The following is a 62,878-nucleotide window of genomic DNA, read 5'->3' as shown; positions in this document are numbered from 1 at the left end:
ATGAGAATGCTATACATGTTTTAAACTATGTATAAAAATATATATTTTTATCTACTGATATGTTGGGTAGAACATGGGTAGATAGTTGATGTGTGATAAACAGATGAGAGGCATCGATGTTGTTTTTGATTCATTCATCTAGCGGAGTTTAGATGACAACCACAGACATTTCTAGACAGTCCTGTGGAACGCTAGCAAGCTCGCCACCTGTAGGTGTTAATGAACTAGGGTGTTCATTCGTTGTACTCCATCCCCCTCATGGTTGCCTTATTTGACATATATTGTTGGCAAACCCCCGAATGCATGCGTTGTCGCCCCGATTAAATATTCTAAGACTAGGTCCCTTGTGTTAGTTGTTTTAGGGACGTAAAGTGAGAATAACGGGAATGGGTAATTGGGTTATTTTTTGTTGGTGGAATTAAATATAATTATTTATTGTGGGTTGAAAACCCTATATGCTCACCAGGCTCTCAAGCCTGACCCATTCAGTTTTATTTGTATTACAGGAAGTGGCGCAAGGGCATAAGATGGATGAATCATCAACTTGTTTTGTTTACAAGTCTGTATATGTATATATTTGTTGAACGACTTGTAATGTTATCGTTTATGCTTTATGGTCTGTATCAGAACATGACATCTCGAACTTTGATTATATAATGACAATACCTTTCTTCATGAAATGCTTTGGTAAATATTATTTTATCATACTTTGTTTTTTGGAACAAATTCCGCAACTCTTTCAAATCAAAAGGATTTACTCTGAAATTATTTTAAAAGCATAAATGAAAATCGGTCTTTTTTGGTCGAGATTTTGGGGATGTCACATCTGAAACACAATTAAAGATTTAAAAATCATAATTTAATATTTAAACCTAAATTCACCAATAACATAACAAGTGAACAAGTAATTAGCTAATTTTAGGTTTTCAATATGAACAACTAAATAAAATAAAAACAGTAAAACAATAAAAATTAAAATAAACAACTAATACTTTTTTTCATTCTTGCTATTGAAAAAGAATTAAAGAAGTCAAACTAAATGGAAGTATGGAAGAACCAGAAGAAGTGGCACCAAGTTGCAGTTGTGTATTATCGGAGGTTTTTGTGCTGTGAAATAGGGGCATAGGAGCAGAGAAAGAAAAATATAAAACCCAATTCATTTCCTTCTACTTTCATTTAGTGGGTCATTTTCTTATTCAATGGGTTACTTGTTTTTTAATTGGGCTCTTAATTTAGTATATATAATCATAATATATTTTATCACGTGCACTGTTCAATATATATAAAACATATATATCTAAAATTTCAAAATTTTATTATGTGTGGGTAGAAAATGAGGGGTAGCACGTGCTACCCCTACCAACTAGTTAGTTCTGCCATTGTAAGAGATATAAAACTATAAATACAACGGGGTCGGAGTGCTATGACTACAAGTATACTTTTAGAATATAAATATCTTGTAAGAAGTATACTAACACTCACACATATAGAAATAGTATCACGACAATAACTACATAAAAGTATTTGGATGTTGGACACTGTAGGTAAACCTAGACAATTATGTAATCAAATATGGAATAAATATAGCTTGATCAACTATATTTATTTGAGATATGGTGAACATGTGTTTGGGAGTGATGGTAGTGTTGCGACAATTCTAAAACTTACCAAACTCTACTCATACATAAGAAGTTTAGAACATAACACAAAACCTAAAAATACTATAGGAGTATTTTGTAATATTATAAAACTACATTATTTCTATGCATCTTACCTTTAATTTCTCGTATAGATTTCATGGCAGGATATCCTCCACCTGGAGATCCCTACTTCCCTGGCCAAGGGAATTATGGATGGATTGAAGAAGATCCGGAGGAGGATCCATAAGAAGTAGTAGAAGAAGAAGAGGAACCAATGTAGGAAGAAGAGTAAGAAGAATAAGAAGATTCCGATGGCACTGGCACAAAACCTGAAGTTTACAACCCCCCACCAGCCGTCCAACACCCCACAATAGGACAAGATTTTCAAGGACCAACAACATCATGGGTCGCATACTTGCACCACTGGAGTCGACAACAAGGACAACGCCCTCCTTACGGGATGTCAAGAGGTTTTTATGACCTCTCTGGAGGAGGTTCAGCCGACAGGGCTCTCCCTGTAATAGTACACCGCATTGCTCGCCAAACTGATCAAGCGCGGATTTCAATAAATCGAATCCTTGAAGTAAATGCAACTGACCAGATTAACATCGTTGATATTCGTCGTCTAGATGAAGTTCATGACCAAACCCGAACTCACACTGAAGTACTACAAGGACAAATGGATGCTGCCCAAGATGAACTCATAACACTAAGGGGACATCAGATTGTCATGGAAAGGCGTTTAATAGAAACAAAACACCAGGGAACACAGTCCAGTGTTCGGCGTAGTACTCGCCGCAAGTAGTATTTATGCTACTTCTAATTTTGATATAAGCTAGGACTTTGGAGATATATATATATATATATATATATATATATATATATATATATATATATATATATATATGTTAATACTAATCTTATCTATGTATAACCCAACCCTGTTATTATACTTTTATACTAAACAGGGAAATGTAATGTTGTCGAGTTTTCTTTAAAACTTTGATGTACTTTAGACCAGTAACAAGGTCCAACTTTCCAATAACATTATGTATCAATATATATCAAAGTAATTGACTAACATTTCGCTTCATTGGTTATCATCATCAAAATTCATAAGTTTATCTTTTTATATATAAATTACTATTATGAATTGAATGCAAAACACATTTAAAGTCGGTCATTATACATAAAATAAACTAAATTTTTTAGTTATTAACACCCGACTTACAATTATTATCAAAAAATTATCACCTATTCATTGTTAATTCTTTGGCAAAAAGATGCCTCCAACAAAGTCCAACAGAAAGAACAACAATCCACCAAATCCACCACCGTCGCGACCCCCACAATATGATGTTGCTGTCTTTCAAGCAGTAGTGGCCGCCGCCGTGGCTGTTGCCATGACGCAAATTAATGCCAGTGGTACAAGTGGAGCTGGCAGTGGGGCTCATAACTCTAATAATGGGGAAAGTCTTGGACACCCTCGGGAGTTTTCATATAAAGATTTTACGAATGCAAAACCCAAAATTTTTGATGGCACCGGTGGTGCCATTACTTTGACACACTGGTTCAAGAAAACAAAATCAGTTTTGAAATCTCTGCCTGCCCCTAAGCAACCAAAGTAAAGTATGCAACATGCACCTTCCAAGACAGAGCCATTTCCTGGTGGAATGGCTAGGTCAAATCATTATCTCTCCTGGTCGCCAATGTCATGGGCTGGGATGACTTAAAAAAACTCTGATGTTGGCAGAATATTGTCCCTGTGGTGAAATTCAAAAGCTAAAGCAGGAACTTTGGGGTCTAACGATGAAAAACTCCGATATTGCTGCATATACTGCCAGGTTCGGTGATTTGGTTATTCTGTGTCCAGGGATGGTTCCCACTGAGAGCAAGAAAATAGAGAGATTTATATGGGGACTTTCTCCTCAATTACAAGGGAATGTAATAGTCGCAAACCCACTTATTTTTTACAGTGCCAAACGTTTGGCACAAACATTAGTAGACCATGGAGTTCGTCAAGGCTTCATGGTACCCATCCCGGAGCAACCCAAGGAAGGGGCAGCAAAAAGAAGTTACGGAATAAGCGAAAGGGGCAATAATCACAAGAACCCTAAAAAAAAGCAACAAAAAGTGGCAGTACACACAATTATTGTTCCTACTGCTGTTCCAATCCCTGTTCCTACCATTGTGTCTGCTACTCCAACAACCCCAAGTAGATACGCTGGAACTTTTCCAAAGTGAAATAAATGCAATTTCCATCATACGAGAGTTTGCAGAGAAATGCACTGCAAAAACTATAACAAAAAGGGGCACACCGCCTGTTTTTGTAAAGCACCAGCACGACCCATTTCTCAAGTCCCTGCAGCGGGAGTGAGCCAAGCTTGTTACGAATGTGGGGAAGTAGGACATTTCAAGAGAAATTGTCCAAAGACGAAGAATGATGGGGGTACAGAAAGAGTTTTAGCAATTGGCCATGAAGATGCGATGGAATATCCTACCGTAGTCATCGGTACGTTTCTTCTCAACAATTTTTACGCATGCGTTCTTTTCGATAGCGGTGCGGAGAAAAGTTTCGTAAGTTATAAATTCAAACATCTGCTAAAACAAAACCCCAAATCACTAAAAGATACATTCACCATTGAGATGACCAACGGAAAAACCGAGAGTACCAATGGCATATACATAGGATGCACACTTACTCTAAATAACCATTCATTCAAAATTGACCTTATGTCGGTCTCAATCAAAAGCTTCGACATTATAACCGACATGGATTGGTTAAGACTTCACCATGCTGATATTCTATGTTACAGAAAGGCCATTCGCCTCAATTTACCAGATGGTGAATCCCTTGTTATCTATGGTGACAAACCTAGTGCAAATCTTCAAATCATTTCTTGCATCAAGGTCAAGAAGTATCTTCACAATGATTATTGTGCCTTCTTAGCTCACGTAGTTGATAAAACACAAGAAGTGAAAAACATCAAGGATATTCCTAAAGTTTGTGATTTCCCTGATGTATTCCCTAAAGATCTCTCAGGAGTTCCTCCTGAACGTCAAGTCGAATTCCGAATCGACTTGATCCCTGGAGCTACCTCGGTGGCTAAATCCCCAAATCGTATTGCACCTTCAGAGATGCAGGAACTATCCAGTCAATTGAATGAACTTCTCAGTAAAGGCTTTATCAAACCAAGCTTGTCACCCTGGGGAGCACCAGTCTTATTCGTAAAAAAGAAGGATGGATCGTTTCGCATTAGTATAGACTACAAGGAATTGAATAAACTTACTATTAAAAATTGATATCCTTTTCCTTGAATTGAAGACCTTTTTGATCAACTTCAAGGGGCAAGATTCTTTTCCAAGATTGATTTGAGATTAGGATACCATCAGCTACGAGTCCAGGAGGATAGTATTCCAAAGACTGCTTTCAGAACTCGCTACTGTCACTATGAATTCGTAGTAATGTCCTTTGGTCTGACGAATGCACCTGCCACATTTATGGATATGATGAATAGAGTATGTCGACCTTACTTAGACAAGTTCGTTATAATTTTCATTGACGATATACTAGTCTATTCCCAAAGTAAGGAAGAACACAACCAACACTTGTGACAAGTCTTGTAAACCTTAAGGGCATAGAAATTGTACGTGAAGTTCTCAAAATATGAATTATGGATTCGAAAGGTGGAGTTCCTAGTTCATGTAGTCAGCAAGGATGGGATACATGTTGATCCCTCCAAGATCAAGGCTATCGAAAGTTGGGTGACCGCACGAACCCCAACAAAAATTTGTCAGTTTCTAGGTCTCATTGGCTACTACCAAAGATTCATTCAAAACTTTTCAAAGACCATGTAGCCACTTACCACCTTGACCCAGAAAGGTGTGACATTTAGCTGGGAGGAGAAACAAGAAACTGCTTTTCAGACACTAAAGCAAGCTCTCTGCAACACACCGATCTTGTCCCTCCCAGAAGGGACAGAAGATTTTGTAGTTTACTGCGATGCGTCCAAGCAAGGGTTAGGCTACGTTCTTATGCAACGAGGAAAGGTTGTATCCTATGCCTCGAGACAACTTAAGAACCACGAAGTCAATTATACCACACACGATCTCAAACTGGGAGCAGTGGTTTTCACTCTAAAGATCTAGAGGCATTACCTATATGGTACAAAATGCACAATATTTACTGATCAAAAAAGCCTTCAACATGTCTTTGATTAGAAAGAACTCAACATGAGATAACGACAATGGGTGGAGCTACTAAATGACTACGAATGTGAAATTCGTTATCATCCAGGAAAGACCAATGTGGTAGCCGATGCCCTTAGTCGGAAAGAGTATTCGGGCCGTCGAGTAAAGTCTCTGACCATGACCATCCATTCCCACCTATTCACACAGATCAAGGAGGCTCAACTGGAAGCCTTGAAATTTGAGAACATGATGAGCGAAGCCTTAAGGGGAATGGAAAAGAACTTGGAAATCAAGGGTGACGGAGTTCGTTATCTCAAGAATCGGATCAGGACACCGAAGTTCGGTGGTCACAAAGATGTTGTCATGAATGAAGCCCATAAAACTAGATACTCCATTCACCCGGGTTCATACAAGATGTATCTAGACATTAAGGAACTCTATTGGTGGCCAAACATGAAATCCGAAATTGCTACTTATGTGGGCAAGTGTTTAACTTGTGCCAAATTCAAAGTAGAATATCAAAAGCCCTCAGGCTTACTTTAATTGCCAGAAATACCTGAGTGGAAGTGGGAGTGGATTACAATGGATTTCATAACCAAGTTACCCAAGAAAATGGGTGGTCATGACACCATTTGGGTTATTGTTGATAGATTAACCAAATCCGAACACTTCCTGCCAATAATAGAAACTAATAAAATAGAGAAGTTAACAAGGACTTACCTTAAAGAGATAGTACGATTGAATGGTGTGCAGATATCTATTACCTTTGACCGAGATAGTAGATTTACCTCCCGGTTTTGACAATCATTGCAAAAGTCCTTGGGAACAAATATTGACATGAGTACAACGTACCATCCTCAGACTGATGGACAAAGCAAGAGAACCATATAAACGCTGGAAGATATGTTAAGGGCTTGTTTGATATATTTTGTTAAATCTTGGGACATCCATTTACCACTAATTGAATTCTTCGACAACAATAGTTATCACACTAGCATCAAAGTTGCACTTTTGAAGCTCTCTATGGTCGTAAGTGAAGACCTCCTTTGTGTTGGGCTGAAGTGGGCGATACACAACTAGCTAAGAACCAAGTAACTAACAGTACTCTAACCGGTCCCGAGATCATTCGAGAAACCACAAAAAGGAATGTACAAATCCGGGAAGGATTGAAAACTTCTAGCGACAAACAGAAGAGTTATGCAGACAAATGATGAAAACCCTTGGAATTTCGGGTTGGTGACCACGTCTTGCTAAAGGTCTCGCCCTGGAAAGGAACTATACACTTTGGTAAAAGTGGAAAACTACGTCCAAGGTACATCAGACCATTTAAGATTCTTGCTAGAATTGGTCTGGTTGCTTATAAACTCAAATTACCGCATGAACTCAGTAACATTCATCCCATTTTTCACATCTCAAATCTAAAGAAGTGTCTGTCTGATGATACTCTTGTAATTCCACGCAATGAAATCGTATTAAACGAGAGTCTACACTTCGTAGAAGAACCAGTGGATGTCATGGATAGGGAAATCAAAAGAACAAAACAAAGTCGTATATTAATAGTGAAGGTTCGTTGGAATGCCAAGCGAGGACCTGAATTCACTTGGGAACGGGAAGATCAGATGAAACAAAAATATTCACATATTTTCCCTAGTTCATGAGTACCACTATAGAAACAATTTCAGGACAAAATTCCCTCTAACAGGGCGGATAATGTAGCAACCCGACATTTCAAGTTAATGTAATAGTCTATGTCAACCATTGTAACTAGTTTTAATGTAATAAAGAGAAATTATTTGAATATTATATGCATTTAATTATTTTAAAGATTTAATAAAATGATCGTCATAAAATAAAATGTTAAATAAACTTGATTGGGATGAATAAAGCGGTAGAGATTGTTTTATGGATTTAGAAAATATAAAGAAAACCGAAATCCGGGTTATAATGAAGAAGTTATGACCTATCGAAGTTCAGCGACAAAACCGACAAAACGTTGAGCAGCATAAAAAGTGAGTTTTCAATAAAATGCTTTGTAGCCTCAAATATTTGAATGAAAGTCATAGAATACGTTAAACTGTGAACATACATAAAAAGAACGTCCAAATCTTACTTCATATGAAGAAGTTATGAACTTTCTAATATTCAACATAACAATACACAACCCGAAATACGAAATAAATATTGAGCAATTATTAGCCGACACAATCTAAAAGAGAATCAAAGGTATCGTCAATAGTAGTACAATGATAAAAAGACAGACAAAAACGAACGTCAAATGAAGAAGTTATGAATTTTTAATGGACTTTTCCTGTCCCGGCCTATTAAAAATATAACTTTAAAAATAAAGTACAAATTAACCGATGGAGTCTCAACAAAAGTTGTAGAGCATGGTCTCACCTACAGGTGGATATAATAGACTTAGTTCTTTCTAGATTTCCGATGTTGCTAGTGTCCATTACAGTTTGGGAGTTTGATTCACTATACAAATTTGCGTGACCAGTACGCCAAATCATTGCTGATTCAGCAACTATAAGCAAATAGGTGAGATCAATGAGGGTCACGTCGTGATCCATCATATAGTACTCTCGAACTCACTATATGATTCAGGAAGCGACTGAAGAACCCAGTCAACGGCCAACTCACCTAAAATCTCGACACCCAACATCCTTAACCTATCAATGTGTGACTTCATCTCTAAGACGTGTGCACACACAGGTTTCCCATCTTCGTGCTTAATTTCCAATAGGGCTTGAGTGAGCTTGTACTTTTCAAGCCTTTAAACTTGTGGGGTAGGGAGAACAATTAGAGGAGGTGGATGAAGTGAAGCATGATCTTTTGTTCCTCGATCGAATCGTGGAATATCATATTCATGTGGAAAGCTTGTTCCACGGGATTTGGGAAGATCATAGTTGTCATACTTTGACATCTACAATCGGGAGAAAATTCAAGTTAAGTTGATTAGAATTCTTGATGTAACACCCAAATGAAACATCAAGGCTATGATCCAACACAATACTCTACAACCTAGAAGAGGGATGCTGTAATCTAGTTGCAAAATATTTGAAGGTAGGTAAATGACGATTTACCAATTTCCACCATGAAAAACGAAAAGGAAACTTAAGCTTTAAATGTATTGAAAACTCTTATATCTTTTGAGATTCATTGAACTTTTCAATGGCATGTTTAAATCTCGACATGCCCCTCGATTTGTGACTGGGATGCCGAGGATCACAAAACAGGGTGTGAATAACCATGCAAACTTACATGGTGCCCCCAATGTTACAGTCACCTATTCGATGTGCTGGTTAACCACACACGCTCCACCGAACTATGACAAACATTGAGTCACCCTTTGCAACCTTTGCTTAGAACCATTTAGTGTGCCGGTTAACCACACGCGCTCCACTAACGTCTTCGCAAGGGCACAAAGTGTAATTTCATGGAATTGCATCAATTCACTTTTTCCTAAAGTAACTAAGATTGGGAATTTTGTAAAAAAAATTTAGTTACTTTATACTTCATTATACTTTTAATGGAAAGGGTTTGCTCTATCCTACCCGTTCGGCTAACGATCCTCCACCATAGATCGGCTTCATGAATGAGGCCTACTAACGGTAAGACTAGCATTTAAGTTATACATATATAATATTAGACTTTTAATGTCATACATAGTATAAGGGTGTATTTTACACTTTTAAAATACTAAGTGGTTTAATTTTATAAATTACAGTTTTAATTTAATTAAATATAAACCATATCATTATGGATTTATTAACTCTCTTTTAATTATACACTTAATTAATCTAATAAAACCATAAGGGTATAATTTGAACTTTTCAAAATTAGGGTTTTAGAATTTAGACTTTTTCAAAATTAAACCTTTTAATAAAACAATTTAAATTCCAAAACTTGAGGGCAAGTTTTGAAATTTTTCAAAACATAAGCAAGAACATTCTAGATCAAATTACAAATAATCATAATTAACCAATTAATTAGTAAATATCTAAATATGACCTAATTCAATTTCTTGCAAGATAATCTATCAAATAATTCAAATAAATCAAGTTTATCACATAAGGAAATGATTATCTAATTAATTTGATAATTATCTTTTATTTTGGTAAGGATATCTTTTAAATTAAACAATTAATTTAATCTAATCCCTTAAATCCCCTAGATTTCGAAATTATGGGATGGGATAAATCAAAATCTTTAATTGCCAAATTTAAACATTTAAGGATAATTACAAGATATGACATTATCCAAATCCCTAAAATTTAGGATCTAACCTAGGGAAGAAGGCAATTTCGAAATCCAAGGGTTGGATAACCCTAGATTTCAAAATCTTGGAGGCTAAGGAAAGGGTTTAAAACCCTATCAAAAAATCGCCAACTAGGGTTTTGCAACCCTTATTGCGAAAATTACCAAGCCCTAGAGTTTACTAGCAATAAACCCTAATTTGTCAAGTTCATACATTTGAATAATGCTAATTGAAAATAAAAACCAATGGCTCTGATACCACTGATGGGTTTTATACAAACAATCCTATGTGTGCATGCAACCCTAGAGTTAGGAATGGCAATGGGGCGGGTTCGGGGCGGGGCATGGATTCCCAAACCCGCCCCGATAACTTTCGGGTATCTTATCGGGGAGCCCCATTGGGTTTCGGGTTTCCCCGTCGGGTTTCGGGTATCTTATCGGGTTTACAACAATTGATAACGAAATCTTTATTCTCTTTTAGGGTACCCCAATGTCTTATAAAATATACATGTTCTAGCAACTCTTTTAAATTAAAAACATGATGCATCACTTTAATAAAATAAACTGGACGTTATATTAAAAATTATTTGATTTAAGTTTTTTTTAATACGTCAAAACACATAAAAATGATCATTAACACCAGATTGTTAATAACTAAAAAAATTGTCCACGATAAGTATTTTATATTTGAACGCGTACAATTAACAGCAAAAATTTTTGAACATATTATATATATATATATATATATATATATATATATATATATATATATATATATATATATATATATATATATATAATCGGGGCGGGGCGGGTCGGGGCGAGGATAACCCACTCCCTGCCCCGAACCCGATAAAAAACCCGATAACGACCCGTTATCCGACCCGAAATGATCGGGTTTCGGGTTTCCCCGTCGGGTTCGGGTTTTTTTGCCATCCCTACCTAGAGTTGGATCTATGTTTTCACTATTAGTTATACAACTTTATGAACACAAAAAGAAACCTGGCATGCTACTATTATTTTCGAAATTCATATATAAAAATAGAACACATACCTTTTGTTGTTATATAGCAATAACAACTAGTTCCTTGAATTTCCTTAGCTCTTGAAAGCAAGTACCACAAGTGTAGTACCTCTAATGGCTCATAAACACACTAGGTGAAAGGATGAATATGGGAGAGAAGAGAGAAGGGTATCTTGCCCAATATTTCGTCCCTTTTAGGGTTTCCCAAGGCTTGGACGAAATCTTAGTGCCTTAGGGTGCTATTTATACTTATGGCTAACTAGGGTTTCAAGGTGTAAACCCTAATCCCTTAGCTTAGGGCCTAAGCAAGTCCATGGACTCATTTCCTTAAGCCCTTGGACGAAAACTCCTAGATGCTTCTAGGATTTTCGTTCAAGCCTTAATAAAGGTGGTCCAATGGCCCAAAGCCTCAACTATTGAATAATTACAAAATAGCCCCTGCACTTTCAGTCAGTTCCTTTAATCCCACAATTAGTTCTAAATTAATTTCTGATTAAATACTAATTAATAATATGATTCCAAATTAATATATTATTCATATACTATATTAACAAATCATATTTATACCATAACTTATTATTCTTAACAATAAACCAACCTTTCTCCTCAACAATCATCATGTCTAGTCACCAGTGTGAAGGCAACCCAAAAGGACCATGCACAATTGGGTCAAGTACATACCAAAATAGTTATGGACTTAGACACTAATCCAACAATGATTTGGGTGGTCGTTGATCGATTCACAAAAAGTGCACATTTCATAGCATCCAATGAGAAGTGGTCTATGGAGAAGCTTGAAAAGGTTTATGTGAAAGAAATAGTGAAAGCACATGGTGTTCCCTTGGTGATTGTGTCAGACCGTGATAGTCGTTTCACGTCGAGGTTCTGGAGAAGTCTACAAGAGGAATTGGGTACAAAATTGTGTCTAAGTACAGCTTAACATCCGCAAACTGATGGTCAGAGCGAGCAAACAATTCAAACGTTGGAGGATATGCTAAAGGCATGTACCCTGGAATTCCAAGGTAACTGGGATGAACATTTACCTCTGGTAGAATTTTCCTATAATAATAGTTTCCACTCAAGCATCAAGATGGCACCTTACCAAGCTTTATATGGAGAAAAGTGTCGAACGCCGTCGTGTTGGCTGAAAGCTGGGGAAAAGCAGTTTATGGGACATGAAATAGTCCATCAGACTGCTGAAAAGTTGAAAGTGATTAGAGAAAGGATCTTAGCAGCTCAGGATCGTCAAAAGAGCTATGCCGACAAGAAAAGACAACCAATATCATTCGAAGTTGGTGATTCGGTTTTACTTAAAGTCTCGTTGTGGAAGGGACTTATAAGATTTGGTAAAAGGGGAAAGTTAAGTCCAAGGTTTATTGGACAATTTAAAGTTCTCCAGAGGATTGGAAATCAAGCTTACAAGCTAGAATTACCAGAAGAACTAGAAGGTATTCATAACACCTTCCACGTGTGTTATTAGAGGAAATTCATGGGAGAAGTTCCCAACATCATTCCAATTTATGAATTAAGGTTGGATGAAAGTAAGAGGTTAATTGAAGAACCGGAGACAATCGTTGACCGTAAGACTAAGAGGTTATGACGCAGGATGGTCGATTTAGTGCTAGTCCGTTGGAAACATACGAATGGGCCAAATCTCACCTGCAAAACGAAGAGTGACATGATGAGTCGCTATCCGCATTTGTTTGTTGATGTGTGATTCCGAGGATGGAATCATCCTAAAGGGGAGAGAATTGTAACGCCCGTGTTTCTAGGCTAAGGCATTAACGATGATGTAATAGTCTAGGTTAACCTTTGTAACTCATTTTAAAGTAATAAAGAGGAATTATGTGAATGTTATGTGAATCATGTGTTTATTTACTAAATTAGTATGATTTAATGAATTAAGAATAAAAATAAGTGCCGAAAATAAATATTAGATAAACCCGATATCTATGAAGGAAGTTGTAGTGGTTGAAGCAAGGATTCCAGATATATAAAGTATACCGAAATCCGATTAATAATGAAGAAGTTATGACTTGTCGAAGTTTCGCGACAGAACCGACACGATGTTGTATGACGTAAAAAGTGAATTTACGATAAAATGATTTTTAGCCTTAGCGATCTAAATAAAAGTTGTAGTATTCGTTCAACTGGGAGCGTGCATAAAAAGAACGCCCAAATTTGACTTCGTATGAGGAAGTTATGATTTTTCTAAGTTTCAGCTTAGCTGTATGCAGCCCGAAACTCGAATTTTAGATCGGGTGATTTTTAGCCGAAACAACCTAAGCGAGAATCGAAAATATCATCGTTAGTAGTTTAACGATAAAAAGACAGACGAAAACGGATGTCGGATGAAGAAGTTATGAATTTTTAACGGACTTTTCCTGTCACAGTCTGTTAAAAATATAACTTTAAAAATAAAGTCAAAATTAGCTGACAGAGTCTAAACGAAAGTTATAGAGCACAATCTCACCTACACGTGGATATAAAGAACGTCAAAAATGGAGCTCGTATGCAGAAGTTACGAATTTTTATAGTTTGGAAAATGGGAGTATGCCCAGCGTACCGGGGTACACCTAGCTTACTCGTGTACGTGACCCGGAGTCCTTCACCTTCTCTACTCCATTACATGAATGCCACGTGTTCGTAGCTTAGACACGTCCGGAGTTATCCCCTCGTACGCCCAACATACTAGTGTACACCCAACGAAGAACCTAGCGAGGCAGTACGCCCAACGTACCTGAGCATTATGCCCAACGTACTAAGGAGCTTCAACCTCCTATAAATAGGAACCGATGCCATCTGAATTTTTGTTACAAATTTCCATTCTCTTACCTTATACTCTCTCCTAAATTGCAAGAAATACCCCCGAAGCCTAGTGTATCGTCCTAGCACCTGAATCAAATTCTAGAGCCCCAAAGATCTCGAGAAAAAGAGTTTTCGTCTTTTCGAGCCAAAACTCTGTCCACGTGAAGCCCGGTTTTTGAGAAAACACCCCGTTTTCATCGAAGAATATTATTTTAAGAGACGAGGTGCTGCCCAATTATCGTCTTAACATGTAAGTGTATAGTCACTTTCCGCTTACACATAGATATGAAATATTTTCTATAAAATACGTGCTATGTGTAATTATATTGTTTGTTTATTTGAGATGAGTGTTGAATAGATATTTTATACAAGTTTTAAATTGTATATGTATTTTTATATACAAATATGTTGGGTAAATCATGGGTAGATAAAATAGTTGATGTGTGATAAAATGATGAGAGACCTCGATGTTATTGTTGTAGTCATCTAGTGGGGTATAGATGACGACCACAGACCTTTCTAGACAGTCCAGTGGAACGCTAGCAGATTCGCAACCTGTAGGTGTTGGTGAACTATATGTTCATTGGTGTACTCCATCCCCCTCATGGTTGCCTTAAGGACATTTATGGCTGAGTAATCCCCTTAGCAGTAGTGTCCATCCCGATGATGATCCTTAGGCTGGGTCCCTTTTGATAGGTGTTTAGGGATGTAAAGTGAGGATAACGAGAATGAGTAATCAAAGTTTTTGTTGGTTGATGAAATTAATAAATTTATTGTTGGTTGATGAAAATTAATAAATTTATTATTTGTGGGTTGAAAACCCTATATGCTCACCAGACTCTCAAGCCTGACCCACTCAGTTTTTTTTTTTTTTTTTTTTTTTATATTTTTTTTATATTACAGGTAGTGGACCCAGAGCATAGGTGGATGACAACGAGAGATTTTTGGATTATAGGCCAATATTTGTAAATAACTGTTGTAAGACTTATAATATACTGTTTTATGCTTTTGGTCTGTATCGGAACATGACATCCCGAAGTTTTGATATATAATGAAATATATATATATATATATATATATATATATATATATATATATATATATATATATATATTTCCTTAAGAAATGTTTGATAAATTTTTATCATGTTTTGTTTTGGAGACAAATTCTGCAACATCTTTTAAAAGATTACTTTGGTTTTATTTTAAAAGTATAAACTAAATCGGTCTTTTCTGGCCGAGAAATTTGGGGATGTCACAAACGTCTTGGCGGGGTAATCACTGGTCAAACAGCGTCGATTATGGGGTTCATGCTAATACATTACAAATACATTAGAGATCCGACTACCATTAAGGACGCCTTAGTATGGTAAACAAAACACATTATGATTAGTTAGATATCCTACGAAGATAGTAAATTATGATTTATAAAATATCCTAAAAGATAATAAGACAATATCGTTAGATGTTCTGCAAAAATAGTAAAATTAGGATCAATAAAATATCCTAAAAGATAATAAGATATGATCATTAGATATTCTGCAAAGATAGTAAACTGAGATTGATAAAATTTTTTAAGAAATGTTTTTCTAAAAAGAAAAATGATTCTCAATTTAATTAAACTAAATAAAATTATAAAAAGCTGTGAACTCACCAACATCAAGTTGACGTTTTCAAAAATCGCATGTATTCCTAGAATGGAGCAAAGATCAAGACGAAGAAAGGATTATCAGCTTGAATACATTTAGATTTTCGTTTAGATATATAATTATGACTGAAGCTCTGTTATTTGGGAAATCTATGTACCGTCACCATTCGACACTTCCGCCATCGGCCGGAGAAGGTGTGACAGTGTTTGTGGTTGTGGGTACTATTGTGGCCGGAGAAGGTGTGACAGTGTTTGTGGTTGTGGGTACTATTGTGGATAATAGAGTAGTATACCGCCATAGTGATAAACAGGGGGTGGATAAATCAGTTGATCATAAGAAGGGTTTGGGGCATTGTTAGCAGGTGTTTTTTGGTTGTTTGAGTTGCTGGAAAAAGACATCTTGAGATTCCCGAGAGAAAGATATAGAAAGATAGAAATTGGATTTAGGCGTGGTAAATTAACGGTTGTGAGGTTTTATTTATAGGTAAAAAATGAAAAATAAAATAAAATTTTGACCGTTCAAACATTTGAAGAGGAGAAAGGAAGAGAGAGATAGAGAGGGTGCGACCAATTCTAGCCGTATGCGGCCAAACCACATTGAAGACCGTAGGGTGGGGCAGTGTCCATCGTGACAATCCGTAGGGCAAACCGTGCCCACATACTGAAGCCTTACCATTCTAATTGGAACTTGACACAACTGTCACTCAAATGTTTGTGACCACCAAAGGGTTAATCATGAACTCTTAGGTGGAAAATCTCTGATTCTTTATAGCTCCTCCAAGATTCACCCACTAAAAATCCATAATAAAATAACAAACCTCCACTGACTACAATGATCGTAGTTCATCAGAGAAACCCACCCCTTGTGTGTGTGTGGGTTGCGTCGATGGAGACTAGAACTTGGATTTAGACTTGCTTCCAATTCATCGGAGAAACCCACATATGCAAATTAACTCACTATTTTTCAGAATCAATCTAATTATGTAAAATCCTTACCATCATAATTGAGAATCGACAACGATTGCATGTGATCAGAGTGGAGAAGAAGGTGAGGATTAACGAGATTATGGAAAAACAATGAAGACGAGCGTGGGTGGAAGGAAAGGAGGTAGTCAGCTAGTAGGGTTTTATTGAGATTTATTTTTCTTTATCTTTAATTAAAATTAGTTTAATAAAAGTATAAATATATAATAAAAAATAGAAAACATAGGGACCATATGTGTAATGAGAAAAAAAAGTCGGACGAAACTAGCAAATGTGGGAAACCACATAAACCATTAATGTAATTTTGTCTATTTTCTCGAAAATAACCAACGTAGATATATTTGTATACACATAATAACACTTTCACATTCATTTATCAATAATAAATGTATGTACCAAAGAAAATACATTGTGCATTTAGGAAAATGATAGCACCTTGCTATTGTTGATAGAAAAATATAAGCATGTTTCGATTTTGGATAAAAAAAAAACTGATTTTATAACTAGATAAATATAACTACATTGCTATTATGTGTACAAAAATATAAGTACATTGCTCTTGTAGTAAAACCAGAGTACATTGCCTACATTGATAAAAAGAGTAAAATTAGTTGCTACTCCCCCCAAATTGCCCTTGATAAAAGCCACTCAAAACCACCATAAACTACAAGCCAATGCAGTCGCAAGATGTACAATATGCTTCTGAAGTTGTACACAGCTTCACCAACCTAAGATTTTCTAAAATCTCGACTTCGAGAAGGTGATGTCGACGATTGTCTTCTGCTCAGCATTTTCCCCTAAATATAAAAAATCACAGCATCAAAAAATGAATTGGCAAAATAAAGAAAAACATTTGTGTATGTTATCGTTTTTTTTTTTGTTAAATTTAACTATAAATATTTTTTAAAAACCTGATATGATGACTTAAATGCTGCTCTTCTCTTGAGAAAAACCTTGAGGGCCTGTTTCTTTTTCTCCTCTGATATGAGTTTTGTTAGACTGGGTCTGTAAATGATGACAGTGCGACCAATTCGACCAACCACAACTGAACCCGTGGCTTCTTCTAATTGGGCCACCACCTCGTCTAGTTCTCCCGGACAGTTGTTATGAATTTTAAGCTGTATAATGCACAAAATAGCAACTTAATTTCATTTATATAAAGCCTCTTTCTCTCAGTTCTTTCTATTACAGCATTTTAGTTTGAAAAATTAGAGCTTATGAAAATCTTCAAGTATAGCCCTAAAATATCAAGTTAAATTCAGGATTTCGACATTGTACAACCCTAGAGAGCTCTTCAAGTTAATAGTTGCAATATCTTGAAAACTTGTTTTACTCTATTTAATGGAGCTGTTGCAAACTTAGGAGGTGTTTGGATGTACATTTTCAAACTGATTGCGTGATATTCAAGTGAGACAGGATAAACCCTAAATCCAAAATAATAAACCCTTACCCTGAATAACAACAAGTAGTTAATGCTACTACAATTCGAAAGTACTCAAAATAAAGTTCTACCTTGAGAAGCTCGTTGGCTTCTAAGGTTTCGACCAACGCCGTGGCGACGGAATCAGTGACGCCAGACTTCCCCACCTGTTGAGATTTAAGTTTTTTCCCCAAACTGTTGGCGTAAGAACCCAACTCTTTCTTCTCTTTCACACTCATGCCTTTCAATTTCGACAACATTTCCTTATGCGCACTCGAAATTTTAGGATCGACTGGCTTCTCAATTGCAGTTTCGGTGGGATGATTATCATTGATTTCAACTTCTGATTCGTCGTCGCTTTCAGCGCCTTCTTCTTCAGAGATGGCAGGTTGGATTTCCGGGTAGGGGGAGGGGGAGGGGGAGGTGGAGGTGGAGAGAGATCGAGGAGTGAGAGAGCGTATAGTAGCGTGATAGATTGGTCGTCGAGGGGTTGGGAGGCATATAGAAGGAGTGCGGTTAGAGGGTTTGAGAAAAGGGGCAATATAGGAAATATGGGTGGTGGTGGGGGGCGGTGGACGTCGGAGAATACATCGTAGGATAAGAGGGGAAGATGATGATAACGCTCCCATGTTTGATCTGATAAACACGAGTTTTGCCTCAAAAGATCTAGGTAACTCCCATGTTCTTGAACCTCTGTGTGGGCGGGCAATGGATCGAACCGGGTTGTTCAACACTTCAACCCATTTATTAGTTAAAAAAAAAAAAAAAAACAATAAAATGGTTTATGGTATGCATGTTCAAACCTGACTTTTTTTGTGTTGTATTTTTGAGCTATTTTTGTTACTAATTTGATCATTCAAACCCTGACTTTTTTTGTTTTGTGATATTTTTTAGCAATGCTTTAAAAACCGGTTTTTTAATTGAACCAGTCGGGTGACGTTTTTCGGTAACCGGATGGTCAAACCGGTTTTATATTTTTATATGTTTTTTAATTATCCTGGATACATTGTTTACAAAACTTGTCATCTTTTTAGTATTACAAACGTAAATAGAATGCAACATATAAAAACAATCATTATAGAAGTCACAATACACGTTCACACACAATTAAACACATAACTAATTATGAATATAAATATGCTATGTAAGATTTGTTATATAAACGCAATTATAGTCACAATACACGTTCTCTAGCACAGCTAAGCTTATTTACTCTATTACTAACTAAGATTGGTCAATCCTTGCTCTAACAATTCAATGTTCACTAAATCATTAGGTAAACAAGTTCATGCAGTTAATGGTCACTAAGCTACACAGAACATGCAATCAAGCAATTAGAGAAACAAACATAAGCATGCTAGGTTATACAAATCAAACACAAGCAATTTTATCAACTAAATAAATCCATAAAAATTGAGCTATTCATAAGTTAGAAGCTTCATCTAGCTAAACAAGAGTAGCTAGATTCAGCTGCTCATCATAGCAACTAATAAACTAACACAAATTGAAGTGATAGAAAACATGTTTTTAATAAACTAAATTAAACTAAATTATGGATCTTCACTCTTTTTGGTGTTGAAAGCCTCTTCCCAAAATTTTTTCTCTCCTCAAAATCGTCTTCTGGAACTCCTCTTTCTAGCTAAAAAGTTGCCTCTATTCGTAATGGTCAAGGATTTATATAGTTGCTGATATCCATAAATTTACGTCGTGAATAATAAGAAATTCACGTCGTGAGTTGTAGATAACCGTGCCCGTCAAGGATTCCTTCACCCACGTACATATCTTCTAGAACCAACGATTCACGTCGTGAATTCCTTACGTCTCACGTCGTGAATAATCTTTTTCCAGATTTTCTTCACTTTTACTCTTTTAATTTCCAAAGTTTCTTTCTTTAACGCTTTTAGTCCCTTTTCTTCAAAATGTCTTATTTTTTGCTGTAAATAACATTTAAGCTCATAAGTACCATTATTCTAAACAAATTACCAACTTTTTAATAAAACTGTACTTAAATATTGCCTAAAATTAAGTATAAATATGGCAATATCAAAATACCCCACACTTAGACTTTGCTTGCCCTCAAGCAAATTTAAACTTAAACCTTGATTACTAACATCACATAGATCAATCCGACTCCAGCTCAGCCATTATGCCAAGACCTCAACGCATGCATTTGTGTCTAAAATTTTCCTAAACTACCCCATACTTTAAATACTCACAATCTTCATAAACACTCGCCCACTTTTTCCGAACAATGCTCATTTTATGCAACCCTCCGAATCCATCCGCAGAAAATCTCCTTATCCTCAAGGTATTTTTAGTTGAGCAACCTAAGCATACATAATCTAGAATTACAATCTATGATACCACTATGGAGCTCCTTTGGAATTCTTCACTTTTTTGACATTTGATCTTTGATTTCTTTGAATTCACCACCTTTGTTGTTTGATTTCTGGTATCTTCAACTTTTTGAATTTCTTGGAATTTTGATCTTTTGATCTTCACTTTATTTGCTCCGAAATTCTTTAAACTTTTCTCGTAATTCTCTCTTTTTATTTTTTACATGTACCTTGCTTTTTTCACTCAAAACCTACATGCTTAAGCAAAAGCGCTCAACCTCAACCTTTATTGGTTAATGATAATAATTTTCCTGGATACATTTCAAGTTTAGGCTGCTAAACATATTGCATCCCTCAAACCAAACGGGGTTATGTTTTTGTTCCATGATTTCACTAAAATAAGGGAGGCCACAAATGCACTATAACGTGTATTGGCTCAACTAAACATTTGAACTTTCATTGGATCATCCCACATAACACTAGCAATTATAATTCAAATTATTATTACTAGATTTAATTATTAAAAATTTCAATTTTCAAATTTTCAATTTTTACTATCAAACTCTATCATTATCTAGCAATTTACTTTTTTCCACCCCTACCCCACACTTATTTCATACAATGCCCTCATTGTATGCATCAAAATTAAAGAAAATTAAAGAAAAGGGAGAAAAAGGAACAGACTCCCCTGGGATAGTGGCGTGAACATCTCCAAAAGTGTGGAAAACGTGCATCTTAAATATGGACTCCAAAAATAGAAACTTGGATCTTGAACTCGCGAAATAAGGAGTGTACCGGCAAAACATGAAATCGAGCCTTCAATCGTCTTCAAATATGGTGTAAATCTCCAAAAGTAGAATGAACAATGAGGGAAAGCATACGCCACATTGTATGGTGGTAAAAATGAGCCAAAATAATCTTGAATATATTGACAAGAAGAATAGCATCAACCCATAGAAGACTAAAATCTTGAATATATTGTAAAAATCTCATATTCACGACGTGAGTGTGAGACAATTCACGATGTGAGATCGAAACTAAGCGTATTCTGAGAACCTCCTGATAACTGACTCACGACGTGAATAATAAAAGTTCACGTCGTGAAAACTGGACAAGCAGAAAACATTGCCCAATTCTTCTTCTAATGTCTTAATGTATTAAGACTCTTCTAAAGTCATCAGTTTATGACTCTTTCGCTGACTCTCCACTCTCTTGACTCACCCCACACTTATTTTGAAAATATGGGTCTCGACTCTCGGCGTTAAACACTCCCGGCTAAAAACGTACGCATTCATAACTCGCTATCCTCTCAAGGCGCTCCTAGCAATTTATGAGAAACAACCAACAACGAAGAATAAAAGTAACATAATATTCAAAGTAGTTCTTACAATCCCATAAAAGCAAACTAAAAACAAACTAAAAACAAATCAAACAAAATAAAAATAAATAACGATCAATCATCCTCCTCATCCTCATGTCTCCACTGGTACCAGCTCCATCACCTCCACGGCCACCATACTCCGACCATCGTGGGCAAATCGGGTAATGATACCCTAAATGAGGCGGCTGCTCCACCCCAAGATGTCAGACAACATTCTCCATAGTGCCGCCTATCCAATTCACACTCAACGATAACTGGTCAAAGTAACCAGCCATATCACTCCCAAAAGGCGCACCAACCATGGAAGCAGGTGGATGTATCGGCTGCCCGCGGTCTCCCTTTCCTCTCATGTTCCTGCGCCTCGGTCTTGGCTCTGGCGCAGGTCGGTCGGCCGGTTGATCATCCTCACCATCTGATGGTACTATGTCCCAATGCGACCCAAAATTCCTGACCACCCGCATAGTTTCCAAATATCCTATACCAAAGTCATGCTCGTCCACACACGTCATGGATCTAGTAATATCAGGAACAACCAAATGATACGAGCGGGCCAAACACGTAACAAAATGCCCCCCACAAATGGGGCTCCCAGGGCGTGAACTCGCGGCAGACCCGGCTAGGAAACGGGCTAGAAAATACGGGATGTTGCAACAGACACCAGGCTGTAAGATGCACCATAAGAAAGATAAGTTTTGCTTAGTCACTTTGTCGCCATGCCTCTTATGGTTGATGGAAAAGGTGATAAACCGGTGGAGTAAACGATGGATCGGGGACCGAATACTGCTCTCGGGAGATACTTCGGAATTAAACATTCCGAAGGCAATATTATGCCAAAAAGAATACCCCGTGACACCCTCCGCAAATCCTCTAGCAGCCCCACTCAAAAACATGCCAAACTCAGGAGTCATAGCTTCCTGTCGATCATACAGTCCTACTCTCCAAGCAAACTCAACCAGGCTGCACTCCCGGTACTCACCCCCCAAACGAAATACCAACGTCTGTGGCCAATGTGGATCTTGAACCGTTTCCTGAAATGTCACCGTTGCGAAAAACTCGACACAAAACTCCTTGTAGACACGCTCTTGTACCCGGAACAGATTCCGCCAACCAGAACAGGTAAATGAATACCCATCTCCAATAAATATCTTTGTCAAAAACAGGCCCACCCGGTCTACGAGACCTACTTCCCTCAATCTTGTCCAATTGACTGTTGGAGTAACTGCAATTTCTCTGTTGTAGAGCCACCCCAATCTGTTGTTCCAACGGGTCAAAACATCGCGGGACATTGTCGCGGGAAAATTGTAAAACGGGTGCAAACCCGCAACCCCAACTGGAACCTCTCTTCTTGGAGCCATTCCTGCAAAAACAAGGAAAAAAAAACATAGCCAAAACAAATATCCACAAATTAGACATAGAGGAAAATGAATTATGTTCAGCCCCAGAATTCACGTCGTGAATCCTGTAAGATTCACGTCGTGAATCCGCAATACCAGAAGGCAGAATCGTAATAATAGGGGGAAAATCCAGTCAAAATAACAATGGGTTTTACTCCTATACTACTTCCAAGCACTTAGCATGAACATTCAAAGGTTATTACGAACTTTGAAGAATTAATTTCGTCATTTTACTCAATTAACAAACCCTAACCCTAAGTTCATCTACTAGAGCAAAAATTAAACTTAATAATCAATAATTATTACCTTTGTTGGAAGTATTACGTAAGCACAAGGATGATTAGTAGAGTTGTCGGCTAAAATCGCAGCAATGGGGACCAAGGGGGGACCAATTTCTGCTTCCACTTCGTGAACAATAAACAATTGAAGGGTTTACTTGTTTCTAGGGATTTATTCTGTGGTCCCGTACTTTTGAAAATTCACGTCATAAGTGTTGTAAGATTCACGTCTTGAATTGTGTCTGGGCTTAAGTTTGGGCCATGTACTCATGGACTGATCTTGGGCTTGTTAGTCTAATGGGCTAAGCCATATCATAGATTATTTGTCCGGTTCATTCATAATTCACGTCGTGAATTGCTAAAAATTCACGTCGTGAATTAAGTCTGGAAGAGAAAAATCAATTTTGACTTTAAACTAAGTTCTCAATTATTACTACTTCCATTTTAAGGTCCCTACATTATGTTTTAATAGAGTTGGATGACTTGATCTAAGTTTTTAAAACTAAAATGCAAAAAGAAAAAGAAACAAAAATTTGCAAACCAAACTCGGGTTACCTCCCGAGAAGCGCTTCTTTTTCTTGGAATCTTGAGCTGGACTCCGTGCCTCCTACGTTGAGTCCTCGGAAGAATCCACCACTAGGATCTTTTGTTCCTTGAATCGCCTCTTGTAAGCTTGAACTCGCCTTTTGTATGCCTTCTCTGAATTATCTTTTTTAACTTTGACCTCTTCTTCAATCTTGCGTTTGGTCCCTTTAGTTTCTTCCTTGCACTCCATATCATCCTCCTCCTCTTTCACCACCGGGTTTGTCACTCTTGAAGTGACCTCCTCTTCATCACTTGTCATCTCCTCCTCCTCTTTGCTCACCCAAGAAGGTGGACTCTTGTAAGCTATGACTTCTACCAAAAATGGAACATATGCTTTAGGATTTTTTCTTTTGACTTGATGAACTGCCTTGATCTCTTCTTCCATAAGCTTTTCCAGTTCTTCAAGTTCATTATCTTCATTGATTGTGAACACCTCTTCTTGAACATGTTCCTTTGGGAAGCCATCTTCTATCCCCAAAACTTCTTTTTCATCTCCAACTCTCAAGGTGAGCTTAGACTCGCGGATATCAACCAAAGCTCCAGCAGTGTTTAGCAATGGATGGCCAAGGATAATTGGAACATCGGGATCTTCCTTCATATCCATTACTACAAAATCTATTGGAAAAACAAATTTTCCAATTTTCACCAAAATATCCTCCACTTTGCCTCGGGGTTGTGTCACTGAACGGTTCGCCATGTGAATCGTCATTTTTGTAGCCTTCATCTTCTGAATTTCCAATTTTTTATAAAATGAAAAAGGCATCAAATTAATGCTAGCCCCAAAATCAGCTAAAACATTAACCTTCAATTTATTACCAAACTCACATGGAAGAGTGAGGCGTCCAGGATCCCCCATATTCTCTGGTGTCTCTCCCAACACAGCTTTTGAGCTTTGTTCACTTAGAACCACCTTAGACTGCTTCTTTGATTGCTTGCGAGTGTCTATCAAATCTTGTAGTAATTTTTGATGCTCGGGAGTTTTGGATAAGGACTCGACAAAGGGAGTATTAATCGGGATCCCCTTCACATGCTTGACAAACTCTCTATGCTCTCTCTCCAGTGGACTAAGGGTAGCTTGGGAAGGAAAAGGCAAAGGCGGCTGATAAACCGAACCAACTATAAAAATTTTCTGTTCATTACGGGCCCACGTCGTGAACATATAAGGTTCACGTCGTGAATTCTGGAACTCAACAGCTTCATGATTTTCGAGCTTGGTCTTCTTCATCTTTGGATCGGGCTGCTGTGGTTCTTCTTCCAATGCCTCCAGGAACTCAGAGATGGCTTCTTCTTCGATGTCTATGGCCATTACATGAGATTGGGTCTTTGTTTCAGTATTTTTCGGGGATAACTTCTCATGAACTAGAGTGGCTAATTGTCCAACTTGAACTTCAAGGTTATGGATGGAGGCTTGCTGATTCTTAATAAAAGTTTGTTGTTCCATAATAGCAGAATCAGTGGCATCGTGTCTCTTTTCCGAAGCTTCCATAAACTTCATCAACATAGTTTCTAGATCGGGTTTCTTCTCGGCTGGTGGCTGCTCCTTTTGATAAAAGCCTCGACCTGTCTGCCTATACTTCTCTTCTTTTTGCTTCTTATATTCTTCATATGGCAGCCACTCCTTCTTCGGTTTCCTCCAGTCCTCATCAAACTTATCCCCACTCGAGTAGCATACTTGAGCTTTTCTGTTCCCAAACTCATCTATATTGCAGTCCTTGGTCAAGTGTGGACCACTACATCTCTCGCAACCCACTCTTATGGCATGTATTGACTGGTCCATTTGTGTTATCTTTCGATCCAAATTATTTAGCATAGCCATCACAACTGCTATTTCTTCAGTTTGGGCCCCTCCACTGCCTTTGATTCCATCTTGCCTAGGGTTGTGGTATTCGCGAGAGTGCTTCGCGAATTCTTCAATCAGCTCCTTGACTTCCCTTGGATTTTTCTTTGTCAAAGGTCCTTGAGAATCAAGGAGTTGTCTCGTCATAACGTTGACCCCATCATAGAAGATTGACATCTCTTGTTGCACATTCAGATCATGCTGATGGCAATTTCTGAGCAAGCCCTTGTACCGCTCCCATGCTTCGTATAATGACTCCCCCGGCTGTTGCTCAAAGTTGGCTATTGCTTTCTTGAGTTTGGCTATCTTGGATGGAGGGAAAAACTAGTCCAGGAACTGCTCACGTATTTGAGCCCAAGTGGTAATTATACCCGGCAACGGCGCCAAAAACTTGATGTGCACAAAAGTACCCGGTGGAAGTGACTTTAACCACTCCTTAGCAGCTCCTTTGAAGGTGATGGGAAGCATCCTAAGCAAGATTGTGTTTCTATTGACATTTGGGACATTGAAGTAATCCGCAATGTCGTTGACTTCATCTAGATGCTTAAAAGCATCCTCATGATCTTTCCCGAAAAATGGGATGTCCTTCAGTGCAGTCAATATGTGCCCCTTCAACTCGAATGTGGCAGTGGCAGGTATTGCGGGTTGGACTAAAACGGGACCCACATCTTCTCGGATCCGCTTCTTGTAAGCTCCCATGGACATCTCTTTAATTGCTGCCATCTCATTCCTTGGCTCGTTCTCGGGTTCGCTCGTGTGTTCTTCAAATTCCGGCTCGGTATCATATTCGGACTCGGTTTGGACAGGTGTTTGATCCAAGTGCTCAAAATTGCTCTTGTGCCTCGCGGATGAACTTGACTCTCCTGTCTTCTTTCCCGACTTCCTTGAAAAAGCTGACTTCAATTCTTGTAAGGGCGTCTTTTTCTTGTGAATTACAGATTCAGGATCTTCAAGTGGTGGCACCAAGGGTGTGTTTGAGCCTCTGGTCATGAACTCCTGCAACTTGCTAAACTAAAAAAAACGTAAAACTGAACTAAAATAAGAAAATACTAAAAACAGAAATCTCAGCTTTCACGTCGTGAATTTATTAAAACTCACGTCGTGAATTCTGTGACAGAAACAGAAAACAAAATTTTTGTTATATGCTAACCAACTAATAACAAATAAATAACTAACTAACTTTTTGCAGATTTTATCCACAAAAAGGGGGTCGATTAATCTAATGCAACTAAATAAACTAATTATCTAAGCCGTTCCCCGGCAATGGCGCCAAAAACTTGATGTGCACAAAAGTACCCACTAATTTTAATATTTATAACCTAACAAACTTAAACTAACTATGCACTTATAGGCAGTGTACCTAGTCAGATTACAGTATAGTTTGGGTAAGTCGGGTGTCGATCACAGGGAATGGTGTTACTAATTAATCTACTTACTATTAAATTAACCTAATTATTAACAAGTTTAAAAGGGGGTTTATCTGATTTTACAAGATCAGATGAACTTAAATCAAATTCAATAAGTAAAAACACACTCTTGTTTAGTTTGAACCCACTTCTTCCTTATGACTAGCTAGTGATTATGGATTATTAAGTTGGTTTTAGTTGTATTAGTAATTTAGTTCTAACTTTACCAATAATTAACTAATTCATGTCAAACCATGTATGTTCACACACAATTAAACACATAACTAATTATGAATATAAATATGCTATGTAAGATTTGTTATATAAACGCAATTATAGTCACAATACACGTTCTCTAGCACAGCTAAGCTTATTTACTCTATTACTAACTAAGATTGGTCAATCCTTGCTCTAACAATTCAATGTTCACTAAATCATTAGGTAAACAACTTCATGCAGTTAATGGTCACTAAGCTACACAGAACATGCAATCAAGCAATTAGAGAAACAAACATAAGCATGCTAGCAAGGCCGGTCCAAACATATATGGGGCCCGGGGCGAAAAGAAAAAAGGGTCCTCAAAGACAAATATAATAAAAATTAAAAAAATATCATTTATTCTTCATTATAGACGTGTTTAATTAGCAATAACAAGCAAGCCAAATTCTTTATCTTTTGAGCTAACTTGAGTTTGAACCAACTTTAGGTCCTAAAAATCATTTAGGGAAATTTTTTTTATATATATACACTACATAGCCTAAAATTTTTGGGCCCCCTGAGACGTAGGCCCTGGGCGGTCGCCCGGGTTGCCCACCGTCTGGACCAGCCCTGCATGCTAGGTTATACAAATCAAACACAAACAATTTTATCAACTAAATAAATCCATAAAAATTGAGCTATTGATAAGTTAGAAGTTTCATCTAGCTAAACAAGAGTAGCTAGATTCAGCTGCTCATCATAGCAACTAACAAACTAACACAAATTGAAGTGATAGAAAACATGTTCTTAATAAACTAAATTAAACTAAATTATGGACCTTCACTCTTTTTGGTGTTGAAAGCCTCTTCCCAGAACTTTTTCTCTCCTCAAAATCGTCTTCTGGAACTCCTCTTTCTAGCCAAAAAGTTGCCTATATTCGTAATGGTCAAGGATTTATATAGTTGCTGATATCCATAAATTCACGTCGTGAATAATAAGAAATTCACGTCGTGAGTTGTAGATAACCGTGTCCGTCAAGGATTCCTTCACCCGCGTACATATCTTCTAGAACCAACGATTCACGTCGTGAATTCCTTACGTCTCACGTCGTGAATAATCTTTTTCCAGATTTTCTTCACTTTTACTCTTTTAATTCCCAACGTTTATTTCTTTAACGCTTTTAGTCCCTTTTCTTCAAAATGTCTTATTTTTGGCTGTAAATAACATTTAAGCTCATAAGTACCATTATTCTAAACAAATTACCAACTTTTTAATAAAAATGTACTTAAATATTGCCTAAAATTAAGTATAAATATGGCAATATCATGCGCTAAGGTGCGCCATGGCGTGAGGCGTGGCTTCGCCGTTACGAAAACCTTCATAACGTTGCTGTTAGGCGTGACGCGTGGCAAGGCGTGATATGACGTGCCATGGCGCGTTATGGCGTGTTATGGCGCGTGTTTTTTCGTTTGAGACATAGTTTTTTGCTTTTTGTTATGTCTTTTCAAATTGGAGATACAAGTATTGTGGTTTTTGTTAACTTTTTGTTATTAGTTATTGATCTAACACTTCTAAAAAGTAGTTATATTTAATATAAATTTATATTTATGTGGTAATATAATTTTAAAGTAATACAAAATTTCCGCCTTACATCACGCTTTGAAAAACGCCATGGCTCGCCATAACTCGTTAAGCTTGAGGCTTGGCCTTGCCGCCACGCCACGCCTCACGCCATTTAGAACCTTGTATAATATACTTAATTATTTATTATTTAACACACACATGTGATTATTACTACATATATATCTTAAATTTTCAGTCATTATTCACGAAGTGAGACCATTATGTGTTTTTCATTTTTTGTGTATTCACATGTATCCAATTTTGTTATATATTTAATCAACTTATGATTTTATCTTATGATTTTAACATATATAATTTCCCTAAAAATATTTTCACATAAATTTCCAAATCCGAGTACTCCCGAGTATTTGCTACTCGGTAGTCGGCCGAACAGGTACCGAGTAACGAGTTCTGCAACCTTCCCAGTACGTGGTTCTTTTGGTTGTCCAACGTATAAAAATATGACTATGTTGATTAAAGCATATTTTTCATACTAGTTTATATTTAAAAAAATTGTACTTATTATCAACTAGAGCTGCTATATAACTAGGCAAATGAACCGATTCGTTTGACAATATAGAGATGGTAAATACGGGTTGTCGAACACTTGGGGAATGAGAATGATTTAAGATTAAAATATCTATTATTAGTCAACTATATAAATAAAGTAAAAGAGAATGTTTTTTCTGATTTTAAAGTTCAGAAAACTACTTAAAATCAACTTTTAAATAATTATAAAGTAAACAACTACTTAAACTTCTAACCTTCATATCTTCTTTGTTTTTTGTCGGAATTCGATGGTCTTTTTATCCACACGAAGGTGGGAACATACTCTACAACTCTGTTAAGTCATTTTCTTACCAACTCAATACACATCTTGATCTGTCAAGTCACAAACTTGGCATAAAAACATAACATTTTCCATTTTATCCTTTTGGCCAAAATGCATATTCTCATACATTTTTTCTCTTTAACTTACTCATCTAAACTCTTCTAAGTGACTCAAACACTTATTAGCCGTTTTTGTGAAGTCACAACTAATCTCATCTCTTTGTTATAATTGACGATTTTACCCTTTTGGTCACTATTTGACTAAAAGTTAACTTTCTTTAAATTTCAGGTTCTTACATATAGAATCATATGTCGTTAGCAAATATCATTTTATAATGATTCTATGACATAAATATCTGTTAATCTTACCACATAAGTTGTTAATGTCTCATAACATGAAAACCAACCAATCCTTCTGGTAATGCTCGGGGACAACAACAATGGGAGTAACCAATTGTTTTGAAGTGATTATGTCCTATGCTGTTGCTAATTTGGACAAATAACGAACATGTAATATGGAAAATAAAATCGGTCATGCTATAGAACAATAAACAATTTTATACTCACACTACTAGAAAAACAGCCTTTTACGACGCTCATTGCGCGTCGTAAAACGCTCAGACGACGCGCAAATGCGTGTCAAGAAATGCCCAGTCATAAAGAGAGACGACGCGCATTTATGACGCGCATTTACAACGCGCGATTATGACACACAATGCGTATCGAGGAAGGCTCTGTCATAAATGAAGATTACACGCATTTGCATGTCGTAACCTTACGACGCGCGTGTTTATGACACGCAATGCGTATCAAGGAAGCCCTGTCAAGAAAGGCCATGTCATAAATGAAAACGACACACATTTTTGCGTATCGTAATTTTAATTTTTTTTTTAAAAAAATTATTTATAGATTTACTGATTTTCATATTAAATTTGCATTTCATGTCTCATAATAGAAAATAAAATATCATATACAAAAAATACAATACATTGTACAAAAGTTAATGTCATACAAATAATCATTCCAATAGTAGACAAATGTGATACATCAAATAATCATTCTAATAGTAGACAAATGTAACATTTCAACATTTTTTATATAATTAACTAAATTATTAGCCAAATTTCCTAAAATACCAACATACTTTTCTATGAAGAGCATTAACACTATTATTTTCCATCAAAAACTTCAAAACCTGCATAATTAAATTAATGTGTAATCAGCTACAGGTCAATAAGATAGGTTTAAGCAAAAGAGTTTCATAATAGTAAGATTTTACTTACCACTGTTGTTAATGACATTGAAAGAAGCAGCCCAACAAACACCCCCTCAGAAGGATTACTACCACATAACTGTTGATATTTGATACTTTATTACTAAATGAAACCAAAAACAAAGTTAAAAAGTCAACAAAATCAAAAGGTTTTAGTCAAACATACAGAGGCTGTAATTCCAAATACTAATTTCAGAATTTGCAGACAAGTTGCTGAATTGACATACAAAAGGCACCATTAGCTTTGAGAAATAAGAATCCGACTTTTAACTTGAAAAGAAATTACCCATGGATTATCTCCTGCAGATGGACCAGTAGTCAGCAACAAGCTTTGAGAAATAAGAATCCGACTCCATTAGCTTGGAGAGCGCATCATATTCCATCATTTCACCTATTATACATGAAATTTTACTATTTTTTAGAGGGTAATTGTGTCATTTTATGAGATATATGGGTTTGTGAAGAATAAGATACATACCAGAGGAAAGGACCATGACCATGTCACTATCTATAACAGTTGGAATCCTATGAGCAACTGTTCCAAGTAAAAAATATATAAACCATGAGTTTCTTCTTCAAGAAAAGTAATATATTTGAATCAAAGAACTAATCAATATTCATTGCAAAAAGAAACTCCAAAAAGGTCATATTATGATAAAAACAGGGCACATGTGATAAGATCCCACGCTTATGAGATTTATGTTATTTTTGTCTGTTTCCATACTACAACAAAAAAAACCACCAACTTGCTAAAACAAACATATTCTGCTCCTACAGAAAAGAGGGGTGTGCTATTTTTGTCCCATTATTTTTATATTTTTATATTTTTATTATCCCACAGACAAAAACACAACACAGTAATGAAGATTCTCTCCTACTTAAAGAAACATTTGATAAAAATTACTGCCAATCCAAGATACTTATCCAATAATATCGCCAAAGATGATTTTCATAATCTACTAATAACAATCAAATAAAAAAACACAACCTAAATAAAACATAGACCATGAAATTTGAAATTAAGAAAGGACTACAGAACCACAAGATATACAAAAACATTGTTCCAAGATATGCATCTTAACAGAGTAAAATTCACATTTCATTCAATCAAAGATATTCGTATTCTTATTCCAATACATGATCCATAGGCCAACATATAATTCATTTCCATGTGTATTTGGCCCTAAAAGTATACCTATCACCTACCATCAAACCATGCTATATCAAAGAGAGAGAGAGAGAGAGAGAGAGAGTGTGTGTGTGTGTGTAAAACATTAAACATGGTTAATGAATATGAAAATTTTATGAAACATTCAGCCAAAATACCTCTGAAACACTTGTTCATGTTGCTTGTGACATAGAAAGATGTAGCATGCTTCTTTTGCAGTGTGACATAGCTCAGGAGCAAAAAGGTAATTTGACAGAGAAACTTGATTATCTTACCATGTATGAGCAGAAGGCAAACAACCAGAGGGTATAAGCATCATACAGCAGACACCCCAGATAGCCACTTTGTTATGACTACAATATCATGTCTCCACTCATGTTCACATTGCCAACAACTAGCATCTTTAACAAAACTAGTTGCCCCATGTAGTATCATTAAACATGTCAATATCAATATCAGTGTGTTAGTGTGTCAACCTAAAGAACTTGGCAAGATAATTTCAGCTCAAACATAAAGAATGGTTAAAGTACTAAACCCAATTAGATATTACTAATAGTCAACTGAAGTAAAAGCGAACATGAAAATGAAGTCACCTAAAAGAATTTCACACACAATACCTGCTATGACATTGAATACGGTTGACTCGGTAGGTCGTTCAGGGATCACAATATGTATTGGAATCCAAAATGGTGGATTTTCATTAGAACTATAAGAAGGAAAATAAATCTTAGAAAGAAATGTATTAAGTATTAACCACAAAGAAATTTTTTCAAATTGTGGAAGGTTAACATGAAATTGTGTGCACATCTTAATATGCCTCCTGAAACTGAACTAGATGATAAAACTTGAAACTTTACCAATAGTCCAATACACAACGTATGTCTGCTGTAACACCGTAAAAATTTAAACAATTTTTCGCATTTGTGAACACATTTTTAACAAAACCATTCATTCATAAAATGTCATAGCATCATGTTTTTGTTTCACAAAATGTCTCCAAAGATCAAAATACATCTAATCCCATATGTGTGTGTACGAATCAAGCCGGCGCCTTCCCGTGGTCATCACTGGTACCTGAAACACATAACACTAAACACTGTAAGCATAAGCTTAGTGAGTTCCCCAAAATACCACACTAGCACATAATAGCCACTCGAGGCTGTAACTCTATTGACCCTCCGGTCAATGTGTCTCAGTGGGGCCCTCCAGCCCCAACTCTCTGTGGGCCCTCTGGCCCTAACTCTAGGGACCCGAAAGTCCCAACTCTGTAACTCTGAATCATGCATATCACATATCACAATAATTCACAACACATAAATAACATGCAATCACACTGGCATATAACTCTATAGTACTCTGTCACATAACTCTATTACCACAGTAGGTAAAGTATAGTGAGAAGACTCACCTCGGGTATCTCGGTAAATATCTGACTCGGTAAATGCTAGCCTAGCCTCCGCCTAATCATATGAAATAAACACTCTATTTAATATAACTCTCAAAGGCTAACTATGCTCTCTTATGACACTCTCAGAAGGGTAAAAGACCATTTTACCCCTCTCATAACTCAAAGGCCCCACAATAGACCATACCCTAAAAGTCAACCAAAAGTCAACTCTCCGGGTTACGTTGCGCGTACCAGATGTGTACGCTGAGCGTACCCGACTGCGTCTCAGAATCGGGGAACGCCATCCAGTACGCGGCGCGTACTAGGGATTACGCCCGACATACTCCCCTGCTTCAGCCCTTTAGCTCTCGACGTCTTAAACAGTTAAGACCTACATCCAAGTTTTAGATTTGACCACATCTAAGCCCCTTAATCCATAAAGTTGATGACTTTAAGCCTTTGCATGGCTGAACAAGTCACCAACTCCCACAATGATCCAACCTTTAACTCTAGAAGGCTTGTTACACATGCATGACTCCAAACTAACATCCAAGATGGAAACTTTATGGCTCTAAATCACTAATACCACTGAAAAGGGATAGATCTCGGACCATGGAGCACTTTACACTCATAAAGTCTCCACCTTTGGGGTTTTAAGCCCTAGAAAGGGCACATACATCAACAACCAAAAGAAGAGGAAAGTTTTGAACTTTATACCTCCAAGTGTAGCCCTTTACTCTGTAGATCTCAGATCCAAAATGGCACCTCAAGCTTTAGCTTCCAAGAACTTCCTTCCTTCTTCTTCACTAAGTCACTAAAGCACCACAAAGCTCAAATCAACACTCTCACACACTAAGGATGATGGGGCTCTCTTTTAGGGTTTCACTCACTGATATGGAGGCTGAGAAATGAGCCTTAACACCCTTTAAATAGTGCACAAGATGGATTAGGGTTTTTACATCTGGGCCGGGTACGCCCGACGTAACTCTAGGTACACCCAGCGTACCTTGGCGACTCTGCGTCCAAATTAAGCGCATGAGTACGCGCAGCGTACCCCTCTAGTACGCCCAACGTACTCACTTGCTATAATCCCTCCACTCAAGGACTAAACATGCCCACTCAACAAAGGACAAGGATGAAAGAAATGTACCTGAATCCTGGGGTGTTACATCTGCCAATGTCACATGGTTGGAATACAAATAATATTTCATTACCTTGGTATACGTGCACAGCTCTCAGATGCACATGCTATGGCATTCAGCTTTCCACTCCAAGCAACAGGACTGTTAAAGCACTAAACCCAATTAGATATTACTAATAGTCAAGTGAAGTAAAAGAAATCCACACACATCAGTCAATTATGAATGGTCAAGAACTACAGTGGATACATTTGATTACATCAAGATTAGGGGGTATTTAGGATTGCTAATAATTATAAGGTGCTTTAGTGCTTATTAGCTTATTGCAGTTTACTACATTCAATAAGCTAGTAACAGCTTCTGTTTATTGACTTAAAAAGCACTTTTGGAGAAGTTGTTTCATTAATTTATCATCTCTTTGTGGTTAGGTACCGCTAATAAGCTAATTTGAGTGTTTGGATATGTGGTTTTATTTTAACTTATCAGCTTATTGTGTATTAGCATCACAAAAGCTAACCCTAACACTTTTTCTTAAGCTGTGTTTGGTACCTCATAAGCTAATAAACACTTTTTATTATTATTTTTTTTAAAGTTGTTTTGAATTAGCGATCCCAAAACACCCCTAGATAGAGAACATCAAGATAGGCCTGCATACCAACCAAATCAGTTGGAAGATACAACTCACTTTACTAAACCTAATAAAAAGGTAATAAAAAAATCCACCTAAATGGCCACACAAATTGTACTTCCTGTCATCCAATCAAATGAAATAGCACCTAATTTTTTTGTTTAAAGTCGATCAGACAATTTTCCAGTACCAGCTGACATTGACTTTTATAATTAATTTTCCAGTACCAGCCAACATTGGTGAGAGATGGCGTAATAGATCAAGATTCTTAAATGTCAATCTTATGTTTTAAATATGATACTTGCAGCCATTACCAAAGGTCTATTTGGTTCCCTGATGGGATGAAATGCAAAGAGTAAGTCAAATATATGAAAACTAGAAATCAAATTATAGCTTTTTTTGGTGAAAGATGGCGTAATAGATCTAAACTAAAAAAAAGATGCACTGATTCTCATTTGATTGCACTGATTCTCATTGGGTTTATAAATTATGGGAAGGGTAAATAGGTGGCTTTAAAAAGGTTTTAATTCTGAAAACATGATTGGTTAAATTGAATACACCTGATCAAAAAATGGCTACATATGTATCACAATGATCCACTAGTGCTTTGATCTATTAAAAATTATGAATATCACCAAGGGAATTGGGTCTGATCTATTAAAAACTATGAATAAGCATCCTTAAGATCAGCTTATAACAAAAATTAATTATATATATAACAAGGGTATTTTGGTACTTTAGTAGAATAAAAAAGAAATAACGCCTTACCCTGCTACAGGCTGATACTTTTTCAGGCTTTCTTGCTGAATTTTGAACCACATTTTCAATCCTTTCACTAATAAACCTAAATCCAATAAAAGAAAGAAATAAAGAACACTACAAGCAAGCATTTCCCTCACTATGTAACGATATAAAGAACAATTCAGATCCTCATGTCTGAATGTTAAAGATATGAACCCATCCATAAGATGCTGTAGAACCTACAAGAGGTAATGAGCACTAGTTCATCTGGACCTTATTTGTAAGGGGTAATACGGGAATACCAAAGATCAGTGACCCATTCTGAAACTATGTGTTTTGTGACTTGATCCATTGCATCTTCAACAACTGGAGAGTTGACTTTTTTTTTTCTCCATTCTGACTTTCCTGAGATGGATTTAGGGTATAAGGTTGGTTTTTTGACAGAAAAAAATGGGTTGTTGGTGGGTTTTTGTTATATGATGCAACTTTTCTCTTCATGTCATAATCCAATGTGAAGTAACGAAGAACAATAAGTAAGGATAATACAACTGGCAAGTTTATTAACACTGAAGCGCTTGTCACTGAAATAAATTTAAAATCAATGTGTGTGATCAATGATCATGTCATTAATCAGAAAGATACAAAAATTATCTAAGAGCTTCCAATTAAAAGTTTGATCGTGCTTCCCAGTTAGCTATCCTTCATTAGGAAAAATTCAACCACACTGACACCAGGTTTTAATTGAATTAACGAAAGACATACAAGAAGGGGATAATGATCTAAATTCGCATTCAAACAACTAATAGCCCTAAATGTATCAATCAACAAGTGAAAAATTGTCAATTTTGTAAAAAATTGGGTAAAGAGAAGAGGCACAATCGTGAGAAGAATTCTAAAAGAGGGAACTTACAAGACATGAGATACGAGAGTCCAATAACGCACATGGACTGGAAAACAATCCGTTTCTTGGCCTCATCGATAAGGTCTCGAGCAGTCACCATTTGCATGCCAGTGCTCATTTTCTGAGACTCTGATAAGATCAATCTTCAACGCTATAAATTCTTTACATAAATTCAACAAAATCGTGACCCAATCTTGCAATCTGATAACTTTCTCGAAGCAATTGCAACAACGATTCTAGATCCATGAATCGATTGTGACGCGTTCGTTCCTGTACGACCCACAAGACTCGCCATTGTTCACATCTTTGGATCTGTGAGCGCAATGCTACCGTGTATTTCGATTATTCAACCATCGATGGGTTTTCCACCCATACCTGAAAACCTAGGTGATTTTTCCCGTAGAATCCTGCATATGGATTCAAAGACTCGTCAGAAGCCAGAATTAGGGTAGTAATGAACATATGAAGGTCAATGAGGAATATGAATGAATTTAACCGCATGAATACAATCAACTTTAGAAAAGTAAAATCGATTAAAATAAGCATTTTTCATGTTTCTTCTCTTTCGTCTCTATCTCAGCTGAGATAGAGACGAAATAGAAGAAATTTCTACCTTATTTTCATGTTCATAGGCATTAGACCATTAATTATCACCAATAAATTCATTAGTATCGCATGTTTTGGTTCCCAAATCAGAAAAAGAATCAAATTCGTCCCAGAGAAGAAATAAGCCCTAGAGAAAGGGAAAAGATAGTTAGAGACAGCGAGGGAGGGAGGCATAAGACAACGACAAACTTCTGTTGGAATAGTGTCTAAGGCTGTAACTATATCCGGTTGTGCATGGTCCTTTTTGGGTTGCCTTCACCATAGCAACTTGATAGGATGATTTATTAAGAGAGAATAAATATTATTAATATATTATGGGAATAATATAATGAATAATATATATTTGTTATTTGATTAATATAAGTCATAGAATTAATTAGAATTAATTTGGTGACTTAAAGAGATTAATTAAATAAAGGGGTATAAACTGTCAATTGTTTGATAGTTAAGCTTTAGACTGTAAATCCATTAGGATATGGTTTGGACGGATTCTAAGAGCTTTAGGAAAGCTAAACTCGTCCATATGCTTATCTAGGAATGGATTTGGATAGCCTTAAGAGAAGATTATCCAATTAGGGTTTAGGTTGTAACCCTTAAGGAGTCTACCAGTATAAATAGACCCCATGGCATAGGGAATTCGACACCTCTGATTAAGTAAGAGAACTCTGGTCGAAATTCCTCCCCTCTCCTCTCTCCCAAATCATCCTCCTTGCTTTGGTGTTTGTAAGCCATTAGAGGAGTGACATTTGTGACTCTAGAAGCTCCAAGACCTCAAGATCAACAAGGAACTCAAAGGTATGATTCTAGATCTGTTTTAATGTTGTTATTTAACCTAATTAGTAATTAGAAGTCTTGGATTCAAAGCATGTTTATTAGAAAGCCTAGATCCGAGCATTAGGGTTTTGCATGCGCACATAGGAAAGTTCTTATGGCTAAAACCCATCAGTGGTATCAGAGCCTAGCTTGGTTTTCTGTAAATTGTTGCTTGATTAACTGAAACAAACCTGCAAAATTCGATTTTTTGGTTTCTGAGTCATGGACTCGGCGAGTCTCAAAGTGGACTCGGCGAGTAGGCCTGACTCGGCGAGTCCCTTTGTGCACTCGGCGAGTCCAGGCGTCAGGAATGGCCAGATTCGGGATTTCTTTGTGTTTATCTTATCTTAACTTACCATAAACTAATTAGATCAATATTAATTCGTATTTCTGATAAATATAACTATTATCTTGATCTAGTTAAAGGTAATTATCAACTAATTAAATATTTAATTTCCTTATATGATAATTAATTGATTATTTTGATTATTTTGGTAATTATCTTAAAAAGAAATCTTGAATAAATCAAATATAGATAATTAGGATATTAATTGTTAATTGGAATTATTTGTTATTTGATCCTCCATGTTTTAAATGTTTAAAACCTACCCTCATGTTTTGAAATTTACTTTTGTGATTAAAAGCTTTAATTTAGACAACTTAAATTTCAAGCCCTAGATTTTAAAAGTTTTAAAATACAACCCTATACTAATATGATATTACTAGAATAATATATATATATGTATAACTAAATGCTAGTCTTACCGTTAGTAGGCCTCATTCACGAAGCCGATCTATAAGGTGGGTATAAGGTTGCGGCCTATAAAATGGCGCTTAATGGGTGTACACTCTCACCTACCGCTCGCTTGATTGGTGGAGGGTCGTTAGCCGAACGGGTAGGATAGGGCAACCTCATCCTCTCATTAAAAGTATAATAAGAAATACAAAGTAACTACACATATTTTAAAATTTCCCAATCCTAGTTACTTTAGGAAAAGTGAATTGATGCAATCCCATGAAATTACACTTTGCACCTTGCTAAGATGTTGGTGGAGCGTGTGTGGTTTACCGGCACACTAATTGGTTCTAAGCGAAGGTGGCAAAGGGTGATTCGTTGTTTATCATAGTTCGATGGAGCGTGTGTGGTTTACCGGCACATCGAATAGGTGATTGTTACAATGAAGGCGCCATGTGAATTTGCATGGTAATTCACACCCGCTTTGTGATCCTCGGTATCCCAGTCACAAACAAGAGGGGCATATCGAGATTTAAACATGCCATTGAATAGTTTCAATGAATCTCATCCGAACCTAGAAATTCTCAAAAACACTTAGGACTAATAGTTTAAGTTTTGTGATGGAGAATTAGTGAATCGTCATTCACTTACCTTCAATTTATTTGCATGTTAGATTACGGCATCCCTTTTCTAGTATGTAAATGTTATTGTTGGATCCTATCCCTAATTTTCTTATTGGGTGATAATTAGGGATTCTTATTCTAATCTATCTTTGTCCTTTTCTAATTGTAGATGTCAAACGCAAACAACGCTGCTGCTAGTTCTTTCACGTTGATGAGCCTTTGCCAAAAGGTCACCTTCGATGGAACGAACTTTAGCGAATGGATAAGATACATTCGCACCATTGCTCGCTATGAGGACAAAGAGTATGTCCTTGATGAGAAGCTCGAGAAAATCAATACCGAAATCGCTACTCCAGCCGAAATCACCGCCTTTGAAACTCATGAGCGAGATGCAACGAAGGTACATTGCATCATGATCGCCACCATGAACTCCGAATTCCAAAAGTCCTACGAGGACATGTACCCGTACGAGATGCACCAAGACCTATTGGAGAGGTACCACCAAAACGCGAGACAAGAGAGGTACGAGATTTTCACTAACATGATTTCCGCGAAGATGGGTCATGGAGAATCTCTTACCGTGCACTTGCAAAAGATGCAAAGGTATGTCGACCGCCTTCGCAAGTTAAATGTTGACTTCGGTGAGGATTTGGCGATCGACATGGTGCTTCACTCTTTACCTCCGATGTACAACCAATTTAGGATGACCTACCACATGAACAAAGAAGAGGTCACCCTAAGCAAGCTCCAAGGTCTCTTGAGGGTTGCTGAGAGCAACTTCAAAGACAAGTCTGTTGCACCTACTCCCAATCCGCCCGCTGCTCCTGTCTTGGCTATTGGACAAGGGAAGGGAAAGAAGAGGAAAGCTTCATCGAAGAACTATCGCAAGGTGAAAGCCCGAGATGGTGCCTCTTCTAGTGGGACCAAAGTTGATCCCGCCAAGCCCTGCTCTAACCCGAAGGAGGCAGAGTGCCACCACTGCCACAAGATAGGACATTGGAAGAGAAGCTGCCCGGATTACCTGCAAGCAATCAAAGAAGGAAAGATCAAGCCATCTTTCGCAGGTATATATACAATCAAATCTAACGATTCTAATCATGCTATTTCTTGGGTTCTTGATACCGGTTGTGGTTATCACATTTGTTCTAATGTGCAGGGACTAAGAAGAAGTAGGGATGTGGAGCAAGGAAGGATCAATCTAATCATGGGGAACAGAAGATCGTCGCCTGTGACCAAGATTGGAGTGTATTCCTTAGTGCTTAGGAATAGTTTAGTTTTAGATTTGAACAATTGTTGCTATTCGCCAGAAATGGCAAGAAACATCATTTCATTTCATGGTTTATATAGACAAGGTTTTAGATTTTCTTTTAATAATGAGAATGGTTCTATTTTGGCTTATCTAAATGGTGTCTTTTACTTTGAAGCTATACCATGTAATGGAATATATGAAACTGTTATGATTGTTGATGACTTTGGAAATGATGTTTTAGTATGGATAAAGCTTCCTTGTGGCATTGTCGTCTTGGACATGTCAACAAGAAACGCATAGCCCAACTCCAAAAGGATGGAGTGTTGGAGTCATTCGACCTTAGGGAAGATGACACATGCGAGTCTTGTTTGCTTGGAAAGATGACTAAGTCGCCCTTCACAAGTACTTGTGAAAGGGGCGAGGGTCTATTGGACCTAATACATACCGATGTATGTGGACCGTTTAGATCAACCACGAAGGATGGGAACCGCTTCTATGTGACTTTTACCGATGACTATAGTAGATATGGGTATATCTACTTAATGAAGCAAAAGTCAGACACCTTTGAAAAGTTCAAAGAGTTCAAGAATGAAGTGGAGAATCAATTGGGCAGGAAAATCAAGATGCTTCGATCCGATCGAGGAGGAGAGTACCTAAGTCTTGAATTCCACGATTATCTCAAGGAGTGTGGAATAGTTTCGCAATTGACGCCTCCTAGGACACCGCAGTTAAATGGTGTGGCAGAAAGGCGTAATCGAACCTTATTGGATATGGTTCGCTCTATGATGAGTCGTGCTTCACTACCAATCTCTTTTTGGGGGTATGCCTTAGAGACTGCCGCCCATATCCTTAACCGAGTCCCTACTAAGAAGGTTGCCAAAACACCTCACGAGATGTGGACAGGGAAAGCTCCCTCGTTGGCACATATCAAGGTTTGGGGTTGCGAGGCTTTCGTAAGACGAGATACTCACGACAAGCTTGAACCTCGAAGTGAGCGATGTATTTTCATCGGCTACCCGCAGACATCCTTTGGATATCTCTTCTATAGACCGAAGGACAATGTTGTCTTCGTTGCGAGGAGAGGAGTTTTCCGAGAGCGAGAACTCATAAGCCAAGGAGACAGTGGGAGGCAAATCGAACTTGAAGAGATTCAAGAGTCGATGGATGAAGGAACCTCTACCGCTGGCACTCAACCCGAGGAGGAAACTCCGGTTGAACCAATTGACGAATCCTTACCTCTTAGACGTTCCGATAGAGTTAGAGTTCATCCCCAGTTTTATGGCTTTCATATTACTACCGAAGGGGACACGTATATTAGTGATGGTACACTAGTAAATCTTGATGAACCTAATAGCTACAAGGAAGCCATGGCAGGCCCGGAGTCTTTAAAGTGGAAAGAGGCAATGGATAGCGAGATCCAATCCATGTATGATAACCAAGTTTGGAATTTGGTTGATTACGTGCCCGGACGTAAGACCGTTGGGTGCAAATGGATCTTCAAGAAGAAGACCGACGTGGATGGGAACGTACACACATATAAAGCGCGATTGGTCGCGAAGGGCTTTACTCAAACTCCCGGAGTAGACTATGATGAGACCTTCTCACCAGTTGCGAAGATTAAATCTATTAGAGTGATGTTAGCAATTGCCGCATTTCATGATTATGAGATTTGGCAAATGGATGTCAAGACCGCTTTCCTTAACGGAAAGTTGGCTGAGGATGTTTACATGGCTCAGCCAGAGGGGTTTGTGGATCCGAAGCATCCGGATAGAGTGTGTAAGCTTGAGAAGTCCATTTATGGACTTAAGCAAGCATCTCGCAGATGGAATCTTTGTTTCGATGAGAAAGTCAAAGAGTTTGGATTTGTACGAAGCGAAGACGAATCTTGTGTATATGTCAAAGCCAGTGGGAGTATAGTAAGCTTCCTCGTTCTATATGTCGATGACATATTACTCATAGGAAACGACATCCCGACTCTGCAGGAGGTAAAGTCCTGGCTCGGGAAGTGTTTCGCTATGAAGGACCTCGGAGAGGCCTCTTACATTTTGGGAATAAGGATAATAAGAGAAAGAAGTAAGAGACTAATTGGACTTAGTCAGAATACTTACTTAGAGAAGGTACTAAAACGTTTTAGTATGGAAAACTCAAAGAAGGGAGAACTACCGATACAAAGTAATGCCAAGTTGAGTAAGACTCAAAGTCCGAGTACCGAAGCTGAGATAGCAGAAATGAGCCGAGTACCATACGCTTCCGCAGTTGGCTCAATCATGTACGCTATGACTTGTACTCGCCCTGATGTAGCCTTCGCTTTGAGCATGGTTAGCAGATATCAAGGGAATCCTGGCAAAGCCCATTGGATAGCGGTGAAGAATATTCTTAAGTACCTTCGGAGGACGAAGGAATGGTTCTTAGTCCTCGGAGGAAGTGATGACTTGAAGGTGTGAGGGTATAGTGACGCCAGTTTTCAAACCGACAGGGACAACTACCGTTCGCAGTCGGGCTGGGTCTTTACCCTAAATGGAGGAGCAGTGACATGGAAAAGTTCCAAGCAGGAAACCGTAGCTGATTCAACGTGCGAATCAGAGTACATTGCAGCGAGCGAAGCGTCGAAGGAGGCAATATGGCTAAAGAACTTCATCGGTGATCTTGGAGTCGTACCTGCCATAAAGGAGCCAATGGAGATTTTCTGTGATAACGAAGGTGCGGTTGCCTTAACCAAGGAACCGAGGGATCATGGTAGATCAAGACATATCGACAGAAAGTATCACTTCATTAGACATCGTGTAGAAGAAGGACAACTCGTAGTTAAGAGGATATCATCAGAAGATAACCCAGCAGATCCGCTTACGAAGGGACTGAGTAGGGTTAAGCACTTGCAGCATGCTAGGAGTATTGGGCTGAAGGATGATATTAGCATAGATTAGATAGTATTAGAAATGTGTAATAGATAAATGTAATTGACATTTGATGATTAAATAAAGGAGTTTTATTTATGAGTAATGTTACTATCTTATGTTAATTGTTTAGCTATTGTTTCACTTTGCATGTTTTGACTTCCAGAATAATTGAAATTATTAGGAATAATAGAATTGTTCAAATGGTCCACAATCGTTCATATGTTGGAAGTAGATATGAAAGAAGATTGTCGTGAATTGGTGTGTAGAATGTCTAAATGGTGTTAGACATAGCAAAGGATTGCTGCAACGTTCATGAGTGCTTATGAACTAGTTTTGAGCATTGGAATAAACCCGCGCTTGCTGGAATCACCTTATGGAATAAGATAGAAAAGGTGATCGCAAGACGATAATATCATATAGTCTTAAAACTTAGATATATGGTTTATTATTTGTTAATTGATTGTACATTGATAATACGAAAACGCATCAGTAACTTGGTGTTATAAAACGTATTGTTGTGTATAGTTGGTAAATGAATAAGTAAATGCATATAAGTCGAAGTTTATCTGTAACTTTTATCTAATAAGGTAAAAGCGATATCTCGGCCGCTCGATGATTTGATTTGACTTATGTGCCGGGCCCGGTCAGAACTGAATTGATGTGTTCGATTAAGTTCTATGTCAAATAAATCAGAGATCGAGAAACCTAAATGCTTGACTAACCATTCCATAGGATTGTCAGCATGATATCTAACAGAGGACTGTACGTTCCCTTATCTAAAGGACAAGATTGATTAGATCAGAGTTGACAGCGTCTTTGAGAGCTATGATTGCAAACCGAATTGTACTTGTATAGTTACTAGACTTATCCAAGTGGGAGACTGTTGGAATAGTGTCTAAGGCTGTAACTATATCCGGTTGTGCATGGTCCTTTTTGGGTTGCCTTCACCATAGCAACTTGATAGGATGATTTATTAAGAGAGAATAAATATTATTAATATATTATGGGAATAATATAATGAATAATATATATTTGTTATTTGATTAATATAAGTCATAGAATTAATTAGAATTAATTTGGTGACTTAAAGAGATTAATTAAATAAAGGGGTATAAACTGTCAATTGTTTGATAGTTAAGCTTTAGACTGTAAATCCATTAGGATATGGTTTGGACGGATTCTAAGAGCTTTAGGAAAGCTAAACTCGTCCATATGCTTATCTAGGAATGGATTTGGATAGCCTTAAGAGAAGATTATCCAATTAGGGTTTAGGTTGTAACCCTTAAGGAGTCTACCAGTATAAATAGACCCCATGGCATAGGGAATTCGACACCTCTGATTAAGTAAGAGAACTCTGGTCGAAATTCCTCCCCTCTCCTCTCTCCCAAATCATCCTCCTTGCTTTGGTGTTTGTAAGCCATTAGAGGAGTGACATTTGTGACTCTAGAAGCTCCAAGACCTCAAGATCAACAAGGAACTCAAAGGTATGATTCTAGATCTGTTTTAATGTTGTTATTTAACCTAATTAGTAATTAGAAGTCTTGGATTCAAAGCATGTTTATTAGAAAGCCTAGATCCGAGCATTAGGGTTTTGCATGCGCACATAGGAAAGTTCTTATGGCTAAAACCCATCAACTTCATCATCTTCTTCCACTGCCTGGCAGTGTGTGATTCGCGGCGACGACGTGATTAGGGAAAGAGGGAAAAAACCATCGAAATCGACAACGCCATCTCCGAAATTGACCGGAAAGCACCTCCGTTCATCATCACCGGCAGATCCATCCTAGTATCCCTTCTTTCCGTCACTTCTCACAATAGAGAAACAAGAGGGGAGAGTCGATTGTGAAGATGAAGAAAAGAAGGTAGAAAAGAAAGGCGGGTTTTCAAAATTTTTGGGTTTCGTTTTCTCCCGTTATCTTCTCAAGGCGTGTTTCACTAAAATTATAAAGCGACATCTCTAGAAGACGCACGTTTAAGATAGAGCGCCCTCCGTGTTTTAATTTTTTTTCTTGAGACACTAATTTAAGGGCACGCAAAAATGCGTGTCTTCTATCCTTCAAATTTTGGAAGTCTGACATTATTTTTAGGGACGCCCAAAAATACGTAACGTGAATCAGCGAGTGTCATTGTTTGCGCGTCATTAAAGACTATTTTTCTTGTAGTGTCAATAGTTGTTGACCAATTATGAGTTATTGGTGTCAAAATGTATTAATTCTACATCCCAATCTACTTTTTGGTAATTACATTGAGTTGACTGTGAACATTGCTATACTCGACAATACGAACCGGAGAAAGAGAAAAATAGGAAATAACAATAAAGGCTTTAACAACCACCTTTACCTACAAAATAATATATATATATATATATATATATATATATATATATATATATATATATATATAATCGTCACTGATAGATCAGGATTCCATAATCGAATCTAACACTTGAAAAAGATGACTCGTGATTAAGAAGGAGAACGAAGACGGAGAGGAAAAAAATAGTAGGAATACCAAATGATATCGGTATTTGAATCGACAAGTCAGCCGACCCAAATTTGTAAAGCAAACAGTCTCCTTAAAAAGTCTAACATCCACCGGTTAAAAGTCAATTGATAATATGAATAAATCTCAACGTGGGTGTGATTTGATTTAATTCACATGAATCGATCATATTTAACAAATGTTTATCATACGGTTCTGAAAAAAAAAACAACAAAATATCAAACCAATAATTTAATTCTTACCGGTATACTCTTGATTCATGAGGTCAAGAGTCTCCTCTTTATGACTAAAGTAATAGTTCTCCCTTAATGTAAAATTATGCAGAAAAACTTTGGCATAGAAGTCAAAGCCATCGGCCATTGAAATTGAAGAAACATCTTTCTTAAAGCAGCGGACAAACAGAGGCTTCGGACACCACGAGAGTACTACATGCAATAGAGATAGTCTAGTACATGTAGGGGTGAGCATTTGGACTGGCCAGGACCGGACCGGCTCTTGGACCAGACCGGTTATGGAGAATTTTGTGGACCATGGACCGGACCGGACAAGTCGTGTCCGTGTCCGTGTCCGGGTCCAGGTCCGGGTTTTTCGGTTTTTGGACCCGTTTGGACCGGTACAACTTTAATTGCATAGAGTATAATAAGTAATATACATTGATGTATAATATTATAACTTGCAAAATTAATATGTTTCCGTTTCATGCCTAACTAATCTACATTGATGTGTAATATTATAACTTGCAATTTGCAAAAATTAATTTTCCAAATAAAAGCAACTAACATATAAATCAAGTTCACCAACAAAAGTTAAACAATTTTAAGACAAACATACAAAAGTATTACCGTAACAACAAAAATCATAGTTTAAACTTTAAAATCAATCAAACTAATAAACTTCATAAACTCATAATCTAATCTTCCATTGGTCTCATCCCCATATCATTGTCATCCATATATAACATATTTAAATCTTGTGCAATCTCTATATAAACACAAATGAAAATGTTGTTAGTATTTAATAAAAAGTATTAATTGTATAAAAAAGAATAAAGATTGTAATTTTTTACCCAAAGCTATATCATCATCGTTCAAGATGTCATCAACGTTGTCAACTATCAGATTTGTAGACTTTGTCACCCAATCTTGGGTGCATAACAAAGCTTCAATTATCAATGTCGATCAACTAATCTGATACTCAGTTACAACTCTACCACATGTGCTAAACGCGGACTCGGAATTATAGTATAAAATAATACTAAAAAGCTGAAATATTTCAGCTTTGATAGCTCTACTTTGAAGGATTGTAACTCAGTGAATATAATACCAAAATAAACAAAATTATAGTCTAAATTCATCTACAAACTATAAACTAAATATTGGAAAAAACCATAGGTTAATCTGACTTAAAACGAATGAGTTATGGGTGTTTAAAAAACGTCACATATTACAAAATCTTGCTGAAAAGCTGAATTTTTTCAGCTTTGATAACTCTACTTTGAAGGATTGTAACTCAGCGAATATAATACCAAAATAAACAAAATTATAGTCTAAACTCATCTACAAACTGTAAACTAAATGTTGGAAAAAATCTCCGGTCAATCCGACTTAAAACAAATGAGTTATGGGTGTTTAAAAAATATCACAGATTACAAAATGTTGCTGAAAAGCTGATTTTTTTCAGCTTTGATAGCTCTACTTTGAAGGACTGTAACGCAGTAAATATAATACCAAAATAAATGAAATTATAGTATAAATTCATCTACAAACTGTATACTAAATGTTAGAAAAAACCGCAGGTCAATTCGACTTAAAACGAATGAGTTATAGGTGTTTAAAAAACGTCACAAAAATCTTAATCATGTCCAACCGGTTCTAAACCCGGTAAAAACCGGACCAAACCGGAAAAAAAACCGGACCGTACCAGAGTAAAATCTTAGAACCAAGAACTGGCCCTGAGTAAAAAAACGGTCCGGTCCGGTCCACCGGTCTAAATGCTCACCCCTAAGTACATGTGTAGAAAGGGCTAAATAAAAGAGAATCCATTGGAAGTAATCGAGAAGGTTCGTGTGAAGATTTCATTATGGCTCTGGGATTTTGAAAGATGGTAATACATGTAGTAATTGAAGATGCAAGCGGGAAAGATGAGGCATGTGGCAGTGATCGATTGGAAGGCGAAGGCGACGAGCTGTAATTTTAGCCAAAGCCGAACAATTGTAGTCAACTTATGAACGTTACTGTTCATAAACTATATGACTTTTAATATGTAGTAATATTTTGTCGTTTATAAATTTATACCGTCATTATAAACTATTCGACCAATTAACAACCGACACACAAATTCTAGTATATGTTGATGCTAGAATTAATGATAGTTGTATATAAAAATATATTTATATATTAATTAAAACGTACTTACAACGATTGTTTTGCTATACTTTTAACCTTTTTTTATGCAAAACCAAATACTTATCAGGTTTGAGAGACTAGTGTCATGCATGTTGTATTGTTGCATCATTATTTTGCATGCCACCTTAGATTTGCAACAATACATGTTTATTTTTGCCATTTAGAGAGCACATGATATTTTTTATTAATTGGTAAATAAAATAAGTATGTCATTTAATTTTGATTTTCTTTCGCATCTACGAGTTGTCGAGTTCCTTTCCATGTCACGATTAATACGCGATGTTCCTATGAATCTATGGAGTCAACATGGACTTGCTGACTTCCTCCGGCTTAATAAAAATATATTTCGCTATATAAAAAAATTAGGAGTAAGATTCACGTGTTATATGAGTTCATTTTAAAAGAAAAATCTAAATATAAAATTCTAAACATTTGTGAAGTTTAAAATTTATAAGAAAAATAAAAAAATATTGAATTATTAAAATTAAAGTATTTTTTTCATTTAAATTTAAAAAGAATTTAAATAGATAAACAAATAAAACTAATGAGGTTTTAATTTAAAAATCTTAAAATTAAAAAGAAAATCAATTAATAAAACTGACATGTACTTATTTTTTATTTAAATATTATGTGAAATTTATAATAAAATGATAAAAATCATAAGATAATATGTGAAAAAAATAAATTTAAAATAGTTATAAATAAAATTTAATAAAATAAACGAGAGTATAATAAAAGAAATATTTTTATTTATTAAAGTTTGATATTTAAATTATTTGATCAACTTTGTGGTTCACTTAAAAGATTTGCAATTATGAAAAGGTATTTAAATTATTTAATTAACTTTTTATACATACACGTCACTGTAATAATGATTATTATCTTCTGGAAACTATCCCATCAATCTTATTCTTCGTCATAAATCATAATTACTGTCTCGTAGAGAAATTTGAAAGAAAATACTATGTCTTCATGGTGATGAGCACGGTGGGATCAGGGGATGTGACTTGGATTTGTTTAAATCTATCAAATTAAAAACTTAAAAAAAAATCAAATAATTTATAGATATATTCATAACAACTTTTGTTTTATATCATTTTCTTATTTTTGTATAAAATTTGACATATTGAAATTTTAATTTTTAACTTTTTACGAGAGTATAAGTTTAATTTCTAACTTTTTTTTTTGTCTTAAGAAAAGTCCTGTAATTTCAATCAGAGATGTAAAAAAATCTCGTAAAACCCCGAACCTTTGGTACCCCAATCCCGTATGCGCAAAATATTTAAAAAAAAAAAAAACGGGGATGGAGACAAAATCTACCCCCGTTTTAATTTCGAGGGGCGGGGGCAGGTATGAAAACTCCCGTCCTCGTTAATATATTATTAATTAATTATATAAATATAATAAACAAAAGTAATGATTTTAAGCTTTCAAAATTCAACAAAATACCATGTTTTTAATTTGTTAGTATAAAGTTTTTAAAATGCTATAATATTTTTGTTTTTAACATTTAAAATTATGCTATAGATAATTATTTTTTTTTTATCAAAAAAGTATTTTTTTTAGCCCAAGACAAGAAGACAACCCAAATAGATACGGGGGCAATGATGGGGTAATGTTTGAGGCCGGGGTGGGGGATGTTACCAATCCGTATGTTCGGTTGACATCCCTAATTTCAATTAGGGATAATGATTTGATAGGGTAAGATATTTTTTGAAATGTACATATTTAGTCCTTATTCTTTTTTTCTTGTAAAATAAACCCTTATAATTTATTTTTTGTAACAATGCAGTCCTTGTGACCGGGTATACCCGATATACCGGTCATATACGAATTTTCTTTTAGGGAAAATGACTTGATAGAGTAATATACTTTTTAAAATGTACACATTTAGTCCTTATTTTTTTTTTTGTAAAATAAACCCTTATATTTAATTGATATGTATACATTAGGTCATTTTCACAGGATTCTACAGGTTTTTCTGATGTGAAAATACAAGTGGCACTAAATAGCAATTAGTTAGCTTGTCACCGGAGTTGGGTGATCCTCCAGCAACAAGAAAAGGGCGGCGACCCTTCTCTTTCTCGTCTCTCTTCCTTCCGGTCGAACAACAACAGCCAAACACCTTTTACCTGTTGTGTTTCTCCGATCTGTCTCTCTTTGCCTCCATCTTTGAGATATGTTGTTGCCAGAAAAAGAAGAAAAAATCGACAAGGGGGCTACCAGAGCAGCTCCTCGCCGCCAACTACCGTCTCTACTTCCTCCTGCATCACCCTTCGACCTTGTTGTTTTTGTCATCATTCCTCCTTGCTACCAGTGATGTGTAGGAACACACAAAGGAGTCGCCGAAGATCTGGGTTCTCCTTTTTTTTCATGATGAATAAAAGTTGGAAAAATCTCGTTGTGGATATGTGGATGCCACCTAGGTATTTCATTTCAACAAAATAAAAGAAATGGAAAATGACTTGACAGAGTAAGATACTTTTTGTAATGTACACATTTAGTCCTTATTCTTTTTTTTTGTAAAATAAACCCTTCCACGTCAGCAAAACCTGTAGAATCCGGTGAAAAGGACCTAATGTGTACATATTAATAAAGTATAAGGGTTTATTTTACACGAAAAAAAATAAGGACTAAATGTGTACATTTCAAAAAATATCTTACCCTATCAATCCATTATTAAAATTTATATTAATTATTATATAATCTTTCATTTCGGTTAATTAAAATTTATATTAATTATTATATAATTATTTAAATAAAAAATGTCTATTACTTTTACCACTACTGTTCACCACTACCACCACCCACCCCGTCCCACCGTTTTTCTTCTCCATATTGTTACCACCACCGTCGACCATTATGAACGCCGGTCATTATCCCCACCCACCAGAGATGAAACCCTGCCTATACCCCACCCACCCTTATCTCCCATAAAACTCACAAAAGCCCTCACTCTCACCCTCCTTCCGCTGACTCTCACCTCTGGCCACCACCACCATCATTCATCCATCTTGGTAACTCTCTTCTCTAGCCACCGCCACCATTCCTACAATCAGTTTTTCCGTTCATCATCACACGCCTGTATCAATTCTGCCACACCTACGTTAACTTCCCCACCACCATCGCAACGTACCCTCTTCACCGAAAACCTGCATTAATTCCGTCACAACCACCACCACCACCACTATACACCCTTGATTTTAGCCAGTACATTCAACTCAATGAAATCAAATATGCATCTGATGAAACCATCCACTAATTTCTACCCATAAAAGCCTCATCTTCTTGCATAATCAAAACATTCAACAATCATATCCAGAAAAATTAAATCCAAAGCCTCCAGAAATCAAACCATATCCTAAAAAAGATCAAGTGTGCATCAGGGGATCGACGATGGCATGACCTGTGTTTATTTCTCACATGGATTTATTCTTTCCTCCACGATTAGCCATGACGATAACGGTTGGAATAGAGAAACAAAGCAGATTTTATTTGTGGGGTTCCGACAACAAAGCAGAGTTACAAAATGGAGGTGGGGCGGTGGGGTTGTTGGAGATGAACTCAAAACACCAGAAAAATGTAGGGCATAGAGATAGAGGTGAATATGGAAACGATTTCTGATGGCATTGTCGGATTTAGACTGGATCTCAGATGGGCTTTTTAGACTAGAGAAAGATAAATAGAGAAAAAAAACGGTAAGAGGCAGAGGGAGGAGCCATCTATGTTTTTTCTTTTTTTCTTTAAAATGCTAGTTTTTATTAATGAAAACTCTAAAAAAATAAAAGGGTAAAAAGGTAAATTCCATACGGATGAGGGACCAACCCGATTAGAAACCTCCCAATGCACTAAGGCCCCATTTGATAGTTGCTGACTGAGAAAGTGTTAACTGGGAAATGTCTGTCTGGGTAAGAAATCTTGACTGAGTAAGAAATCATGTTGTTTGATTGTACATCTGACTGAATGTGCTGAGTGATGAAAAATAACTATTTTACCCTTCTGTTATATATAGTGATGGATTAAGTTGCTGAATAATTATAAAAACATACATATTGTCATACAAAATGTAAATTACATACAAATAAAAATTGTCATACAAAATGTAAATTAAACATAAATCATTTAATATCCAAATAAAAACATAATGAAATTTAAAATAACATAATAATTTAACGTAAAGTAGGTGAAAGTAGTTGATTTGCAATCTGATCAAGCAAAACACGCATATATTTAACGGCTTCTGGACCTCTATATATGCCTTGTATGTTTTCTCTATCAATTCCCCCACCTTGGACGTCAAGAGTAACTAGAACGTCCTGCTCAAATTTTCTAAACAAGTCATCTTCTATATTGTATTTCCTTATAAAATTATGGACCGCGACACAAGCAATGACTATGTCTCTTTGCACTGTAAAAGGATAAGGAGCCATTTGTTTTAAGATTGGGAATCTTGCCTTCAAAACACCATAAGCACGCTCAATAACATTTCTAATTTGTGCATGAGAATAATTTAACCTTTCTTCTCTAGTTAAAGGTCTACCTTTTCGAAAATCGGCTAACCAATACCTAGTATTGCGGTATGGAGCCATGAACCCACGAGTGTTTGTATATGCGGCATCACTAAGGTAATATTTATCTGCAAATGAATGTGACACATATTATATATACAGAAGATAGATAATAAAACTTATATAAAGATTACAAACCTGGTGGAGGAAATGGAAATCTAGAAGTCGAATGGAATGCAACTTTGTCACACCCCAAAACCGATAACGGCGGAATACGTTATGGGGTGGAGGACGTCATGCATAATATCATAACAATTGCATAATAGCAAAAACAAGTGACAACAACCATTGCATCTATATTGTGAATTTAATTACAAATGTGTTATGTAAAGTTTAATCGACACCAAAAGTATAACAAAATTAAAGATGGGTCTTGTATGTGCTCCATCTTCTGCAAAAGCTGCACCTGTGTATGTCTATCTTTGACCTGAGGATACAAGTTATTTTGAAAAACAAATATCAACATAAAGCTGGTGAGTTCATAAGAATTTAGTGTCGTTTTTGTGTAATGGTGTTTACAAACTTATAGTGTAAGAACTGAAATTTATGTTTATGAGTAGTAGAAATCCCTAGAAAATCCTATATTTTCCAGAAAAGTACATTATAAGTTAAATCCTTTGAGTTGTATGTAAGTATTATCATTGAAAATCTTCAGTTGTAAAAGTACGATAATAAATCTCATATGAGTAACATAGATGAAGAAAAGTTATGCCTGTTGACAGTAGTAGTGGTGCAAACTTCCATTAGTAATAGATAGTTACTTACTTCGGGATGTTAGTTTAGACTTAAGTCTTAGTGTATTAATTTGGATAAAGGTGTAACCCCTCATGTAACCAAACTGGATGATAATAGAGAACCCGATGACCTTCCCGGTCATGCGTAGTGTAGTGATGTAGTGCCACCCCTGGGCCTAGTCGGCTCGGACTGTAGTTAACAGTCGAGATGTAATAGTGTCCGCCCCGTATAGATCTATACATATAGTGTTGCCTTCCTTCCGGAAAGCCCTGGTCACATGGTGTAAGCGCAATAGAGTGTCTTATAGAGGGATAGTGTGTTATACTCTGGATTAGTGTATTCTTTTGTATTTTAGTATAGTAGTCTTTTTGTATAGTTCATAGAGTGTTCTCTTATACGTTTATTAACTTGTAATAATAGCAGTTATAGTGAGTATCGTAGTAGTAGAGGTAACAAGCAGTAGTCTTAACTATACCTATTATAGTTAACTAGAGTGTATGATTTCCTGCTTTTGAATAACAAAGGTATTGTATGAGATCAAGACTTTCATATCTAACACAAATATATATGATATATAACTAAGAAATCTACGACAGTCGGACGGATAACAGATACCCTAAGACCACATCAAACAAGAACAGGAAATAAGGCGAGCTATCGGTCCTAAGTCCTTCAAGTCTTACTTATATAAATATATTAGTGTAGATATAATTTAAAAAGAAAAATGATTTAAACACAGTTTTGAAAATATTTTAACAACAATATAATCTTAAAAATGCATTTGATAATCAACTAAAACAGTTTTATTGGTAAACAGCTAAAAGTGTAGAAAAATCCCTTTTTGATGATAATTGGTGAATCACATACGATTTAAAAATAAAAACTTGTAGAATTTTACTTGTATTCCCCCCCTAAAACATGCAAAAACATTTAAAAAAAATTCATTAAGGGGGTATGAACTCACCATTTATTGTAGGGTTCGACTATGCGATTCGTATGAGTGTCGAGTGTCAACGGATGCTCTGAACGTACGTAGCCCCTATTAATTATATGGTGACACATATATAAGTTAGAGCTAGGGTGTTTCATGACTAAACATGATGGGAAATCCCTCCTAAGGGCTTGGAATCACAAAGACTAAGTGTCCCATGTTCTATACCCAATGATTTATGCAAGTTTAAGGCCAAATATGAGTATTAGGGTGTGTGTATGGCCATAAAGGTGAGTGTGCGGCTGGGGTATGCGGCCAGACTTGTGAGTGAGGCTGCACACTAGAGTGTGCGGCCGTACAGGATGTGTGTGAGGCCGTACATAGGGGTGTGCGGCCGTACACTCCTTGATTAAGTCCCATGTGTCGATTTTGTGGCCTTACTCTCACTTTGGAGGGTATTATGAGTGTGTGTGGCCACCTGATGAAGGTGTGCGGCCGCACTCCTTCATAGGATGAAGAACATTATTAGTTTGAGGGTTGGATTCAAGTGTTTTACCTCTATGACCAGCTAAATGATGGTGTTCTTCACGTTTTGGGAGCCTTCTAGGTGTTCTTGGGTGGTTTTCTAGAGAGAGAAGGTATAAAGAAAGAAAGGATGCAGCCAAAACTGAATGGAAGGGGGTCCTCCACTTTATATAGGGTTGAGTGTGAGGCTGGAGGGGTTTGCTGCTGGGTGTGCGGCTGGCTTGGCCGCACACACCTCTCTTGGTGTGTTTGGCTGGATTTTGTGATGCAACACCCTTCTTAATCCTTCCTAAGATCCATATCTATGATATATTAAGCCTAAAGCACTACCACGGACTCAACATACTATTAAAAGATACTAAATTCAAGTGAATTATAGATATATGGATCGATTGCTCAGTGTAAAAGTGTCAGGTTGTCACAAACTTTTTTCAAAACTCTTGAATCATGTGCTATACCCTCCCATCCAGCCCAAACAAAGGTGAATATCATATCAAAATCACAAATTCCTATTACATTTTGAAAACATTCTCCTTTTCCTCTTCCCCTATAACGAGTTTGTTGATCAACGGGTACAACCGCATGCATAAGAGTTCCATCTAATGCACCTATTGCTCCGGAAAAAATATTTTTTAGCCGTCTATGTCGTTCTGAGTTATGCCTTGTTGGATTAGGAGTTGTTGGTACTATAATTTCTTTTGCATAACACATCATTGCAGTTAGGACCTCGTGAAAACATTAATGAATCGTTTGTGAGGAGTGATGAAATCTTCCCTTAACCGCGCGAAAACGTTCGTTATGTCCTATAATATGTAAGAACATAGCCATCTTCTCTTCAATGCTTATTGTTCTACTAGTTTGCAACCAATTTTTTTGGGTAAAGTGGTTGCATAATAATGCAAATGCCTCTTGTGTAAGACGCATCATATCGAAACATTGAGTAGGGTCTCCGTACATCAAATATTGCGTATACGCATACCCGTTTGATTCTTTATCTCTAATGCTATGAATCCTGATTAGTCTGCGCCGGTTTGACCTCAACCAATAAAACACAAGTAACAGAAAAGCTACAACTTCACCATCAGAAACCATACTTGATCTGTTACAAACAATTAGGTAACATGTTAAAGTAAAAAAAAATTCATGCACCAAAGTCATATAACAAACATCATATAACAAAAAACGAGTAAATAACAAAAGTCGTATAACAAACATCATATAACAAAAAACTACTAAATAACAAAAGTTATATAACAAAGTCATCAAACATAGGATCCAAAATAACCAAAAAAACTAGAAAACATCATCCAAAAAGGTCATCAAACATAGGATCCAAAGTAACCAAAAAAACTAGAAAACATCATCCAAAGGTAACCATACTTTTCTACCCGCACCCTTCAAAGGTAACCATACTTCCTACCCGCACCCATCACCCACGACTCACAACTAGTATGCGAAAGTCGTAACCAAACTTTTCGAACATCAGCACTTTCACCAAATAGCATAAGAGCGGTCTTGTGTCTTTCATCTTCTCCTCCCTATTCCATTTTGTTCAATTTCTCCATACACGCATCAACATCCTTATCTATTTCACTTTTTTCAATTCTTTCATTTTTTTCCAGTAATGACCTTGCAAGCTTGACAATCTCCTCTTCAACTTCGAATGCCCTTGCATCTCTTTTTTCCCACCAACTCTTTTTTTTTTCCACTAACTTACGTATGTTTTGAACGCCTTGAAGATTCTTCACTTGCACCTACGTGTTGTGTTGAGGTTTCCATTGTAACATCATCAAAATCATGGGCACTAAACTCTTCTATTGGACGAGGGAGTGTAGAAGATGGCACCCAAATTTGAAAGCCGGTTGAGGTTGACCCTTCAAATAGTTGGGTGCAAAGATCTGGAAACAGCAGGGGTCTACTTTTCAATGACAACAAGTACTTGTTCAATTGTTTACAATTTTTATAATTATTAGTTTTTTTTATCAAAATAATCATAATAGTATTTGTTATAAAAATATTACCTTCCCCTCTTTTTTCCATTGTTTATCGGTCAGATTAAATTTATTTTTTATAGGATCATATATATTGCCGGTTTTGTTTTTCAGTTTCACCCAAGCAACATACTTTGATTTGTAGTAGTCAAAGTGGTTTCTAATTTGCTTCTGATCAACCTCTTTACCATGTTCGTTTATCAATTTTTCGCGTATTGTCTTCCATGAACTAGCCTTAAGCCCAGAACCCTCACGACCATTAGTGTTTATTTCATGGATACATGCATCAAGAAAAGTTTTGTCCTCACATTTGTTCCAAACCAACATCCTAAAAAATTAAAATAATTTTCTACCAATGAATCAACATCATAGCTTATAAACAAAAAAAAAAAAATTCACAATATTGTCAACAAAGCCTATACACAAAAAAAGATGCCAGATTTTATAGCTTATAAAAAAAAATCACAGCATTGCCAATATACGCATGATTTCACAGCTTATACATAAGAAAAGATTTTAGATTTTGTTCCAAACCAACATTGCCATCATAAAAAAATCATGGCTTATAAAAAAAATTACCACCATGATTTCACAACTTATAAGCAAAAAAAAAATCACTGCATTGCGAACACACACATGATTTCACAGCCTATACATAAGAAAAGATTTCCCAGCTTATAAACAAAAAAAATCACAGCATTGCCAATACACACATGATTTCACAGCCTATACACAAAATAAAAAAATCACATGTTTATAAGATTTCACATCATGTTTATAAGATTCACAACTTATAAACAAAAGATTTCAGATTTTGTTCCAAACCAACATTGTCATCATAACTTTAAGATTTCATAGCCTAATAACAAAAAAAAAAATCACAACATCACCAATACACGCATGATTTCACAGCTTACATAACCAAATTTCAGATTTCATAAATTAGAGCAAAGAATGATTCTAATTTCATAGCATTTAAACACATAATTTCAGATTTCAGAACATTACAAGATGAATTTCTGATTTCATAACATTAGACCAACAATAAATTTTGAATTCAAAACCAATTTGTGATTTTTGATTTCACCTCTCTATTCCATTTTGTTCAATTTCTCCATACACGCATCAACATCCATATCTATTTCACTTTTTTCAATTCTTTCATTTTTTTCCAGTAATGACCTTGCAAGCTTGACAATCTCCTCTTCAACTTCTAATGCCCTTGCATCTCTTTTTTCCCACCAACTCTTTTTTTTTTCCCACCAACTTACGTATGTTTTGAACGCCTTGAAGACTCTTCACTTGCACCTATGTGTTGTGTTGAGGTTTCCATTGGAACGTCATCAAAATCATAGGCACTAAACTCTTCTACAGGACGAGGGAGTATAGAAGATGGCACCCAACTTTGAAAGGCGGTTGAGGTCGACCCTTCAAATAGTTGGGTGCAAAGATCTGGAAACAGTAGGGGTCTACTTTTCAATGACAACAAGTACTTGTTCAACTGTTTACAATTTTTATAATTATTAGTTTTTTTTATCAAAATAATCATAATAGTATTTGTTATAAAAATATTACATTCCCCTATTCTTTCCATTGTTCACCGGTCAGATTAAATTTATTTTTTATAGGATCATATATATTGCCGGTTTTGTTTTTCAGTTTCACCCAAGCAACATACTTTGATTTGTAGTAGTCAAAGTGGTTTCTAATTTGCTTCTGATCAACCTCTTTACCATGTTCGTTTATCAATTTTTCACGTATTGTCTTCCATGAACTAGCCTTAAGCCCAGAACCCTCATGACCATTAGTGTTTATTTCATGGATACATGCATCAAGACACACTACAAGAAAAATCATAAATAGCTACGGAAAGTTACTATGGAATCAAAATGCGTTGCTATTTTACTACGGAATATGCTACGAAACGACTTGTTGTAGCTATTTTGCTACATAAATGGTTACGAAATTGCATTATGTAGCTAAATCTTAAATAGCTACGTAAAATTGTTACAAAATCTAAATTTATAGTTATTTTACTACGGAATATGTTACAAAATGGTTGGTTGTAACTAATTTGCTACGGAAATGGCTACGGAATTGCATTCCGTAGCTAAATCTTGAATAGTTGTTATGGAATTATAATCTGTAGATAGTTTACTACAAATAATGCTATAAATTTTTTGGTTGTAGCTAGTTCTCTATGAAACTTGTTACAAAATCCATGTATGTAACTAGTTGGCTACATAATTGGCTACAAAATAAAAATACGTAGCTAGTTAGCTATGGAATTGGGATCCGTAGCTATTTTGCTAGGAAAATTTGCTACAAAATAAAATTTTGTAGCTAATCTATTATGGAACTTGTTACAAAAAGGTGAATTTGCAAAATAGCTACGAAATCAAAATCCATAGGTATTTGGCTACGGAAAATTTCGTAGTCAAGTAGTTATGAAATATGTTTCCGTAGCAAAATATATAAGATTATTGAAAAAAAATATATTAAAAATACACAATTATCTTTGAAAACTTAACAACAAAAATAAAATATTATTTTTAATTGTTTTGAAAATTTAATTATAATATAATTTCCACATTATAAATATTATGTAAATTTTAGATTTTGATAACATATATTTGCTAATTTTCGTATAATAATATTATCCCCATATTTTTTAGGCTTTGAAAATTATTACCTCTAAATCAAAATTTATTTACCCTCAGTCATGTCATGTACCAACTTTTTCTAAAAAAAGAAATTAATTTGTTTTATTTTGATTTTTTAGTAAAAAAAAAGAAAAGAGAGAATCCTTTGATGAACTTGAGCCGTTTCAATGTTTTATTAAGGGTAAAGTAGTAAATTCACACAAAGCTACTTCCTCCTAACCCCAAATTAGAGGTATCACGTTCAAACCCATCGTCGGAGGCCGATCGCATCTATCCCTCTCTCAACTTCCATCTCCTTCGCATTCATGGCCTTCTCTAAACTGAATCTCCATCAAGCTCTTAAATTCTCTATACATGGAAGACGAAGTAGCCATCACTTCTTCATCCATCAAAGCCGGAATCGGTTGCTGGGGCCTTCGTTCCAGTGCAGAACATCTTCGCTACCGTTCATGCACCTCTCCTCCTCACGGCCTTGTATCCGTCGTTGGACGCTTCCTTGCTTCCTCCCAACTCTGTGATTCTTCATCATCCTCTGGCTCCGTTCTCTTCTGGTCGTGGAACAAGGTAATTATGGCATCACATTTCTCTAAATGTTCGAACACATTGTTTAATTAGGTTTGCAACATACAGGGGAATTGAAAGGGAAATATGATAGCTTAATTCTTAATTACTTCCTGTTGTCTAGATTCTGATAGTAGTTCAATCCCCCAACATTCACTTATGTTCTGATACTTTTTCATTGAAAAGTATCAAATTTGTCACTTATGTTCTGGTTTTCGCTGTTGCGCCTCAGGTAAAAGTTAGAGTTCTCCAGCTGAAGCAATTAATCCTCTTGCTTGCAATAGTGATGGCACTTACATAGTAGGAGGAGGAGTTTCTGGTCATATTTACTTGTGGAAGGTGAGTTGTCGATAGCTGAAACAATCAATCCTCTTTTAGCGATTTCTCTCCTTTTATCTAAATCACTCTTCAAATTATATTGATAACTCTATTATTTTGATTTACTGTATACACTTTATTGTAAGAAACTGGTCTATTATATTGGTTACAGGAAGGGGGATTTGATTTGGATATGACTTACATTACTGAGAATATAATTGCTATGGGATTTCCTGCTGGTGATATGAGCTCAAGCTTCTTTGGATTTGTTGAGGTAAGTTCACAGAGTGCTTTTAACTTTTAAGTGTTATCATCAACTTAACTATCATTAGCACAAGTATTCATGTAATGAAATATTTTTGTTGATAATATTTGAAATTTTGTGTAGGGATTTTATCGTAACCACATGGAGGAAGTCATTAGGTTCTTTGAAACATATCACAAGGTAAGAACTTTCTGTTTTTACATTTAGTTTCCAATTTTATTTAGCTCTCTTTTTTATAATTTGTAGATGTTAGGATAAGTACAAGGTGTACAATCTTTGCTCTGAGAGGCTGTATGATGCATCACTATTTGAAGGGAAGGTTAGTCAACAAAGTCAACTACTTGTATTTTTATGTTCTTTTTAATTAAATCATTTCATCATTTTCTTAAATTAGTCCCATTTAATATATATTTTTTTGCAGTTTGTTGTTTTCCATTTGATGACCATAATTGCCCTCCAGTTCAACTGATAATATCATTTTGCCATAGTGCATATGCATGGTTAAAAGAGGACATTGAAAATGTTGTGGTTGTCCATTGTAAGGCTGGAATGGCAAGAACAGGATTAATGATTTCAAGTCTTCTTTTATATCTCAAGGTACCAATTCTTCAATTTACCAAACTACCCCTCATACAAAATGTATATCAACTGTTATTACTTCTCCCTGCAGTTTTTCCCCACAGCTGAGGCGTCTTTATCATATTACAACCAAACAAGATGTGTTGATGGACTTGTTCTTCCAAGTCAAATAGTAAGTCAAATCTTTTTTCTTTTTTTAACTTTTTTTAAAAACATATATCTGATATGTCCGTTTTCGTCTTTTTTAACATAGAGGTATGTCAAATACTTTGAACGTGTTATGACATACTTTAATGGAGAAGATCAGCCGGGGCGCAGGTACACATTATATATATATATATATATATATATATATATATATATATATATATATATATAATTGAGTTTTATTATTATTGTGTAGGTGTATGCTTAGAGGATTTCGCCTTCATAGGTGTCCATATTGGATTAGGCCCTCCATTACTATCTCAGATCATAATAGTAACTACTAACATGATAATTGATAATAGAATGTAATGATCAATTCCATTCCATTTGTTTGTGATTCCATTCCATGATACGAAACATTTCTCTTTTTTGGTTGCAGGTGTTCTTTTTTCCACCAAGAAGCATCCAAGAACCAAGGATCTATCGGTATGTTTCTTAAAATAAAACGTATATAGTCTTTTTGACTAATATACCCTCATTGGACTGTTTTTGAACCAACCTGAAGATTTTTGGTTTTCTGCTCCAAGAAAGGGTATAATGATCTTTGCGCTACCCGGAGAGCCCGGATTTCTATTTCCATGATCGTCAAGGCGATTTCTATTGGTAAAAACATAAAATTCTCAT

At 36.2% G+C, this 62,878-nt stretch overlaps 3 protein-coding genes and 1 non-coding gene across 4 annotated transcripts in view; 3 read left to right on the top strand and 1 right to left on the bottom strand.

Annotated features, from left to right (window-relative positions):
* The first annotated feature begins 3,923 nt into the window (after nucleotides 1-3,923).
* On the top strand, nucleotides 3,924-14,846 carry LOC145098726 (uncharacterized). Its single transcript, XM_079036336.1, has 3 exons — nucleotides 3,924-4,485; nucleotides 4,600-4,815; nucleotides 14,827-14,846. Exons 1-3 carry the CDS (start codon nucleotides 3,924-3,926, stop codon nucleotides 14,844-14,846), a joined length of 798 nt encoding a protein of 265 aa, XP_078892462.1.
* Nucleotides 14,847-17,062: 2,216 nt separating this feature from the next.
* Nucleotides 17,063-18,679, bottom strand: LOC145102330 (RNA-binding CRS1 / YhbY (CRM) domain protein). Its single transcript, XM_079039715.1, has 3 exons — nucleotides 18,067-18,679; nucleotides 17,466-17,672; nucleotides 17,063-17,351 (listed from the first exon to the last, which is right to left on the bottom strand). The coding sequence occupies exons 1-3, from the start codon at nucleotides 18,601-18,603 to the stop codon at nucleotides 17,283-17,285; spliced, it is 813 nt and encodes a 270-aa protein (XP_078895841.1). The 5' UTR covers nucleotides 18,604-18,679; the 3' UTR covers nucleotides 17,063-17,282.
* A 7,299-nt stretch (nucleotides 18,680-25,978) lies between these two features.
* Nucleotides 25,979-26,085, top strand: LOC145103458 (small nucleolar RNA R71). The gene has a single exon (XR_013706550.1). It is a non-coding gene; the product is annotated as a small nucleolar RNA R71 (small nucleolar RNA).
* Nucleotides 26,086-60,678: 34,593 nt separating this feature from the next.
* The window catches only part of LOC145098725 (protein ROOT INITIATION DEFECTIVE 3-like), a 2,812-nt gene continuing 612 nt past the window's right edge, over nucleotides 60,679-62,878 (top strand). The window contains exons 1-12 of the mRNA XM_079036335.1: nucleotides 60,679-60,888; nucleotides 61,010-61,117; nucleotides 61,376-61,477; nucleotides 61,536-61,540; nucleotides 61,592-61,648; nucleotides 61,722-61,787; nucleotides 61,957-62,065; nucleotides 62,139-62,219; nucleotides 62,301-62,365; nucleotides 62,451-62,527; nucleotides 62,634-62,680; nucleotides 62,782-62,857. Coding sequence (XP_078892461.1) covers nucleotides 60,679-60,888; nucleotides 61,010-61,117; nucleotides 61,376-61,477; nucleotides 61,536-61,540; nucleotides 61,592-61,648; nucleotides 61,722-61,787; nucleotides 61,957-62,065; nucleotides 62,139-62,219; nucleotides 62,301-62,365; nucleotides 62,451-62,527; nucleotides 62,634-62,680; nucleotides 62,782-62,857 — 1,003 coding nt within the window. The remainder of the gene's footprint in view (nucleotides 60,889-61,009; nucleotides 61,118-61,375; nucleotides 61,478-61,535; nucleotides 61,541-61,591; nucleotides 61,649-61,721; nucleotides 61,788-61,956; nucleotides 62,066-62,138; nucleotides 62,220-62,300; nucleotides 62,366-62,450; nucleotides 62,528-62,633; nucleotides 62,681-62,781; nucleotides 62,858-62,878) is intronic.

This window comes from Lactuca serriola, chromosome 4 (assembly GCF_051521515.1).
Source record: "Lactuca serriola cultivar US96UC23 chromosome 4, Lser_US96UC23_V15, whole genome shotgun sequence".
In the NCBI taxonomy this organism is placed as follows: Eukaryota; Viridiplantae; Streptophyta; class Magnoliopsida; order Asterales; family Asteraceae; genus Lactuca; species Lactuca serriola.
Note: the sequence above shows the minus strand (reverse complement) of the source record. Positions and strands in the feature narration are given on the sequence as shown.

Coding starts and splice junctions, on each gene's coding strand:
- LOC145098726 (XM_079036336.1), top strand. CDS start 3,924: ATGCACTGCAAAAACTATAACAAAAAGGGGCACACCGCCTGTTTTTGT. Junction 4,486..4,599: donor TCGCCTCAATTTACCAGATG/GTGAATCCCTTG, acceptor TAGCTCACGTAG/TTGATAAAACACAAGAAGTG. Junction 4,816..14,826: donor TCAATTGAATGAACTTCTCA/GTAAAGGCTTTA, acceptor TTTATATTACAG/GTAGTGGACCCAGAGCATAG.
- LOC145102330 (XM_079039715.1), bottom strand. CDS start 18,603: ATGGGAGCGTTATCATCATCTTCCCCTCTTATCCTACGATGTATTCTC. Junction 17,673..18,066: donor AAGCCAACGAGCTTCTCAAG/GTAGAACTTTAT, acceptor TGCATTATACAG/CTTAAAATTCATAACAACTG. Junction 17,352..17,465: donor CATTTAAGTCATCATATCAG/GTTTTTAAAAAA, acceptor TTTTATATTTAG/GGGAAAATGCTGAGCAGAAG.